The 72,089-nt window shown below is 33.8% G+C and overlaps 5 protein-coding genes across 7 annotated transcripts; 2 read left to right on the top strand and 3 right to left on the bottom strand.

Annotated features, from left to right (window-relative positions):
• Window positions 1-12,115: 12,115 nt before the first annotated feature.
• Window positions 12,116-14,813, bottom strand: LOC107922999 (uncharacterized). Its single transcript, XM_016853198.2, has 6 exons — window positions 14,490-14,813; window positions 13,410-14,397; window positions 13,210-13,308; window positions 13,058-13,123; window positions 12,867-12,932; window positions 12,116-12,776 (listed from the first exon to the last, which is right to left on the bottom strand). The coding sequence occupies exons 1-6, from the start codon at window positions 14,558-14,560 to the stop codon at window positions 12,372-12,374; spliced, it is 1,695 nt and encodes a 564-aa protein (XP_016708687.1). The 5' UTR covers window positions 14,561-14,813; the 3' UTR covers window positions 12,116-12,371.
• A 23,195-nt stretch (window positions 14,814-38,008) lies between these two features.
• On the bottom strand, window positions 38,009-45,006 carry LOC107922911 (meiosis-specific protein ASY3). 3 transcript variants are annotated; one of them, XM_016853119.2, is made up of 11 exons: window positions 44,805-45,003; window positions 44,130-44,371; window positions 41,923-43,611; window positions 41,675-41,834; window positions 40,874-41,008; window positions 40,712-40,784; window positions 40,463-40,612; window positions 40,331-40,389; window positions 39,603-39,737; window positions 38,795-38,886; window positions 38,009-38,443 (listed from the first exon to the last, which is right to left on the bottom strand). In XM_016853119.2, the coding sequence occupies exons 2-11, from the start codon at window positions 44,160-44,162 to the stop codon at window positions 38,378-38,380; spliced, it is 2,592 nt and encodes an 863-aa protein (XP_016708608.1). In that variant the 5' UTR covers window positions 44,163-44,371; window positions 44,805-45,003; the 3' UTR covers window positions 38,009-38,377. The 3 variants fall into 3 exon arrangements, 2 of the variants coding, with proteins under 2 accessions (XP_016708608.1, XP_040936979.1); XR_001691461.2 differs by lacking the exons at window positions 38,009-38,443; window positions 38,795-38,886 and adding an exon at window positions 40,062-40,195 and having other exon boundaries at window positions 39,637-39,737; window positions 44,805-45,006; XM_041081045.1 differs by lacking the exons at window positions 38,009-38,443; window positions 38,795-38,886; window positions 39,603-39,737 and adding an exon at window positions 39,744-40,195 and having other exon boundaries at window positions 44,805-45,006.
• A 17,722-nt stretch (window positions 45,007-62,728) lies between these two features.
• On the top strand, window positions 62,729-66,783 carry LOC107924477 (protoporphyrinogen oxidase 1, chloroplastic). Its single transcript, XM_016854939.2, has 9 exons — window positions 62,729-63,453; window positions 63,631-63,816; window positions 63,953-64,037; window positions 64,563-64,710; window positions 64,780-64,860; window positions 64,980-65,151; window positions 65,653-65,812; window positions 65,917-66,020; window positions 66,301-66,783. The coding sequence occupies exons 1-9, from the start codon at window positions 63,070-63,072 to the stop codon at window positions 66,598-66,600; spliced, it is 1,620 nt and encodes a 539-aa protein (XP_016710428.1). The 5' UTR covers window positions 62,729-63,069; the 3' UTR covers window positions 66,601-66,783.
• Window positions 66,784-69,155: 2,372 nt separating this feature from the next.
• LOC107923044 (auxin-responsive protein IAA30) lies at window positions 69,156-70,508 on the top strand. The gene is made up of 3 exons (XM_041081044.1): window positions 69,156-69,631; window positions 69,721-69,914; window positions 70,015-70,508. Exons 1-3 carry the CDS (start codon window positions 69,474-69,476, stop codon window positions 70,119-70,121), a joined length of 459 nt encoding a protein of 152 aa, XP_040936978.1. The 5' UTR covers window positions 69,156-69,473; the 3' UTR covers window positions 70,122-70,508.
• Window positions 70,509-70,876: 368 nt separating this feature from the next.
• On the bottom strand, window positions 70,877-71,957 carry LOC107923043 (chitinase 10). The gene is made up of 2 exons (XM_016853253.2): window positions 71,462-71,957; window positions 70,877-71,366 (listed from the first exon to the last, which is right to left on the bottom strand). The coding sequence occupies exons 1-2, from the start codon at window positions 71,920-71,922 to the stop codon at window positions 71,000-71,002; spliced, it is 828 nt and encodes a 275-aa protein (XP_016708742.1). The 5' UTR covers window positions 71,923-71,957; the 3' UTR covers window positions 70,877-70,999.
• Between the last annotated feature and the right edge of the window lie 132 nt (window positions 71,958-72,089).

Here is a 72,089-nt window from a genome sequence, read left to right as displayed (position 1 = left end):
GGAAACAATCTCTACTTTATCAAACCAAATAACTACTCGATGCTTCAAACTCAAATAGTGAATAAAAAACTTAAAACTTCTCACTCTAATAAGGGGTACATATGACACTTTAGACTTGATCATATTAACCAAGAAAGAACCACTAGACTCATGAAAAATGGTCCCTTAAGTATGTTTAAGGAAGTTAGTCTTCCACAGTATGAATTTTGCTTGGAAGGTAAAATAACTATGAGGTCTTTTAATGCGAAAGGTACAAGGGCCAACCTACCCTTAGAATTTTTGGACACTGATGTATGTGGTCTCATGAGCATCACTGCCCAAGGAAGTTACGATTATTACATGACATTCATTGACAACTATTCTCAATATAAATATGTGTATCTAATGCACCGCAAAAGTGAAATTTTTGATAAATTTCGAGAGTTTCGTGCGAAAGTTGAAAAGCTATTAGATTTATCTATAAAGAATCTTCGCTCTAACCAAGGTAGGGAATACTTGTCCAACGAGTTCTTAGGATACCTCATAGAGAATGAGACTTTATCCCAGTTGACTGCGTTAGACACTCCACAGCAGAATGGCGTAGTTGAGAGAAGGAATAGAACCTTGCTTGACATGGTTCGATAAGCTATTCACAACTCCCTATTTCCTTTTAGGGATATGCAATACAAATGAATTACTATATTCTAAATGATGTGTCAACCAAATCTGCTTGTAAGACACCTTATGAACCGTGACATGGAAAGAAACCCGGTTGAAATCACTTTAGAATATGGGTTTGTCTAGCACACATTCTGGATAAGGATGCAAAGAAGTTGGATGCACAAACATAATTGTGCATGCCTGTAGGATACACGAAAGAAACAAGGGTGGATTATTTTACAATCTTTAAAGTTTCTATTCATGCTACTTTCCTTAAGGAAAGTTACATGAATAACTTTAAGCCTCGAAGTAAAGTGGTACTCAAGGAACTTTTGGGAATTTTAGAACAATCACTAGTTCAATTCTCAAGAAAGTTGTGAAAAGACCTATAAACAATCAACAACATAGGGAAATTCCACGTAGTGCGAGAGTTTCTAAGAAATCGAACCTCTTCATCTATGATGGTAGTATTTATAATACAAAAGTTAATCATTAGGAATGATCCACTCACTTACAATTAGGCTATGCAGGAAGTTGATTCCAAACTTTAAAAACATGCCAAGGATATTGAGATGGATTCGATGGAATTTAAAAAAAAAATTTAAGTAATTACAGAAAAACTTAGAAATTTAAATTCCTTTTCAGAGCTTTAGAATTATATATTTTAGAATTTTATAAGAAAAAAACTTTTATTTTTTATAATTTTTTAATAATATTTTCAATTTCAACTAATTTCTTTTAATTGTCGTATTTTTTTTGTATTTTTATATTTTTAATAATTTATATATATTTTTTAGATTTTATATATTTATTCCTAAATTCTTTATATATTTATTTGTTTCTAATTTTATATATTTTTAATGTGTATATACATTTAATAAAAGAAACTATTTATTTTTTTACATAAAAATGTCAAATGGCCTTTTGCGATTGGTTATAAAAAATTTTTTTTAATGTTTATAAAAAAATAGACTAAAAAAATATAACAAAGGCATATTTTAAATATCAAATTTAGACAAAAAATTTCTAATACCAAAAAAAAAATATATAGTTTAAGATCTAAATAGTGAATTAAATCTTAAATTATTGATGGTAAAGGATATCAATGATTGAGGGATTTCGTACAAAGAATTAAAAGATGGACTAAGTTCAAGCAATAGAGACATGATAATGGTCTAGTCATAGTAAGAGTTTGTATCTTGATGGGGTCCTCTTTAGGATACGATTTGGATTAATTGTTGTCCCTCTTATACAATTTGTATTCATTATCATTATTGTTCTTATTATTTTTTTCTTGGTTTCACCACCTCTGTCACAATTATCACTCTATAACTCTCTACATATCTGGTTTCATGTGGAGGATGATGATGATAACCATCACATGGGGATGTATACATATCGAGACTAACGATTGAAATTTTTAAGTAGATGTTGATGAAGAGTTCTTCCGCAATGAATTGCTTCAACTATCATCCCACTAGGACAAAGAATGTTGATTGGTAAATTAAAAGAAAATAGTTTTTTTTTTTTAGTTTGACTTGTTATTGAAGAATTTATAAGTTTAAATACAATATAATTACATGCATATATTCGAGCAAATATAAAATAAGATCAAACTAATGCAATGAATAAATAAATGAAGATTTGAAATATAACTGAACAGGATCTATATAATTTGGCATAATGGGACTCAAACTTAAGTACTTAAAAACTCAACACCTTAACCTTTGCCAATAATATTAATATCTCGTTGTCTATGTGAGATGTTGTTTGATAATTTTAAAAAAATACGTAATTTGTTTATTAAAATTTCATCATATTATTTATCTTTTCTTGACTAATTAAGGTGTTTGTTTGATGAATTGAAAAATTAAATTATATAAGTACTGAATTTAGTATATTAGTAAAAATTAAGTACATTAACAACATAATAATAAACATTTTTTAAAATTATTTATTTCCTAGTTTTTCTTAAAGAAAGCAATATTATTAAAAAAGGGCAAATAATCAACAACGGTGTAATAAGCTAACGAGGGAAACTAAACCCATACTATCAAGCTTTCCCAATGCACCTGAATCTTACTCCCTCGAAGGCGATGTTGTCACATTGGAAATCATCCGATGACAAACAATTAAGCAAAAAAGGAGGCAGAGTGTTCCAAACCTCTCGGATTGCACACAATAAGGTAGCGTTAGTAAGACGATGGGCAACTTGATTTGCATCCCGACATATTCAACGAAAGGAACATTCTTGTAGAAGGACACCTACCTCATTCGAGAAGTAAGCACGAGAGCATAAAGCATCCACAACCACCTTACAATCTGATTCGATAATAACATCATCAAGAGATAAGCTTAAAATGAAAATTACGTGGCATAATTTTATAGTTTTCAAAGGTTTTTCATGGTTCTCTATCTCTCTCTTACTTTATGTGAAAATGTTTTGTTGTTTTGGGTATTTTAGTACTTACCATTTTCTTTCATTTTTTAAGGTTTTATTTAATTTAATTTTTTTAATTTTAAATTATGCGACATAGGATTTAATGTATCACTTAAGAGTGAAATTAACGGTTTTAGTAAAAAAAAAAAAGACTTAATTGACATAACTTTAAAAGTTTAAGATGTAAATATAATATTTTAAAGTTTAGAGAGTAATTTAGAATGAAAGTCATAATTTTAGAACCTATAATACAGTTCACTCATAATAATATGTAATTAAAAAATAAAGATATAATTACCTATTTATTTTACTCAACACATTTTTATTAAAATGCTAATTATAATTTTCAATACTCTGGTAATCATAGACAATGTTTTGATTAAGGTTGTTCGGAAATGGTGATGAATTAGATAAAGAATTATGTTGCATTTATATTTCTTGTTTTGGAAGGAAGAAGAAAGAAGAAATTGAAATGATTACTTTTGGCCCGTAATTAAAATGATTAATGTCCTCTCTCTCTCTTTTTTCTTTTATATATGTATGTATATACAGTGATACATTTCAGTCTTTTCCATTAAAGCGAAAGTACGTGGTATTATATATTAAGGTTCAAAAAGATTTTCGGTGCACCAAAATGTCAAGACAGCGTTGAATTATAAAATGATAATTGACCCTTTCCACAATACATTAATCAAATGAAATACTAGTAAAACCGACATCAGAAATTAATTAATTAAAAATGAAGCCAAATTAGCAAAATAAAGAGGATTTGGATGAACCATATTCACAAACGATTACGATGTTGAAGGTTCTAATCAACAACCTGCTTGAAATATCAAATTGGACATCATCTATATGTCTTTGAAATAAAAATAAAAAAAAATAAAAAAGAGGTCACATTATTTCATTATCTTTATTAACCCATCACTGTCGAATAGGGTGACAGCCCAGTTGACATGAAAGATCAACTATCACTTTGTGATAATGGGATTAGACATTAATGTGCTAAATCCTCATTAAAATCCCCTTAATAATTTCACACATCTGATCATATTATTGGCCGAAACCCTTCTTTTCTCTTGCCTTCCATCGCCCTTGAGGTCGCCAGGAATTTTGATGGGAACGGCCCAAGGGTTGCACACAATTTACACAATATATAATGTCCCACTTTTTTCTTTTTTAAATTTTGGAGCTGAAGGGAAGCAAGCCATTCACGTTGCTTCATATTAGTGCCTAGATAGAAAGGTCTTGGCCATAAGGTAGGGGTCTATTCAGGGATGACCCTTTAATGTATCCCACTAAACCAGGCCCCCTTTAGCATTAGAGGCGACATAAGCACATGCATTTGTCATATTTAACACTCATTAAAGATTGGTTTCAGCTTAACCTGTAGCGATTGACCTTATCTTTATCGTTTTTAAATCCAAATGATCATTTGCTTTAAGCTCTTAACCTTGCTGCTTTCTTTTTTTATTATGAAGATGTAATTGATTGAATGTAAAAAGAAAAAGAAAAATGGCTGACTTCATCAGCTTTGCTGTTTGGTAAAAGAAAATTGCAGGCTATCATCATAATTTGTGAAATAGTCATAACTGAAAACCGTATTTAACCCCAAAGATGAAATGTCAACAAAAAGTAGGGGGGAATTTGGTGAAAAAGGGTTTAAGCTATCATTTTATGCTTTTAACTGACATATTTAACCCTCAATCAATCATCAAAAAGCTTCGGCAAAGTTGATTAAATGCCTTTGTGTCCAGCTTTGTCAAAGCTAAATGCTTGTTGTCTTCCTTTCACTTTGAATAATTACATCTCACCCTTTTGTTTATAATGGAAAATGATAGTCAACTTTCATCACCCGTTGCATCATTCATTCCCCTCTATTCTTTTTCTTGTTATCCTTGTGAACCATAAATATAATATATCGTCTTTTAACAAACTCTTGTTGCCAGTGGGACGTTAGCTCAATGGCAAAGGCGAGGCTGAGTTTTGGAGTCTTTAATGTTCCTTTCTTCTTTGTTTTTTTTTTTAATTTAAAAATTTTAGTTTAATCATTAAAATAATAAATATTTTTCATCAAAATTAGTCAATTTAACATGTTGATTAGACAATTCTCATGTGATATGGCATAAAATTGATAAAAAAATAAATATATTAAGTTAGACAAATTTTAACGGAAACTACCACGGACACTAATGAATGGATTAAAATTTTTAAATTGACAAAATGAGATTATTGAATTTTTAATTTTAAAGTACATAACATAAATCTCAAATTTTATACAAGTGCAGGGACTAATAACGTATTTTAACCTTATTTTCATCAGGAAGCCCTGCGGTACATGGAACTACTTTCATCTGACAGAGAGTCCAAAATAATATTGTTGTGGCATTATTAGAAGACGTAAAAAAGAAAAGGGCGGATTTGAAGTTAAAACCAAAGTGGGAGTGTGTGACAAGGACAATGTTTGATGGATAATTTCTCCCTTTCCAGTTCAGAAAAAAATGCACCAAAGCCACAATCAGATCAGTGTCAATCATTCCAATAGGAGAACCATTCGATGGAGAGGGTTTTCAAAAGAACCATTCGCTCAACCATGGTGGCCACTGGTTAAAGGAAGGCATCAAATCATTTGAATTAGGTTTTCATTAGTATGGCAGGAATTGAATTTGCTGTGCTTTTTTTAATTAAAAAAAAAAGAAAAGAAAAAGAATTTTGATTTTTCTCATTCCATGTAGTCTATAAGAATAGCCTCATTTCATAATAGGAAGAGATACATAGCCCTGCGCAACAAAATTACTGGATTAATCTTTGTTATCTAATTGTAATCCATTAACATGTCACAACATTAACGGGAACTTGTCCTTGGATGTTGATAGCACCACTAGCCGCCTTAACACAATGTAGGCACTGGTCACCAGGGGCCTTGGGAAATGGCAACTTGGTGCTGAAAAAGACACGATAAAGGCAAAAAAAAAAAAAGTGAGAAACCGTATGTGAACCAAGTTATCCTGGGATTACATAAGAGTTTTGATATTAGATATTCCTTGTCTCAATGATTTGGTACGGTCTTTTAATCTAAATTAGGTGGCATCTACCTAGTATTGTATGGTGGTGATGAGGAGAATTAGCCAACTGCTATCATTTATCATATAGCAGTCTGACATGACAACAGTGTTACAACTCCTTCCACAACAGTGTTCTTGCAGGATCCGACAGATAAAAGAGGGTTGCTTTCCAACTAAAACATAAGGGTTCTTTCTTTGCCGATAGCACTACAAATGAAACAAATACAATGTTTCCTTTAAGTTCAACACATTTTCCAGGCAGTGAAGGGTTGGATTCTAATTATATTCTTTCATTTCCCTTTTAGTATACCAGAATTCACAGATATTTGGAGATGTGTGATCCAGTGGAAGGAATTACTGTAAAGATGATGAGGTGCAGTAGAATAGCGAATTATGCAGTAGACAAGAGTTACAGGCGTTAGTTTGTTGCCTGCCCTCAACATACAAGTAAGGAGTCTGTGTCAACAACTAGTTTCATAATAATATACTATATATCGCTAACCAAATGCCTACTGCTGGTTATTTTCGGATGCTATGATCTGTGCTTCAATCTCCATTGTGGGCAAAGTTTGAGTTTTGCATTGTAATAAAGTAAATGCACTGTAATAGAAGTTAACATTGGGAATTTTGCAACTTTATATTGAAGTTGGTAAATGGGATCAATGACTAATTGGCAAATGGACTGCAAACCCAATAAGTAACTATTGTTAATATGCCTGATGATAATATATGAACCCTCAGCCCATGGATTCAGGATGAAAAAAGTTGAGTGAAACCATTGATGATTGATGGACTCATCAGAATCTGTGAGAAAACAACTTGGACACACACAAACACGCAATTTGTCATCGCAACCAAATAAAACTTACCTCATGTCTTAAAGATGCTCTAAACTTAATCCACATGAGGTGCATTTTTGTCATCGCAAAATATGAGCACATTTTGAAACCACCCCCCCCACCCCAAAAAGAAACCTTGAAGACATAAACCACACTCTTAGTCGTCTGACTACAAATCCAAGTGAAGCGCCATCAATTTGCCATCAATTCTTCTTTCTTCATTTGGTCTGGAAAACGAAATGAGCAACAAATAGGGAAGTTTGAGTCCCATTGATAACATATGAAGATGGTGATGTACAATCATCACTCACCGATGATAATTTTGAAGCCCAATTGTAAGTTTGTTTAGTGGATGTAGGTTGATTGTTGGACCGTTCAGAACATTCGATGGATCTACAATACTTGTTGATTTTGTTGTTGTTGTTTTTTTTTTTTTGGGTGAATGCTTGGGATTTAGGGCACTAACGTGGCCACGTTAGAAATTGAAAAAGTTTTATTTTAAAATTGAATAAATTACATAATTAATTACATTTCAAAATTAACATATTATTTATTTAAAAATATACTCTATGAAATTTAAAAATTATTTTTTTATATAACCTAAGTAATAAACACATACTATGTATAAATTTAAAATTAAAAAAAGTTTTATATTAAAATAAAAAAATATATAGATAACCAATTTAATTTTATATTTTATATTTTAAATTTATATTTTTACTTATCTAAAAAATACACTGTCAAATTTAAAATTTTTAAAATTTATATTTTATATATCCTAAATAATGAAGGGATAATTCTATACTTTAATTAATTGATTTAACTAGGGATAATAATTTATTCAGTTCTTCAACTGATAAAAAATTTATTTTAGCCTTTCATTTAATTTTTTTATCCTTTTTAGCCCTTAAACTTACGTTGTTTATCAAATCACCCCAAAATAGATGAAAAAGTTTAGCTTTTTGATGTTGTATACACGTGGATTGCCATGTGAATATCACGTCAGCAATTAATAATTTTTTTAAAAATTTAAAAAGCTCAAAAAATTATTTTTTAAAAAAAATTAAAAAGTATTAAAAAATTATAAACATATAAAAATATTTTTAATATTTTTAAATTGTAAAAATTAATTAAATGCTAACATGGCATACTGCTGAAAATTCACGTGTATGCCACATTAACAAAATTAACGAATGTTAACTTTACATTCATTTCAGAGTTATTTGACAAAAAAATTGAAGTTAAAGACTTAAAAGAGACGAAATATTAAATAAAGGGTTAAAATAATTTTTTTTATAAAGTTGAAAAGCAAAAAAAAAAAACATTATGCGATTTAACTATTTATCTATTTTAATAGAAGAATTATTATATATTTTAAAATTAATATATATCTAATTTAAGAAATAAATTTATTTTTAAAATTTATTTATCATTAGATTAAAAACATATTTTTATAATTTCAAAAGCATAATGTCAAATTTAGCCGTCAATATTTACATTTTCTGTCAAGTTAGCCCTTATTCCTTTTTTGAGTTAAATTTGACACTTAATCTTCCCAAAAGGATTTAAATTATTTTTTAAATAGAAATGTTGACTAAAATATTAATTTTTTAACGATGTTGGTGTAGTTATATGCCACTACATGTTAATAAATATTTTTAGAAAAAACTGAAATTCAAAAAATTATAAAATGCTGATAAAAATTCAAAAAATTTAGCATGAAGTAAATGTGAATTGGCATAGGTATTATTGTCTATATAAGAGGATATAGGTTTAAGCGTGCTGAAATGTATGTATCCTCTCTTATCTAAGGATTGGGAAGGAGATATACCTAATTCTAGACATTTGCATTTAAAAAATCCATTCAAAATTAAAATAAAATATTTAAAAATTATATTATATAACTTTTAAATTAAATATTTAGCAATAATTTACAAATAAACTATATTTGGGCCACTGCTATGATCCTTTAATATATTTTAGCATTTTGGGCTTTCAATATTCATTTAAACTTATTTCTTTCGGTACCACATTTAAAGTTATTTTATATGGTACATTGAACCAATCAAAAGAAAATAAAGGTTTGATTAGTTAAACATTTGGTCATTGGAAAGAAAAGAAATAAAATGGATTTATTGTTCACATGCCCCTAAAATACTCGATTATAGTCAAAAAAGGATATATGTCTTCTTTTGATTGGCTCCTGTGCCACGTCACACACACACACAAAAAAAAACTAACGCGGTTAGGGTCAAGTACCTAATTGATTAATGGAATAAATTTTCTAAGTATCAAATTGAATATTTTAAAAGTAAAGGCATCACATTCGTGTCATTATCCCTGGTTATGTAATTCCATGAAAAAAAAACAGCAACCTGCTGCAAATTAACCACTACTGCAGTGCATTTTGCTTTCATTCATGCAACTATTATAGCTAATTAACTTTGAAGCATCATCCACCACAGCTTATTGATGTTGCTGAAAAAGGGGCCCTCCTACTTAAAGATACAGTGATTGGAGCATTGGATTAAGCCGATTCGAGATGCCCATATAATTGAAGCAAGCCCATGCAAGAAGAATCACTGGATTTTAAGTTGCACAAGCTCTTCTATCTCCTCCGCTTACCCATAATTTGATTTATTATACGTCAAATTTCATCATATCAGGAGTAATTTCGACTTAATCGAATTAGTGAATTTTATTTTATCATTTTAGTTTAATTTTAATTTTTTAAATAAATCCAGTGAAATTAAACTCATATCAAATATTTTTTAAATTAAAAATAATTAAATAGGTCAAATTAAAATTTTGTTGATAATATAATTAAATTTCAATAAAGCATATAAAATTGACATCATATATATTTGAAATTTCTCTCAAAGAAAAACAAGAAAAAAAATGAGATAGAATAGTATGGTAAATTTAATTTTGATAATGTATTTGTTTAAGGTCTCAAATTTATCATTTTTGATTTTTTTTTTAATTTAAAATTTTTAGGGAAATTTTTAGAATTTAATATTTTTTTATTTTTACAAATTTTGAAATATTTTTTAGAAATTTTAATATTTATTTTTTAAAATTATTTTGATTTTTTGTCATTCTTTATCAATAATGACTAATTTGTTTATTTTCAGAATTGACAGAAATATAAGGGGTGTATACATCAAATTTTTATTTACGTTATTCGAGTTGTAAAAATTCAACTCAACTCAAAGTCAAAAAACTGAATTGCTTGTTCAAGTTGATTTGAAAAATGAAAAACTCAATTCAAGTAACTTGAAATTAAAAGTTTTTTTAATTTCTTCAAGTGGAATCGAGCTTTATTCACACTATATTGAAATCGAAAAGGTCGTCTGCAAAAATAAATTTTGGCGCTACTTTCAGTAGGCAAGGGAATAAATCTTGTCCAGGTATCGTGATTAAAGAGTCAAATGGAATGGTGTTGTGTTCGAAAATACCCCTGCAAGACAATATACCTACTCCATTTGCAGTTAATCGATGGTGTGTCTGCAATCTGTCAAGATGGGGCTAGATTTAGAGATATTAGTGATGGAGATTGAAGGAGATGCTTTATCAGTGGTGAGGAAATTGCAAAACAACAAGATAGAGAGATCAGAGAGATAAAGGCTTATATTGCAGATATTAGATCTATGCTTTATTAGGTATGCATCGAGACAAGTAGCAGAAGTCGAGGGAAAATTTCCAAGGGGCGGGACGACCCGATAGTGAGATTAGTCTGGAAAAAGCTAAGGTGTCGAGAAAGTTCCAAGGTGAATCAAGTCAGTGCCATTTTGAAAGTGCAACGAGGGCGTTGCAAGAATGAGTGGGGGAGAATGTCACGGGTCGCAATTCAAAGCCCATGACCATCACACAAAATGTATCCCATGGAGGTCTATCGGTTAGATAGAGATCATTTGACTCACGAGAACTGGCCAGATTCAAAGAACTGATGGAGAAGCTTAGGTGGCCTAATGAAGCAGATATGGAAAATTAGGTTACCTTGATAAATAGGAAAACTAATCTGAGAAGATTTAAGGGAATAATATCTGATAAAATTATATTTGATTTGATTGTATAAATCTTATAAATACCATAATTGTAGGATACACTTCATTTCATTCGTCAATGTAAATTTAGCTAGACCGTTGGATTTAGGGGAGCTAAACTATAAATAGAGAGTCTCCTACTCAATTGTAAAGTATACATTGTATCTTAGAGTAATAGAATTCTTTGAGAGCATTTACTCAAACACCTCTCGTGCATTGTTTTTCTGTGGCTATTATGTTCTTTTGAATATTCTTTTAGCTTGTGTTGCTCCCACCATATAAATTGGTGCCTTTGAGGAATTATGCAAGAATCAGCACTTTGTGGGAATTAGGCTAACTTAGTCATATTTGAAACGAAAGAAACATCTAAGGTTGCACGAATTGCGAGACTAAAAGTCAAGCCCCGTGACACATACACTTACTTGGAGAAGAAATTGAGAGCTTTAGCTAATAAGGAAAGTGTATTATTGAATCAATTGGTGATTGAATAAAAGATTTGAACGAGGCTCCACAGACATAAGACCTTTATGTTTGAATTGTGTAAACAAATATTTGTTGTGTTGCTTCTTTTCTTTTCTTAATTTTCATTACACAACCTTTTTCGTTCTAAGTGTCATTATAACAAACTCTAAGCAAAATTAAATAATCATATCCTAGACTAATTAATTTTAAAAATTGAAGTTTCTTGATATATTATATTATTTATACATTCTTAAAAAAATGACGTGGCATGATATTATTGGGTTTCTTGAAAAGTGAAATTATAAGATGATTAGGTTTTTTTAGTTTGTTGAACTAAATTTCCTTTCATTAATTTTATTATTTACATTTTAAAATATAATTTTAATTAATTATTTTTTTTACGATTAAAGCTTACTCTTTTTAAGCTAATATTATAATTTAAGAGGGAAATTCAACCCTATATGAACAAAAAAGAATTAATCCTTGCTCTTTTAAATTGTGAAAATATCATGATAACTGTAATAAAAATATTTGATGAAAATTGAACCTTTTTTCTAAATGTGTTAAAACATATATTATATGATTGATTATAAATATAAACTTTAAAAATGTAAATAATCGATATTAATAAGGGAGATAAATTTAATTAGTTTTCCTCCCTACTTGTATGGATTGCTACCTTTCAATTAGACTTAAACCATAATATATCCACCCATAGGAATTATTATATGTTGTTCTATTCTTTCTAACTTTTATCCTTAGTTGAAATTTTACGTAAATCTACTTACAAATCAAGATAGGAAAATGAAATTATAAAAAATGGGCAGGTGGTCAGTCTGATGTGAGCGGGGAGACCTGAGGCTTTTTACAAATTGATTTGCTAACTCTTCATTAAGCATTTCTTTTTTTTTAGTTGAAGTGTTGGGTTTGAATCCTTTGATGTAGACAGAGGAACAGCGGCAAGAGCTTGAGAAACGGAAGAGGTTCGGACCGATTGTGGGGGAAATGTTGCAGCCAAGGATGCGAAAGGTGAAGGCGACATTAATAAAACTTGGCGAGGGAGGCCAAGCATGTTAAATCTAGCTTGCATGATCCCAGGCATTAGTGAAGTTATGGATGGAAATTGTGTTGCTGTTGTGCAGCCTAGACCCATTTGCATTCCCATTCCCATTCCCATGGCCATGGGAGAGTAACCACCCAATTGTCGTGCATTTATATGTTGCATTGACGAAGCTGGTAACATCATTGGAGGCATATAAACGCCAGCAGTTCCCATTGACATCATCTGTTCCAAATCCAAGATCCCATTGTTAAAGGTCTTATTTGACACCTAAAAGAAACCATGTTTTATACAGTAATCGAACAACTGATTTACCTGGACTTGGAGCTGAAGCGTTTTCAAGTAATCAATTGCTTCATCAAGCATTGAAGCTTTATCCACCTAAGAAAACCAGTCACAAAGAGCAATCAAGAGGAAGATCCAGGTAGATAATTGTCGAAACTTTGGAACACATTAAGCCTTCTTTATTAAGGAAATGACAGAGTGATGAAGGATAATTTGCTGACCTTATTACAATTGGGAATGAGCTCTTGCAATGCACGCATCTTTTCATTGATTTTATCCCTTCGCCTCTGTGACCCAAAAATAAGATTTTAGTTTGCTTTTTCAAAGTCCTAAATTACTTTTGTTTTTGTTTTTAATGGTTGGCTGTGCATACCCTTTCACATAGCTTGTGAAGTTCAGATTTTCTCTTTCTCTTAGAGCCTTTGCTTGGCGTTGCTTTTGTCGTCTCATGAGCTTCTTCCAATTCATCATTCTGCACCATATACCAGCACCCTTTAAGCTTGGAATCAGTTAAAAAGCGATCGATTTAATTAAAGCTAATTGAAAAATATCTGTGACAAAAGCTTTACATACATCACTGAGATCAGTATCTTCATATCTCCTTTCAAAAGTGTTAACTGGACAATTTGAAGCCCCACGCGAGCACACTGAAGACGATGCAACCTTTTGCTCGACAACTTTTCCTTTCATGATTGTATTTGGTGCCAAGCCTGAAGATGTACCACCAACCCTAGAAGACGGAAGCCTCATATTATCGTTAAAGCCAACGGCTTCGGACTGCTCATCAGGAACAACCCACTCCTTTTCAGGCTCATAATCTGGTAATATTAGCCTCATGGATTTTGCTTCTTTTGCGAAAGGAACAGATCTGGCGTTGGCTTCTAAATCATCATCTTCTTCAACAGCTAAACCTGGAGTGCTCCTTGGTATTGTTACACCACAGCATGGAATCTGGCTAGATTTAGGAAGAGCTGGAGAGTTTAAGAAGATGGAACAGTTCGCCCTCTCACTTTGCTCATCGATCCTTGAATATTTGTCCTTTGATCTCATAAATGGAATACAAGTTTCGGGTTGTGGCTGTGGTAGTTGGCTATCGTTATTCATAGTTTGTTGAGGAATCTCGTGTACGAGCTCGGGCACGTCCAGCACGTTGCTTTGTTTAAAATTCTTGTATTTGTTTGTAGGAACAATATTGGAATCTAGGAGTTGCTGATCGTAGCATTTTTGGTCTGCTTCCAAGGCAACATTGAAACCATCCTCGAATAGTAGTTCCCGGTACCCAGTTTGCAGAGAAGTTATGTAATTCTCATGATGATGATGATTAAGGCGATTCGTTTTAGCGATACTGGATAATGGATCGCCATACGTACTAGTGGAATCTGCAACCCAGTGCTTTGATGTATTCACCGTAGGGGTTTCTCCTTCATGTTGAATTCGAGCCTTAGAAGATTGAGAAAAATAGCCAGAGCCTGGGAAATTCTTTTTAGGCATCATCGACGACAAACCTCGAATCAGATTTTGATCATTTTCCCATGCGTGCTCCACGAAATTTGGATCACACCTGCATTAGAATTTAGGAACCTTCATTAATAACGTCAGAAGAAACACCTTGAAAATACATAGTTATAGCTTGAAATATATATATATACATACATGGATGATAAATTAGGGAAGGGGGCTGTGATCCTGCGAGGGATTGATTCAGGGGTCTGTTTTTCTGCCATTGGAGGATGATATCCAGAATGCGTTTCGAGTTACCGATAAAAAAAGAGAACCTGAGAAGTTCAAAGGTTAACCCGTCCTTAATTTACTCCTTTTGGTGTTGCAGTTGAATACGTAGCCTTACTAAGTTAAACCTAGACCAAGAACACTCGACACTGAGTTAAGAATTACATCAAATCAGATACTGCAAAATAGAATGAGTGGAATTCTTAAGAAAAATATTTATAAAACAGTAGTGATAAGACGATGAGGCATCCACAACATTGAAGTTTGTCTCTAATCTTTAAATATGTTCTTGGCCCACATTTTGTGCCCCACTACCTAAAAAGATAGGATTTTTGAACCATTATCATATACTGCCAAAAGAAAAAAACATTACAAAAACCTTTTTTCTTTTTTACGAAATAGTCCGTTTTTACTTATTAGAATATTCACCGTTCAATCCTTGACTATTTAATAAAAAGATGTCGAGGATGATACTTATTTTAAAGTATACTGTTATTTATCTTAAAAAATAAATTGTTGTCAATTAGTCTTAATTTAATCGGTATCGATATTGTTATCACTGTAGAAGGGCGTGAGTTCGAATGCTCTGAAATGTATTATCCAAGTTAGTGAAGGGCTAAATGCACTACAATAGTTTATCATGATGTTGTTGCAATTAATGAAAGTAATAGAATATGTATGATACAATTAAAATGTAAAATATTATATTAAAATAAAATTTTGAATATTTAATGGCAAAATAATGTGTTGTTGTTGTAAATAGCACATGTTCAAATCTAATCACATGTAAAATTTTTATTAGGTTTTTAAAAAATAAAAAGATTAAAATACACTCATATAATAAAACTTACTTTAATTATGAAAAGATATTTTTTAATTTTCCTAAGTTGGGGCAAGGTTAACTAGTGACACCAATTCAGTAAAGAGCTTAAATAATAAAGATTTATAATTGGTGAAGGTAATAAAATATGTATTATTATTAGATAAGTCTATTCCCTTCAACCCAGAGTCTCTGTCCTCGTTGGTCAATGCTGGGCACTCCATTCATTGGATAAGTCTGTTCCATCCTTTCTATCCCTTCGTTGTTAGCAAATGAGCCACTCTATTGGTTGATCTAGATGCATACATGAAAAATACAAGTATGAAATTCTTTACTTAAACTCTTTGCATCTTTATGTAGGCTGAGATTTCATATCTATCTTCTTCATCCATCTGAGCCTTCTTTACCACAGTCAGTAAATCCTCTTCGACCTCCATCACCGTTATACCTAGATCCAAATCCATCTGCATTGCTTGGATGCAAGCCAACGCTTTAGTCGCAAACACCAAAGGTATGTTTTCGTTAATCACTGTTTTTGAGTCTATCACATATCCTCTTGAATTCCTAATAACAATACCAGAACATAAGCTCTTTTCTTGATTTCTGTATGTAGCATCAAAATTTAACTTAACGCATGGGTTTTTCGGTATCTTCCATCACTCAGTCACCTCCTTCATCTCCAGTAACTTATTGCTTATATTATCCAACTCTTTAAGATAGTTCTTAATAAAGTTTTCAGTGACTAATCCATCTTTTTTCTCACTTTCGTGCACCCATTTTTTTATGTCTGTCCAAATTGCCTATAATGTAACAGCCTAGTTTTAGCTAAATCAGAACAGTGGTTTCAAAATCATAAATTCGAGGTCAAAAAATTATTTTAATATTATTTTTGGTGTTTATATCATGTGATTACGCATGTGTGAAAATTTTGTGAGCTAAGTTTAGCGTTTGAGAGCTTAATTTGGTAAAAAAACTAAATCGCGTAAAATGTAAAATTTGTATTCTAATTGATAAAGGTGTTTAATTGCTATGGTTGAATTAAATGCGAGGTCCTTATGATGTTATTAAGCCATCTGAATAATGGATGGACAATTATGCCTATAGTTAGTGGAATTTTAATGTTTAATCATTAAGGGTAATTATGTCATTTTGTAATTAAGTTATATTAATTAAAATAAAAACAATTTGATGTTTAATGGTCATCTTCCTCAATTGAAATAAGAAAGAAAATAAGGGTTTTGGAAGCTTTGAAGGTTTTTTGTTCTTGATTAAGCCATGTTTTGAGCTTGTTTTTTTTATGATTTCCATATTTTTGTGATCGTTACTTCGTGTTCTGGCTAGCCCGTGTCTTAATTTTTGAATTGGCTGATAATTTTGTGAAGTTCCATTATTGAATCTATGTGCTTTGTGATGGTTGATGATGAAAAATGGAAGATAAATGTTAGATTAATATGTTTTGTTAAGTGATTTTGGCTAAAAATGCATTTTAGGGATTTAATTGTGAAAAGTGAAAATTATGTAGTTGAAATGTGAAATATGGGCTGCTAGGAGCACTATGGTAATTCGGCCAAGCATGAGTTTTGTCAAGTTTGGTGTAATTTGTGTTTTTGTGAAATAAGAACTAAATTGAATAAATGTGAAACTTTAGGGGGTAAATTGAAAAAATTCCCAAATAGATATTTTTGGATTAAATTGAATGTGTGGCTGAATAAACAAGTTGAATTTGATATTATATAGATCAAGAAAAGAGGAACTCGAACTTAGATCGATGCAAGAACAAAGTACTCGATTAATCGGCTAGTTTCGTTGTTTCTACGACTGAGGTAAGTTCGTATATGATAATTTCATTATAAGTGTATGTTATATGCTTTGGTATTGCTTAAGACGTGATTGTGAGATTATGTATAATGTTTGAATTGTGAATACGACTATACGGATGTGTTCGACAATGAAATTGATAAGTGAAACTTCTCGGTTAAACCTTAGGAATAGTTAGGATGCTAATGACATGTCATTAGGCTATGGTTTTGGCTTCGGGCCATAATATCGGCACTTCGGGTGCGAGTGATGCCTTGATTTGGCTACGGGCCATGGTATAGGTATTTCAATGAGGAGTTACCTTGATTTGGCTACCATGGTATAGGTATTCCGGGATAAGTTACCTTGATTTGGCCACGAGCCATTGTATAGGTACTTATCGATTGAGATCTTGAGTATCTGATTTCTATTCCAAATGGTTCAACGGGTAAAAGAAATGACGTGGTTGAGAAAGAGGTTAGTATGAGGTGATACAGGTACGTACGAAACCTACTCGAGTATTAGATTGAGAAAGTTCAATAAGATGATATTTAATCATGTTTGAGACATGAGAAAGGTTTGTGGTTAATATGAATTTGATTTGGTAATGTGAAAATAGTTAAATTATATTTAATTGATAAATTGAGTTATTCACTTACGAAATTACTAAGCTATGAAGCTTACTGTGTGTTATTTGTCTATGTTTTATAGATAATTAAAGCTAGCTTAGATCTAAGAGTCGCCGGGAGCATCATCGTACTATCAAACACCTAAGTTGGTATTTTTGATATATGAATATTTGGTATATGGCATGTATAGGCTAGTTAAGGTACTTTGAGTTGTGATATTAGTCATTTGATTTGGCTTATAAATGTTGGTGTGTGTTTGGTCATATAAGTTGACTTGTGAATGTTGGTAATATTGAATGTCAATTTGGCTTATGATATGTGTTCATATATGTGTTTGTGGTATATATATATATTTGGCTATGTGATTGGCAAGTTTATTATGGAAATTGAGATGGTTTGATGATTATGAGATTGTTTTGGTAATGGATAGAAATGGTGAAATGATATGCTTGAAATATTGGATTTGTGTATTGATTGATGAGTTTTGGTTGCATAATTGTGACTTAAGTTGGTACCATATGAGCATATGAAGGTATATGTGAAAAGAGTGGCAAATTGGCTTTGCAAATAGACTATTTTTGTCCACACGGGCAGAGACACGGGCGTGTGTCTCAGTCGTGTGTGACACACGGTCATGCTACACGGTCGTGTGTCTCCTAGGGTACCTTTCGAATTTAAGTCAATATACCCTACAGGTTTGACACGACCTAGACACACGGACGTATCTATTGGCCGTGTGTGGCACACAAGCTGGCACATGGGCATATGACTGGCCGTATGACCCAAGTCAGTAACCCCTCTAGTTTTCCCACAGCCATGGCACACAGGCGTGTTATCGGCCGTGGGGTACAACTCAGCACGTATGCTCTGTTTTCACACGATCTGTTACACGAGCGTGTCTGGTGGCCGTGTGAGGCACACGACTTGTTCACACGGGCGTGTGACCTGTGAATGATTGAAAATTTTATAAGCTTCCAAAAGTTTGCAAATGTTATCGATTTAGTCCCGAACCACTTTTAAGCATGTTTTAAGGTCTCGTAGGACCTTATAATGGACAATGTGGATGAGTTGAATGGATATTGATTATGAATGCATAATTGTATATGAATGATGTGTATTATACGGTAATACCTCATAACCCTATTCCGGTGACAGATACGGGTTAGGGGTGTTACATATAGAGCACATGTAAATACTCTACACTGATTTTTCAAATTTGTTAAAAATGTAGGCAATTCATTCTCTATTTCCCGTGTCTGCAATAGTTTGAAGCACATTTCTGTTGTTTCTACCTCTTTTGTAACTCGACACTCATGCATTACATGTTCTGTTGTTTTTGTCTCTTCTTCGCATCTAGGACAAACTATCGTTTCAATCAGCCTTTTGTGACATAGATTATTAAATGCAGGAAAAAAATTACAGACTATTCTCCATGTTATAATTTTTATTTTTAGTGGTTGATTTAGTAGCCATATTTTCTTATAAAGATTCTCTTTCGTGTTCTAGTTGTAACTGGCATTAAGATTTGTGAGTCCTTGTACTAGAAGCTTATAACCACTACAAACAAAACTCACTTGATGCTTCACCTCTCCATACCTTATCCAATGGAATACGAAGAATTCTTTTTGCATCCCTTTAACTAAAGGTGTTGGTAATTAGATCAACTCTCTATCTTCTAGTAGTAAGCTCTATCATATTAACTACTAACCTAAAATCCTATCGACTAATCAAATCTTGTATTTTGTCGTCCACACTTCTTAGTACCCAAGCATCTTCCACTATCGAGATAGAAGTCCCTGTACTCACCTGCCAGCACAAGCACACCTATAAGAGACTCCTTGGCAGCCCATACACTTTGCCAGGTATAAGAAGGTAAATTACTTAAACCTGCATTAATAAAATCTGTCAACGGATAATATTTTGCCTTTAGGAAATGCGCAATGAAGAAATTAGGATAATAAATTAATCACCATCCTAGTTTTACTAATAGTGCTAAATTAAACTTGGTTAACCTCCTAAAGTCAAGAGCTCTACTTTCTTTTAATTCACACAATTATCTCTATTCACACCAGCGAATCCCACGTTTTCCATGACTTTTCTGCCACCAAAACTTTCCCACAAGAGTTTTCATTCCCACAAAAAGAGATTTTCAGAGAGGAAAACAAGATATAGAATATGTCGAAATTGCTTGCAATATGGATTTTATATAAACCTCTTTTTTTTCCCCTTTGATAAAAACTTGGTGCTCTAACTATCAATTTTACTTTAATTGCGGTCCTTTAAAGCTTGGAACACCCCATGTTTTGCTTGTCCCACCATGTTGGGAAGCCCCAAATATTTTTTTGAATTTTCAAAACTCCTAACCTCAAGAATATTTGCCACTAAATTTCTTTCTCGATCGTTAACATTTGAACTATAAAAATCTGTAGACTTCTCAAAATTGACATATTATCCAGTGCACCATTCATACTCCTTCAGAATGATTTTGAGAACATTGGCCCTATTCTCATTTGCCTCCCCAAATAAAATACAATCGTCTGCAAACTTAAAATTTATTATTTGCAGACCTCTACGTCAAACCTTAACCCCTTTTAATAAACCTTCCTCCTGGGCTAATCTCATTAAAGACGACATGTAACAGCCAGGTTTAGACCCTAGTCGAAACAGTGGTTTCGGGACCATGAATTCGAGTCAGAAAAATATTTTAATATTATATTCTATGCTTAAAGTATGTGAATTGATATGTGAAATTTTCGTATGAAAATTTTATCATTTGTGTACTCGATTTTATAAAAATGACTTAATCGCGTAAAATACAAAAATAACTTGCTATTTGTTAAATTACTATATTGCTATGTTCTTTTAAAGGTGGAGGCCTTAGAATGAAATTATGCCATTTAATTATAGCATGGACGATTGTGGACAACCATTATAAAGTTTTCATATTAATTTATAAAGGTTAAAAATGTAAATGATGTATTATTATGTATTAAATAAATAAAACATAAAATAGCCATGCATTTTCATTTTTTTTGTCGAAACTTGAAGAACAAAGAAGCCATTTTTGTTGTTTTAGGTTCGGTACTCTTGAAGCTTAATTCTGGTATGTGTTTTGCTTGGTTTTTGATAAGTTTTACGTTTTTGATATCGATGCTTCGAATAGTAGTAAACCCATGCCTTAATTTTCAAATTTAATGAAGAATTTGAGATTTTCCATTGTTGATAATGTGATGAATTTTTTGTTTGATGATGAAAAATAAATCTTTTTTGATAGATTATTATGTTTAATTAAGTGATTTTTGATAAAAATGTGTATTAAGGACTAAATTGAGAAATTTGTAAATTGAGGGGTCAAAATGTGAAATAAATGAAAGAAATGGGCTTCTAGGGACCTTAGTGAAATTTGGCCAAGCATGGGTGTCGTCAAATTTTGAATATTTTGTGTTTTGTGAAATAAGGACTAAATTGTAAAAATCGTGAAATGTTAGGGGTAAAAGTGTAATTAGTCCATTTATGTGTTTTTGGATAAATTTGATTGAATATATGATTAAATAAGTTGAATTTGTATTGAATTAGATCAAGAAATATGGAAATCAAATTTGGATTTGGGAAAGTCGAAAATTGTCGAATAGTCGTTCCGGTCCGTTCGTGTTAGAACAAGGTAAGTTCATAAGTAAATAAATGTCATTAAATTCAATTGTATATATATTAATAGTGCCGAATTGAATTATTAATTTTGTATATGTATATGCCAAATTGAATTAAGCATGGGAGCAATATTTACGAGCTTAAATCGATCGAGTTACGACGTCCGAAAGCCCCATAGGAACCTTAGGAATAGTTAGGATACATATGTCATTACATAGGATTCCGATATGTGTTGTCGTATAAGACCACATCTGGGACGTTGTTATCAATTTTTGATTTACGTGTAAGACCATGTTTGGGACATTGGCATCATATATGATTTCGTGTAGAACCCTATCTGGGACAGTGGCATCGATATTTGATTACATGTAAGACCACGTCTAGGACGTTGGCATTGTACGAGCTTATGAGTATTCCGAGTATCCTCATAGATTTCAGACAGTTCAACGGGCATTTCGAGAAATAAATGAGTATGTGAATGTGCATCCGAATCAGGTATGTTGTGATGTATATATAATTAAGCAATGAAAGTGAGTATGATTATGATCAGTTGATATATGATTTATGTGAAAATGAGATGTGGATATTAGCAAGTGAACTATGATCAAATGAATTATATGAGAAATGTGGAATTGTAATTGTGTTTTGCCATATATGATTTAGGTACATGTGATTTGTTTATGAAATTCTAATATGAAATGTGAGTATAATTCAAATGACAATATGTGAAATTTATGATAATAAACGATGTGTTATATATGCTTGTTATATGAAATTGTGGCCCTATGTTTCGGACATGAGATTTAAGAAACATAAAACATGGCTTTGATGTATGATTGCTTGGTTCGATAACTTGAACAGACAATGAAATTAAAATAAAGTTTATCTTGGTTAGCTAAATAATTTATGCATGCGAATTTGGTTTATTTGAATAAGGGAATTATGGATGTTCGATTTTGGAAGTGTTTATAAAGAAGTTGATATAACTTTGTATATCATTTGTAATAAATAACCATGGTTTGGTTGGTAATGTATTGAACATGTGCTAGCTTGATTTATATGATTGAGCTAACGATTGTTATTCGGATTTGAAAGCATGGTTATACGTTCATTGATAAATAAGATAAGTAAAGTCATTTAATATGTTTATATGAATTTATGGGTACAATGAATGTATATATGATTAAGATTTGTTAATTCGGTTTAGTGATATTGATTTATAAATATCATTGAAATGATTTATTTGCTTATGACTTACTAAGCTTTCAAAAGCTTATTCTGTGTATTTTTCCTATGTTTATAAAGTTTTGGAGTTTTGCTCGGGTTAGAAGTAGTTGGAGACGTCATCACACTATTTGGTTATCATTTTGGTAAATAAATGCTTTGAGATTTGGATATGTGGCATGTATAGGCTAGTTTTGATATGGTTGGTATTGAAGTTTGTATTTATAGCCATGCGAAAATGGCTTGACTTGATGTTAATAGTTGTGTGTACTCGGTCATGATTTAAGCTTATATTGGAAGTATATCTCAAGGTATATATGTTTGAGGTGTTGATTATATGTTTCGGCAATGAAAAAGGTTAAGTATGATTTTATAATTTGGCTTAGTAAAAGGTAAAATAATAAGTATGTATTGTATGTGAAATGGCTATATAGATTCGATTGTTAATTGACAATCAACAAATGTGTACAAGTTAATTTTTGCTAGCTGAATAGATAAAAGACGAATTGGTCTTGTATATGACATTTTAATATGATATATAACATGGGAAATTGGCATGTCTTGATTCAGCATTAATACTTATGAAATGACTATTATTAATCAAGTGAGAAGTGCTTAGGTTGGTTATTTTCTTTTATAAATGAGATTTGGTCAATTGGTAATTTATTAAGTCATATAGAAATGGTATGAATCATTTGTATGTTGTATTAATGACCGAATAGATGATGTTTGAATGGTTGTAATATGCGCATAAACTTGTGTAATGTGAAAAGTGGTATATTTGGTCATGTGATAATGCTAGCTATTTTCATTATTGTTAATGGATATTTAGTCGTGTAATATGGCCAAATTGTTTTAATATGCAACTGTGCAAAGGTTATAATTTGATATGTTAGTTTCAACATTTGTGCTTGGAAATGGTTATTGATACTAAGGTTTAGTGCACATGAAACTGTTTTGTAATAAGTTAGTTATAATTTGATTGGTGGAATGCCATAAATGAAATGCTCACATAATTCGAGCAGTGGAATATGATTTTGATGTATGTTAGTTAACTTAAATTATTTTTTATTTGATTGATATATGAAATAAAATATGCTTGATCTTTAATTAGGTATTCGAATACCATAGTTATTTGATGATCATATGGTTCGAATGTTGGTAACTATGGAGCATGTACAATTTGTTTTTTAGTATGCGCATGTGCAGAAGTTATGAAATGTTTTGATATTCATCTAATAAAATAGTTGCTTTGACATATGTTCGGTATATGATATGAATTGATATTTAGGACTTGAAATTTTAAATAGGATAAGAGTATTCATGTGGTTGAATCACGAAGCATGAATTGTAATAAATGCCTGTTTTGAACTGTGTTTTGATCGGTAATAGCTCGTAACCCTAATTCGGCAACGGATATAGGTTAGGAGTGTTACATGACAAGCCCTCACTGCATAACAGAAATTAATAAGGGCTCAACGGGTCTCTTTGATGTAACAACCCAATTTTCAGTGGTGTCGGAAACAGTAATTCGAGATCACTAAATCTGATGAGTGAGTTTGAAAATTTTATTATTTAATAATTATAAGTTAGATATGATTTTATAAATATTATTGAATTAGTGAAATTGTGATTTAAAAGAATTATTAGGTTAATTACTCTCAAAAACTAGGTATCGAGATTTCGATTTCATAAACCAAGCCGTAAATATTTTTATAAATATTTACGGAGTGTCAATAAGTTAGTATTAAAGTTTCGTTAGAAAAATTTAACGTTTTGTTAGTTAATTAACTAAAAAGGACTAAACTAAAAAAAGTGGAAAACTTGCTAAAATGATTAAATAGCTCAAGTGTTAAATGAGGGAGGATTAAAAGAGCAAATTAGCCCAAAGGGGTATGGCTGGGGCGGCATTAAAAAGAAAAAAACCTGAAATTAGGAGAAATAGGGGTAAAATTGGAAATTTTACAAAATTAAGTAAATAAAACAACAAATTAAAAGAAATCAAGACATTTCTTCACAATTCCTCAGCCAAAAATGCCATTAAAGAGTCCCTCTAAGCTTGTTTTTCATATATTTTCACCATGTGAGTTCAATTTTTGCTTTTTTCTTGTAATTTTTGTGTTTTTAAGACTTTTACAATTAGGTCCAATTATCTATTTCATTAGTTTTTTATTCTATGGGTAATTTTTAAAGTTACCATTGATGATTTCTGGATATTTATGATGAATTAACATGGATTTGAAGCTTCAATTTTGTTATATGATGATTTTATTAAGTAATTTTGATAGATATTGATTTTAGGACCAAATTGTGAAAAGGTTAAGAGTTAGGGTTTGGTGTTAAAATTTTGAATATAAAAGGCTGTATAATAGCCTAAAATAATTAGATAAAGTGTTAATTGAGAAAAATTAGCTCATGTGATGGGTTTATTAATGAGGGACTAAATTGTAAAAATTGTAAAAGTTGGGGTAATTTTGAAATTTTGAAAATTTAAGGGTATGAATTGTGAAGTGAATTAGAATTGAAATATGTGCTAATGAATAAATAATTTTACGTTTTAGATCAAGAGCCCGTTGACAAAAGGGAAAAAGAGAAAATAGCAGAATAGCCCCTCAAACTACTACTAATTTCACCATATAACCCAGGTATTTGTATGGTTAAATTTTTAATGTTATTTGTTAAATTTATGAATCGTAATACGTATTTATTCCTATTATTTGTTGAAAATAAAACCATTGTAAGAATTATGAAATTGGATCAAATATTCGTAGTGAACGGAACGCAGGATTAAATACAATCGTTCAGTGTAAAAGAGGAATTGACAGCAAAATTATCCAAGTAAACCAAGGTTCAGCATTTGTTGCAAACTCTGGTGTTTACTTTCCGTTTAGCTTTCATGAGCTTCAGTTAACTCATACAAGTTTTAGTTTAACCCTTCTGGGTTTTAGTTCAGCTGTTTTGAGCTTCAATTTAACCTTTATGAGTTTCCGTTCAGCTTCAATGAGTTTCCATTCAACCCTTATGGGTTTCCATTTAGCACTTATGTGCTTCTGTGCAGCCCTCGGGTTTCTATTTTTAATGTACTCAAATCCGTAAGACGTTCTCTGATTTGACAAGGATTGGTAAGTGCCATATAGAATTAATGTGGAAGAATTTTATTTATTATTAATGTTGAGCTCAAATAAGTGAATTCATGGAGTGAAGTTGTGATTGGCAGGAATAATATATTGAATGGTTTACTTAAATAAATTGTTATAGTATGTTTAGTGATATTTATATTTAAAGCCAACGAAATTACTAAGCTTCATTAAGCTTACTTATATTGTTCAATGTTCTTTGTAGATTTTCAAGAAGTTTGAAGGATCGGATCAACACATTGGCCCACACAATCTAGATTACTCCAGTAGATTTTGTTGTACATTTTATGGTTTATATGGCATGTATAGAGATAGATTGAAAAGGGGTAAACTTGAAGTATAATTATGAATGACAATTATATATATATATGTGTGTATGTGTGTGTGTGTGTGTGTGTGTTTGTAAGTATATAATTAGGAGTAGGTTTTGGTAAATCAATAAATGAAGTTAGTTTGGCAAACTTAGACAATTGATTTTTGTGTTAACATATTATGTTAAATACATGTTTTGGCTTGAATTGGTTGCTTGGTTGAGATTTATTAGTGTATTTCAATGTTATATGCAGGTGGATAATAAAAGGGTGAGAAAAGTAGCCTTAAATGGCCTATTTTCATCCACATGGGCAGAGACATGGTTGTGTGTCTTAGCCGTGTATGACACACGGCCTAACACATGGGCATGTAGTCTAGCCGTGTGTCCCCTGCACATTAAAATTTCAAAACAGAATGCCCAGGTTTTTACACACGGCTTAGCACACGGGCGTATGGCTTGGCCGTGTAATCCCTGCAGTTCGCACACGGCCTAGCACACGGCCGTATGGTTGGCCTTGTGACCCAAGTCAATAGCTACCCTAATCTGGACATGAACTGGGACACGGATGTGTGCCTCACATCAAATGTCCATACGGCCTAAGACACGGGCGTGTCTCTTGGCCGTGTAAGTCACATGGTCGGCCACACGTGCGTGTGTCCCCTATACCTAGGAAAAATTTTAAAGTTTTGTGAAAAATTCTCTGAGTGTCCGGTTTTGTCCTGATTCACTTCTAAGGTGTATTTTGGGCCTCGAGGACCCATCTAATAGACAGTATGAGTGTTATATGACTTATTTTTTATTTGTATAATGAAGGTAATGAAATATTCGTAATTAGTCCGTAAAGTCCGGTAATGCTCCATAACCTTATTTCAGCGACAGATAAGGGTTAGGGGTGTTACACTTGACGTAGCCTCTTCGTTAGACGAAACACCTCTCCCGCTTCCCTATTAGTAATTATTGTATAGGATATTGTGGAAATGCATTCCATAATGGAGTCTATTCACTTTTCATCAAAACCCAATTTTGACATGATCCTCTTATGAAAACTCTATTCAACTCAGTCATAGGCTTTACTTATATCCAACTTTAGAGCCAAAAAACCCATTCGACTCGTCCTTTTTTCTTAAAGTGTGTAAAATCTCATAGCCAAGCAACACATTATCAGTTATCAAACGCGTAGGAACAAACGCACTTTGCACTTCATCAATACAAAGTTCCAAAACTTTTTGAAGCCTATTAGCAACAGTCTTAGAGATCATTTTATAAATAATTGTACATAAACTTATAGAATGGAAGTTTGTTAAATTTTTCGGGTGGGAAATCTTCGGTATCAATACAATATTTGTAATATTAATAGGTTCCCATGACATACCTCGATTTAAGATTTCCAGATAGTAAGAGTTGACATCTCGTCCTAAAATATGCCAAAACTTTTGAAAAAATAGTATCGAGTATCCATCCGCTCTTAATGCCTTTGTTGGTCTCATTCCTTTCAACACCACATATAATTCCTCCCCCTTATATTTTGCAGTCATCATCCTATTCATGCTTTCAGTGATACACCTCTTTACTCCAGAAAGAATATGATCCGGGTTTTTAGTACCTTTTATGATAAAAAGTGCTTGAAAATAATTTCACGCAATCTCCCTCATCGCTCCACCCTTCAAAGTCGCCCTACCATTCTCATATTGCAGACTACGAATTTTATTCATTCATCGACGTTGAAAAGCAAAGTTATGAAAAAACATTGTATTTTTATCCCCTTTTGTAACCAATTTGCCCATGCCCCCTGTTTCTAATAAAACTTTTCTTTCTCAATTTTCGAATTAAGGTGTAACTTGACTTCCAATAATTCCGCAAGCTTTTCCTCATCCCTTTCTTAATTGTTTAAATAATCTAACTTCCTTGTGAGGTCTTGCATAAGCATGCCTCGTTTTGTTCAGACTTTCTTCTCTCAATATTTCAAACCCTATTGCAATATAGTCAGCTTTTCCATTGCATTACCTGAACTTCCCATAATCTTCCGGCTTCCCCTTTACATGTTTCCTCTAAAATCCATTAAGCCTCAATACAAAAAATTTTCTTTATTCGCCTTATATCATCCTAAATTGTTTGAATATATAAGAGGCAATGATTCGAGAAAGAGTGAGGTAAATGAGTAACCAAAAAATCAAGAAACAAAGCCATCCATTCAATGTTAGCAACACCTCCATTGAACCTTTCTCTAATGTTCGTATTCAAAAGTGTTAGAATTAAGTGACCCAAATTCTTATTTAAATAAAATACGATCAAAAATAAAATAAAAGTAAAATCCATATAGAACTAGACTTCTTTTATTTTATTTTAGAATAAGGTTTTTAAACCTTATTAAACTCCATCTATTTTATATTGATTAGGATAAGGTGTTTTAATCCTACTAGAATATGGTTTTGCAAGCCTATAAATAGACATAGTCTAGTCCTCTTGTATTTGAGTCAAAATTTTCGACATAGTGAATTTTCTTCTCCTCTGCCCGTGGTTTTTTCCCAAAAGGGTTTCCACGTAAAATTTGTGTGTTCTTTATTTTATTTATTTTATTTTTCACAAATTGGTATCAGAGCTTACTGGTTATTCATCTCGATCACGGTAATGGCGTCTTTGAAGTATGAAATTCCGCTGTTGGATCGCAACACCAGATTTGCGTTATGGCAAATTAAGATGCAAGCAGTTCTTGCACAGATGGATCTGGAGGATGCCCTGCTAGGGATAGATAAGATGCCTTCGACATTAACAGATGAAGAGAAGAAGCGTAAGGATCGAAAGGCATTAACACAATTACATCTGCATTTGTCCAACGAAATTTTACAGGATGTGATGAAAGAGAAAACTGTCGCTGCATTATGGAAGAGGCTAGAACAAATATGTATGTCGAAAACTCTAACAAGCAAGTTGCATATGAAGCAGCGTCTTTATGCTCATCGTTTGGAGAAAGGTGCGTCTGTGCACGAACACTTAACAGTGTTTAAAGAAATTCTCTCAAACTTGGAGGCCATGGAGGTTCAGTATGATAAGGAAGATATAGGGTTGGTTCTACTTTGTTCGTTGCCCCATCTTATTCAACCTTTAAAGACACGATTTTATATAGCCGCGAGTCTCTCACAGTTGATGAGGTTTATGATTCTTTAACCTCGTATGATAAGATGAAGCATCTTGTGGTTAAACCCGACTCTCAGGGAGAGGGTCTCATTGTTCGTGGTAGACAAGATTGGAATGCTGATGATGATCGTGGTAGGATACAGGAACGGAATCCTCGTGGTAAATCTAAGGTTAGATCGAAGTCTTCAAACAGAGGTAAAACTTGTAACTTCTGCAAAAAGAAAGGGCACATTAAATCTGAGTGCTATAAGCTACAAAATAAGATTAAAAGGGAGGCTGCGAATTAAAAGAGAAAACAACCAGAAAATTCCGGTGAAGCTGATGTTGTAGAAGACTACAGCGATGGTGAACTTCTAGTCGCTTCTGTCAATGATTCTAAAGTAAGCGATGAGTGGATACTTGATTCAGGCTGCACCTTCCACATGAGTCCCAATTGAGATTGGTTTACAACTTACGAAATAGTATCCGAAGGTGTTGTTTTGATGGGAAATAATACTTCGTGTAAAATCGCAGGTGTTAGAACAATTAAAGTTAAGATGTTTGATGGAGTTGTCAGAACACTTAGTGACGTGCGGCATGTTCCAAAATTGAAAAGAAATTTAATTTCGTTGAGTACTCATGATTCAAAAGGGTACAGATACACGGTTGAAAGTGGGGTTTTAAAGATTTCCAAAAGGTCCCTTGTTGTGATGAAACGGCAGAGAAAGATTTCCAAGTTATATGTTTTATAGGGTTCTACTGTTACTGGTGATGCAGCTGTCGCTTGCTCTTCCTTGTCAGATGATGATATTACTAAACTTTGGCATATGCGCCTAGGGCATATGAGTGAGAATGGCATGACAGAATTAAGCAAAAGAGGACTTCTTAATAGGCAAGGAATTTGCAAACTGAATTTCTGTGAGCACTGTGTTTTTGGGAAGCAAAAAAGAGTTCGATTCACTAGAGGAATCCATAACACTAAGGAAACGTTGGAGTATATTCATTCTGATCTGTGGGGGCCATCCAGAGTGCCTTCGAGAGGTGGAGCTAATTATATGCTAACATTTATTGATGATTTTTTCAAAAAAGTTTGGGCGTTTTTCCTGAAGCAGAAAAGCGATGTGTTTTCCGCATTTAAGTCTTGGAAAATTATGATTGAAAAACAGAAGGGAAAACAGATAAAATACCTCCGCACAGACAATGGCTTAGAGTTTTGTTCTGATGAGTTTAATAGATTGTGCAAGTCAGAAGGGATCATAAGACACTTGACAGTTCGTCATACTCCACAGCAAAACAGCGTTGCAGAACGAATGAACAGAACGATCATGGAGAAGGTTCAATGTATGTTGTCAAATGCCAACTTACCGAAGGCATTTTGGGCAGAAGCGGCCTCTACTGCATGTTTTTTGATCAACCGATCTCCATCCGTTGCCATTGAAAAAAAGACTCCACAAGAGGTATGGTCTGGTAATCCTGCTAATTATTCTGATTTAAAGATTTTTGGGTGTCCTGCGTATGCTCATGTTGATAATGGAAAATTGGAACCGAGATCTATTAAATGCATTTTTCTTGGTTATAAAGCTGGTGTAAAAGGATATAAGTTATGGTGTCCTGAAAATAGAAAAGTTGTGATTAGCAGAGATGTTGTTTTTGATAACTGCTATGCTACCTAACTTATCTCTTAAAGACTCTTCCAATAAAGAAAATCAAAAGTAGATGGAGCATCAGATTAATACAGAGTCAACTCCTGAAGCCAAAACAAAAATTGAGAATAGAGTTGCTTCTTCACCACAATACTCTATCGCCAAAAACAGAACTAGAATAGAAATTAAACCTCCAAAGAAGTATGCCGAGGTTGATCTAGTTGCTTATGCTTTAAATGTGGCTAAAGATATAGATGCGAATCAAGAGCCATCTAATTATTCTGAGGCGGTTAGCTGTGAAGACTCAGAAAAGTGGATGTTTGCTATGCAAGAAGAGATGGAATCACTCCACAAAAATAGAACATGGGACCTTGTGAAACTTCCTAAAGGTAAAAAGGTTGTTCGTTGTAAATGGGTGTTTAAAAAGAAAGAAGGGACTCTAGAAGTTGAAGAACCCAGATATAAAGCAAGGCTTGTTGCAAAGGGTTACAGTCAAACTCCAGAAGTGGATTTTACAGATGTGTTCTCTCCAGTTGTTAAGCATAGTTCGATTCGAGCTTTGCTTGGTATTGTGGCCATGCATGATTTGGAGCTTGAGCAGTTAGATGTAAAAATTGCATCTCTGCATGGAGAATTTGAGGAAAATATTTACATGCAACAACCAGAGGGTTTTATAGTCTCAGAAAAAGAGGACTATGTTTGCTTGCTGAGAAAGTCCCTTTACGGTTTGAAACAGTCACCAAGACAGTGGTACAAGAGGTTTGATTCATTTATGACTTCTCATGATTTCAAAAGAAGTAGTTTAGACAGTTGTGTTTACTTTAAGAAAAACAGTGATGGTTCTTTTGTGTATCTACTTCTTTATGTTGATGACATGTTGATAGCAGCAAAAGATAAATGAGAGATAAGAAAGGTTAAAGCCCAACTAAGTGAAGAATTTGAGATGAAAGATTTAGGACCAACAAAGAAGATACTTGGTATGGAGATTCTCAGAGATAGAAAAGCAAGTAAATTGTACCTAAGTCAGAAGGGGTATATTGAGAAAGTTCTTTGCAGGTTCAATATGCAGAGTGCTAAGCCTGTTAGTACTCCTTTAGCAGCCCATTTTAGACTTTCATCGGCCTTGTCTCCTCAATCAGATGATGAGATTGAGTACATGTCACATGTTCCATACTCTAGTGCAGTGGGATCTCTCATGTATGCTATGGTTTGTTCACGTCCAGATTTATCATATGCAGTCAGTGCAGTTAGCAGATATATGGCAAATCCCGGTAAAGAACATTGAAAAGCAGTTCAGTGGATTTTAAGATACTTACGAGGCACTACTGATGTTTGCTTACAGTTTGGAAGAACTAAAGATGGAGTTATAGGGTATGTTGATGCTGATTTTGCTGAAGACCTTGATAGAAGAAGATCTTTCACAGGTTACATCTTTACAATCGGAGGTTCTGCAATTAGTTGGAAAGTCACTTTGCAAACTACAGTCGCTTTGTCTACCACTGAAGCTGAGTACATGGCGATTACTGAGGCTTGTAAAGAAGCTATTTGGTTGAAGGGACTATTTAGTGAACTCAATGAAGACCTTCAAATCAGCACAGTATTTTGTAACAGTCAGAGTGTCATCTTTCTTACAAAAGATCAAATGTTTCATGAGAGAACAAAACACATTGATATTCGGTATCATTTTGTTCGTGATATTATTGCTCGTGGTGATATTGTTGTGAGCAAAATTAGTACTCATGAAAATCCTGCAGATATGATGACTAAGTCACTTCCTATAACTAAGTTTGAGCATTGCTTAGACTTGGTTGGTGTTCATTGTTGAAGTTAAACCCTTAAGGGGTTTTATGGAAGAGGTGGAGAACTTGTTTATTGAAAGTTCGCGATGAAGAACTTGTTCATTGAGAATTTGTGTCAAGGTGGAGATTGTTAGAATTAAGTGACCCAAATTCTTATTTAAATAAAATACGATGGAAAATAAAATAAAAGTAAAATCCATATAGAACTAGACTTCTTTTATTTTATTTTAGAATAAGGTTTTTAAACCTTATTAAACTCCATCTATTTTATATTGATTAGGATAAGGTGTTTCAATCCTACTAGACTATGGCTTTGCAAGCCAATAAATAGACATAGTCTATTCCTCTTGTATTTGAGTCAAATTTTTTGATATAGTGAATTTTCTTCTCCTCTGCCTGTGGTTTTTTCCCGAAAGGGTTTCCACGTAAAATTTGTGTGTTCTTTATTTTCTTTATTTTATTTTATTTTATTTTTCACAAAAAGGTTTCCCTTCTCCCACGTGAACCAAGACCCCAAATATCCAACATCCACTAAAAAACATTCTTCAAGCATAATGTGAAACTCATCCATTCGTCTCTCTTGTGAAATTCATCCATTCGTCTCTCTTCCCTTGGTACTCATTTTTTTATAAGCATATGATATTTCATTAAAATCCTCACAAACCATCTACTGAAAGTTTTAATCCCTTCCTAACTGCCTCAAGATATTCCATGTTTTCCTCTTTGTTACAAATATCGGTGCCCCATAAAACTTTATCATCCTCCATTCAAGACTCTCTCCCTTTTCTTTAATGATCACATCAATATAATTCTTCGAATAACTTCAAAGTTAAACATTGATACCTTATTTCCAAGCTAAACATAGACCCCATTGTGTTCCTTCAGCTAGAAACACAATACCATTTTAAAACCCACATCTTTTATGCAACATTTCCATCTGAGGGCTATTTAACTTTGTTTTCTTGAAGAAGACAATTTGGGAACAATATTTCTTTAACATATGTTGAAGCCTTCTAATAGTACACGAGTTTCCCAGTTCGCGGACATTCCAGGTTAAGAGTTTTATTACTCCTGGTCTGCTTGCCTATTGACAGGTACCAATCTTTGTTGTACTTGAGCAATAATCCACTCATTAGTGGACCTTAATGAATCTACAGAAACGAAAACGCTAAAAACTATATTTTCAAACCTTAGCCTTTTCTTTCCATCCCCATTTTCTATCAAGCTATCTTCCATGTCCTTCTCCATATCAACCCTATCCATCCCACTAGAGGGTCCCGCTTTAACTTTAACTGCTTGATTTCTGAATCCTTCTAAATTAAATCCCAATATGAAATTTATTGATTTCCCTTATTCTCTACTCATCGTATCCCTTGAATTCTACCCCATATCACACTTTCCCCAAATTGTATACTTTCTTACGAAACCAAACACTATTCACACTTGTAGCTTTTCTCGTTAATGCCCTCAAAGACAAGACCCAACCCATATTTATTTCCTTCATAACTTGATTAAGTTTGATTGGACAGATATTATCTCCATGACCTAAACATCTATACAGGAAAAAAAAGAGGGTTAATGTTTCATACCGAAATTGCATAAGTAAATTTCGATTGAGAGATCATAATTTTCTTTCTTCGCTTCAAAGGTCTTCAGACATCTATCTACACTCAGATTCGAAGAAAATTTTTCATCCCTAAATTTAATTGTTTCGTATTATATTCTATGAATTTTCCAATAAAATCATCAAATTGTTTCGCAATATTTTCTGAAAAGAAACCTGGAGGAGATCGTGAGCTTGAATCCAAAACAATGAGAAAATAAGAGGAACCTCTATCGATTCTTCATCTTCCTATAAGCGGTGAAAAAAAAATAATAAATGGTTATTAAAAGTCTACGGATCCCCATTAATCACTTGCTCAATATCCAACTCATGAAAAAAATTGAACAAATAGCGTTTTTGTCCCAAATCTAATATCTAAACTCATCTCAAAGGGTGCTAGAGGTTAGCCATCGTGTTTCTCATAATCGAGAAGTGCACCACACTCTCCATTTGAAAACATCCTACCAAACAAAGCTCGTGAACTGATTTCCGCAATTCAACATCAATTGGAAGAAACCATTCTTCTTCTTCTCCATCCTCTATGCTAAGACTCTCAATTTCCCTTTCCATGTAGAAAACAAAACTAGTAAAAAACACCGATGTAAACCATCAAAACTAGAAAATAATGAAATAAACATAAATCACAAAAACATGCTACAGATAGCAAACATATACATGCTACAGAGAGCAAACCACTTTTAAAATCACCCATTTTTAAATAGTCTAATTCGATCAGAAAATTTTGATTTTTTTAGATCCTGATTGAATTTAGTGTCTACATGCATAATAATAAAATGTATAAAATATAGTACCTTAAGGAGTTGTGAGGTAAAATTAAGTTTTTTTAATAAAAATGGCATGAGTTCAAATCCCATTCTAAGTAAATTTTTTATTTCCTTTTTTAAATAAAATACTAAAGTGTCATTGAACAATTTAACATATTTTAAAAACGAAATGACATTTTTAAAATTTTTCTTATTGAGTTAGTGCTTAATTGACTTATAACTCCAATTCAGTTAGAAATTTAAATAATAGTATAAATAAATAAAAAACTAAGTATTTCTCAAATGAATTAAACAAACAAAATACATTTAGAATAAATTAAAAGTTTCCTGAATTAAACGAATAAAATATATAAAACATCATTACAAATGTAAAAAAAGGCAAATCACCAAAAACGTCATGCCGAATGCATGCCACAAACCATAATGTGTTCATTATGAGTGGTGTATAATTTGGTGCTAGAGACGGTGATGGCAGATAATATGTTGTTGGGATTGATGATGTTAGGATTTAGTGTTCTAAGTGTAATTTATTCATCATTTGTACTTATAATTTTTTTAAATAGATTGATTTAATAAGATTCTATTATTCACATTAATATCATTTGTATTTGTTCTCAATGTTCTTTGCACTCAAAACAAAATGTAAGCAAATATCGACATATTGGTTACCTAACATTTAACTAATACTAAGTTGCATTAAAAATATTATATTATGCATCGTCATTGCCTCTAGAAAATGCACTGCAATTATTTATCATAGTGTTGATGTGATATTTTAAAATAAAAAAATTACTCACTTGACAACAATGTAATTAGAAAAAATAATATTATAATGAACATGAATTTAATAAAATAATTTTAACAATATTAATAATTAAATCTGAAATTTAAAAAATAAAAATATAGGAATTAGAATAGGTGAATATATGGCATATTTTAATCATTTTATGTTGTTTTTGGTAGAGAAAATTTTCCGTGGTCTTTCCAAATAATATATTTTAAAGCTTTCCAAATAAAATATTAGATGAGAATCTAAGTAGATACATATTTGCAAGTATCTAAGGGTATATTTTATTCTTTGACTTTTCCGTTCATATGTCACATATATACTTGTACCCGAAAACTTTAAAGTGTCCAAACAGATTTCTTTTTTCTTGAAAGATAAAATAAATTTACATGGGTTAATCCTTTTTTTAAGCCTCAACATAGTAATAGATTAAATTTACCCATTCAACTGATTTTAATGTTTTTTTTTTATATTTAAGATTGAATTTATTCAAATCTAAGTTAATTTTTACATTTAACGTTAATTTATTCAAGTTCTTTTTAAAGATATATAAAAGTTAATTCGGAAAAAAATGTTCAAGTCTCAATATTGATGTAATTTTTAAATTTAGAGACTAATTTTCAAGTTCAAAGAATAATTTTAAAATAAAATTAAACTCTAGTATAAAATTAACTACAAAATTCTAACCCCAATTAATACATCAATCCTAAAAATATCACCAAGAATGGAATGTCTAAAAAAAGAATGGAGTGCATGTTGCTGGGTCAAGAAGGGTTGGATGAAGCATTAATACAATAATTATTACTAAAACTTGAAGTAGGTGATTAATTGAAAGCCATACCAAAATGGTGATTGAGTTGGCAGTTAGTAGGTGATTAATTGAAAACCACACCAAAATGGTAATTGAGTTGACAATCAGCATGAATAAGCAGAATGCCAATGAACGAACAGTGGCGATCATTTTCATTATCTTCATTATCTTGAAATGGAAAACGAAGGTTCAAAACGTGACGAAGACATCGGCCAACATATTTGGGGGAGCCCCACCAAGGAATCTATGACACTCACTCACGTGGATGGGGGGTCAGGACCAGGAGTAGCCACAGTCCCAAGTGGAGCCACCGCCTTCCAATAACCCATTTCTATAGTTAGTCGCGTTCACTAGCATCGAATCAAATCCTCCCCTCGCATCTCATGGTATAACTGAACAAATATTGAAGAAAAAAGCGTGTACATCACGTGATCAACCCTATGGTTCACGTGCCCCTATGTTTTCTTGCCTTGTACTTTTTCTATTCCTTTTTCTTTAGATGGACATTTTCGTCTTTCAGGCAGAAATTAACAGGGTCGACGAAGCAAAACCATGACCAATCAATCCTCTAGGAGAAAACAGACAGATAGATAGAGAGCGACAGTGCTACGGAGGGTCTCAGGCCACCACAATCATGACTACGATGAAAGCCCCAAACTCAACCAACATTAAATGCATCTCAATTGGAGAACCTAATCCCATATTCAATACGCCCGATTTTCGAAGTCTTTCGTTTTCAAGACTGGCGTGTCTGCCTGAGAAACCCCAGAAATTTCCTCACCTGGTCTCTTGCAACAGTGTTCCGCCAAATAAAGACCATATTGTCTTCTATTTTTATTTTATTTTATTTGGGTTTGCTTTTTTCTTTGGTCCCATCACCCATGCTGATGAAAAAGACCACAATGGCAAATTAGTTTCGTTATATCACACCGAACAGCGGATGGTGGGGCATAGAAAAAGGAGTGGTGGAATAGGGGAAAAAGAAAAAGAAAATTGAAGACATCTCTTGCTGTGATTTTGGGGAATAGAGACTTGCGTGAAATATGAAGAAACTAACTCCATAACCGGCCCCTGGACACAAACATACTTTTTAAGTTAAATAATTCAATACAAGTATAATGCCAAGGATAAGATCACCGGGATTATCGCTCCCGCTAATGTCTGCAAATATGCAGCGGCAAACAACATTACAACAAAGAAAATTGTACCATCGTTTTCCTTCATTATGATGAACTTGGAAAGATAACCGACCAAAATACCAGTGGCTCCATCTCAGTTCGCAGATGACAGCCAACAAAAGAGTTACTACAGATATAATGTACTTATAATCAATATTGGAATCTCCAAAATGCTTTCTGCATTCAAAATCCTCTAAAAATGCTTGGGAGGAAAAGTCTCATCTTTGCGGGCCATAAATCTAATTATCCGTAGTCACAGAGATTCTTTACATTTTTTATCTAAAATAATAAAAATCTATCACTACTCCAGCACCATAGGCATCAAGAACGGAAGTACAGTCCACGCAAACAAAAAGTGATTGTCCACTATTACAGATAAGGTTCTAATTCTATTGGGTAAACTAAAGTGAATAATCAAGGAGCTAAAGTAGAATAAGGTATTAGGAAAATATATGGACATGCAAAATTTTCCAAGTCAAACTTCATATGTCATAGGATGTCAAGTCAATCTTCAGGCCTCTCAGTTTAGCATATACCGTTCAAGCACTCAGCTATTACATGTTTCACCTGGAGCATCTTTTCCCTCGCCGACTGCATTAAATCAGGATGATAAACATGTATGTTATTCAGGGTATAAAACATTCAGTTATAAAACACAAATGAAGAATTTGAGTGCTAAAAATGAATGGTCTATGAAGAATATCCCAAGTATGAGGACTCAGCAGAAAGTGGGTACCAACTGATAGATGTTGAAAAGTCAAATTAAAAGGGGTGTTGAAAAGTAAAAAAATAGGTTTTCCAGAACCAAGGTTTGGTAACCGTATCACCATATTTCCAGAACCAAGCATTTGGGCAGTGGGTGCCCAACGTAATATGTGGATTACACATGTGCCTGAATTGTGGAAACGCTAGCACTAATATAAACAGAAACGAAAAACTTGCCTCACGGACAGCTTTGATTCTTTTTTCAGCATTATTGAGTTGGATTTTAGCTGTTTCTTCCGCATGCATGAGAAGCTTCTGGTGTGACACTTCTGTAATATGACTATACATCAGGCATTCAAAATGCACAATATTGTTTGATCATAATACTATCTATATACATGCACTAAGACTGTCAAACTCAAACATAATTCTATGACTATACATCGAATTCTAATTTCAAATGAACTGTTAGCTGCTTCTAAATCTAAGTAAGCGGTTTAATGTTGCAGTGTAGCCAGTTTTTAAAATGTTACAGCCTGCAATAAATAATTCTAAAATATGAGAATATGGCGGTGAAAGTCATAAATACTATATTCCTGAATGCAACCACTAATGCTGAGTTTTCAAAACGTAAGTATTAATGGGACCTAGAACACCATGGAATTTATTAATCCTTTAGACCAATGTTCATAATTGGGATGCATCGCAATACCCTAGATGAGGTCATATCCAAGAAACACTGAAATAAAAGTAATTTATGTAAAACGAAATAGCCATGCATTCAGAATCAATCAATATCCCAATGAATCGCAGATATTGTCCCAAGAAATATCCCACATAAAATTACTCCATAACCACCAACGAAAAGTTCAATGGAAATAGCTTCACCACCAGGTGTCAGTAACAAGGAAAGCATGCTGTCTCGTAATGGGGCAAATGGAATCACATTTTTGCTTAAGCAAAAAAGGAAACATATACAAAAACAATATGCAATAACGCAGTCATGGTTAAGGAATTTCTTCAAAATAATTAAAAGTTGCCATACTTTGTTTCTTCATGGTTCCCTTTAGTTCATTTTGGTGAGCTTCCATCCCTTCAAGGATACTACTGCAATCCAACAGATGACGATGAATGTCCTCCTTGAACTTTTCAAGTATCAGCTTCAATAGTTCTTGTTGCTCTGTGAGAAAATAAAGAAAATCAAAAAGAAAATCATCAATGCCTCCTTGACAGTTAAATTTACTAAGATAAATATAAAATAAGAGAATCCATAAGACCGATAGCACTCCTGTCTCAAGGTTATTATAATACAAGTGCAAATGAAAAGAAAAGAAAGGTCAAACTGTGTTAGCACGGATACACTAGCATCACTTGCTTTCCACCATATACCAGCAATCAAGTTTCTCACAGAAAGTAGGATCCCCATACATGCCTTTTGGTAAAAGCATGTGCGTTCTCAATAAAAACATGACTGCATGTTCATAGCATGCCTCTGATACAAAACCTTGTATGTCATGCTTAATCCATTGGCACATATGTGTGCGACCAAAGTAGACATTCAAACACCAAGGCTAAATGTAGCTCATTGTGCCAGACCAGTGAACTACAAGTGGAAAGGCACATATTTGGGGCTCTTATCTGTAACATCGAGATTGGTAAAATAAACAAATAGTTTAGTTCATGATACATATAAGAACTTTTTCAATACAAATAGGAGCCAATGGAATCTTATTAAGGTCAATCAAGCTAATTAGTTAATAAAAAAAATGTCACCTTGCAATCTTGTTTCCAGGCGTTTCCTTTTTGTTTTACTGAGACTAGTCAATTTCCCTCTGAAAGATTATGAAAAACAAAGCTTAAGTATCAAAATGTGGGTAAGCAAAGCTTTCAGCTTTAAATACATACACATCAGATTCAATCTGAGCCTCAGCATTCAGCAACATTGACTTCATCTCCTCAGAAATGGACATCAAAATCTCGGTGGACTTCTTTGTAGTAGATGAGTCTATTTTGCGTTTAAATGTTTCTAAAGCCAAAGCTAACAATGTAATAGCCCTGAAACATTACCAAGCAAAAGTCAACTCAATCAAGAAGATGGTCCACATATACTAATAGCAGGTATTTCTTAATCTTTGTTTAGATATAAATGAGGACCTTGTCAATTCATCTTCTTGGTCTTGTTCCAAGTGTTCCTGGAACCAATAGCTTTCTCCAATTCCTGCCCCTTCTGAAGAAAAATAGAGAAGAACTACTTTAGAAAGAAAGCTATGGGTAGGTAGGAAGAGCGGTAGATGTTCAAATGTTAAGAAGTTGTGCCTTTTGGGGAGGATGAGGTGGGACTCAATTGACTAAGTTTGACATCTTCATTTCGAAGCCGCTTGATTGGGCAATACACAAAATTTGGTTTCTCAGAAATAACAGTCTCCGGTGAGGTCAGATTTTCTCTGTGACCTTGACAACATCATCAGATAAACAATCGAAGGAGTACCCATTAAGAAGGAGAATTTCGAAATCAGAAAAGAAGAAGAAATAAGAAGAATCTATGCTGATGCATAACACTATACACAATGAACAGTGGGTTGAGCATGTGAAGTTAATTAAGCATGCATATTGGGAAACACAGCCAAATAGCCTAAGAAAACTTGGAGCAATTATGGGACGGGTTACCAACAATTCTTCTCCAAAGGATAAGTTACCACGAATTTAATAGTTTAATCGTTCATGGCACGATATTAAAAATAGCTAACAGCAATCCCAAGGGTGAAGTAGTTTTATGATATGATTTTTGCTCTAAACAGTTTCCCTAGAGAGAATACAAACGTTCAATTATAAAGACATGCGGAGGGTGTGATATCAAGAATGAGGCCAAAATTAAACTGCAACTTTCCAATCTTTCTACTTATGGAAAATAAACAACTGATAATGAATCAGTCAGCAGTAATAAATCAGGTAGAATGTCTAGCATGTGAGCCAGAAGGGCACATATGAATTCTTCTCATCCAATTAATTTATTATTGAGAAGTAATTACTGGTAAGTCATATCCCAAATGGAGTTCCCTAATAAATGTTAGGAGAAATGCATATATTGTGTTTCAGAGGAGCATTTTATATACTTACAATCATAGTTTTTAATAATGGGTGATCCTTCTTCAAAGTTTCCTGACCACTGCTGTTCTGATGCCGATGATGATTCAAAATGCTCATTTACTGCATCAATTGTTTCCTTACCAGGCATTGGCTCCCCGAGGGAAGAATTAGTATGCTTCCCTGTATCTTCCTGGATCTCAATAAGGAAGCACAAACTCAAGTTTAGATATATAAATTCAACTCCCATATCAGAATCCTGAAAGATTAGTAAAGGATACAGGTGACTGAGATTCTGCATTGGATGTACTAAAAGGTCCAGAAGTTTGGAAAGTCCTGAAGCTCCCAAAATTTCCAATGGTAAGTCCTCTCTCAAAGGGTACAGGACTGCAAGTACCTTGCTCTATCTCAACAATTTTTGGTGTTGGGCTCGCAGAAGTATTTAGAATGGGTGTTTTGAATCCAAAAGTTGGACTTCGGATATCATCTTGTGTTTGTACAAAATTCGTCAAGGATGTATTTCCCTCATCTTCTTGTTTATCCCCTTTTTCTGGTGATGGTGGATTGTCAAAATTACTCTGCTGATTTCTCTCATTGGTCAATGGAGGATGGAAAGTGTCCTTTTCTTGAACCTTCTCAAAGTTTTCACTCCCCTTCTCACTAAAGGAATCAAGAAGGCTTTCGATCTTATTACCAAGTATAGAAGTCTTCTCTGAAGGAAGTGGAGTTTCACTCCTATATGTTGTTTGCTTAATCTCATCTGCATTGTTTTCTTCAGGAAAACAGAACTGATGTGGATCAATTTTAGAACTTTTCTTCTCAGTTCCCTTTTTCTGGGGCAACAACGAACCACCATTGACAGTACCAGCTAGCTTTGCAGGCGGTGGAGTTTCAGTCCTATATGTCGTTTGCTTAATCTCATCTGCAGTGTTTTCTTCAGGAAAACAGACCTGATGTGGATCAATTTTAGAACTTTTCTTCGCAGTTTTCCTTTTCCGGGGCAACAATGAACCACCATTGAGAGTACCATCTAGCTTTGCAGATCTTCCTTCACCAAAAGAGAAGATGCTATCTCCATGTTTCTGCTTGGAGGATAAACCAATTTTAGTGTTGGCAAGCTGCACTTTTGCGGGAGATCGCTTTTGGATCAAGGGACAGGTTACTGGCGTCTTAACAGTCTTATTAGGATTGTCTGAAACAATTTCTAAAGTAACTGAATTTTGTCTCGGCTTTACAGCTGTGTCCACCACATGATCAGCACTTCTCTCTTGTTTTGAATTATTGGCGGTGACCTTATGAGACTGTAAACTAGATTGCAGACTTTTTGGTGAAGAAACAGTGCCAAACAGCTCCTGCAGCTTCTGTTTCAAAGTTTCAGTTTGTATGTTTTGAGTTTTACCTGCCTTGTGCTTTAACTCCACTTTATCTTTTGATGCATTTGCAAAATTTAACTCCTCCACCCTCTGTGAGTTGCCATCCTTCCTGCCTTTCCTTTGGTTGGCAAAGCCATTAATGAGGCCATCAAATTTATTCTGCTTGCTACCAATATTATGTGCATTAAAGTTTTGGTTTGGAGAACAAGGAAATGAATATGTTTCTGGCACATCCTCCGCTGTATTAAGTTTCTTCTGTCTAGGGTTGGAAGTTTCTTCCCGTAAGGAGGCAGTCTCTGGAGCAAGAGCCTTTCTATGCAAGGATCTGGGAGTAATCCATGGAGATTTCACCTTCCCAGCATCTTCAGTTTGCTTCCCCTCAGAAGTTGTGACAGCGTCCCCTTTGTTTTTTCCCTCTAAGGAAATTCCAATGCTAGGTTTGATTCTTTCTGCATTTGCCCGTTTATCCTGATCTTCCTTGGTGCGTCCAGGTTTTCTCTTAGCTAAATAATCTACCATAACTCCTATCGAAATCTTTCTAGATTGGCTGGATGGATGAAAATTGCTGCCAAAACTTCGACAGTCACTCATCTGATCCTGAAAGGGAAAAAAATTTCTAGGCATCAGAATTCAGACACAAAGTTTCTTGCAGCAGTTATTGGAGTTGCCGTAATTTACTGGAATCTTAATGCAGTAACAAGAATACCAGTTCACTGTTATTAATTTTGCTCTATAAACTATAAATTAGACCAATTAAAATTAAAATAGTATTCAAAAGTGTCAAAATGAAGTAACTTAGACATTCCAGGAAAACGAGACCTACAAACTGCAATAACTGGAAAATAATCTACTCATGAAAGACAATGCACGTAATTGAATAGAACAGCAGAACTAATTAAGTACTATTAAGTACCATCATATTCTATTTAAATAAAATAATAGATATTCTAAAACTAACATGCTAATCCAGTCACACTTATGATAAGCAGGCCCTCTAGCAACAAAAACTGCAGATCTGTAAGTTATTGAGTACAAACCATTGGAGCAAGAAAGAGGCGACATGGTTCAATAAAAGGAAAATGAAGCTTAATAAACTGACACTTTTTCCTACTTACTTCTCGTAAGCTTTGCCTCACGTCTACTTCCATTCTCACAATTTTCTCTTGATATGCACAATTCAGACACTGCTACTAGAAGCAACCTGTGGAGTGAGCAATTGAGAAAATGCAAATTTCAAGTTCATGGTTCAACTCCGTTCGAGATATAATCTTAGGAGATCTCTCTATTTTCTCGTGAGATGTCAAGCTTTTAGCTGTTTTTTCTCTGACTTTGTTGTCTCCCTCCAACCAAACAAACCCTAGAGCAAAGGAAGAAGCACCAAATCGTCAGGTCTCAAAGGAAATCATTAAAAAAAAAGTAGATATTTAACTCAAAATCGATCATCCCATACTACAAGAAAACCAGAAAAAATATACAACGCGAATGATTCAACTCTAATTGTACACAATCACAATAAAAGATCATGAACAGTAAATTCAAAAGAAAAGAAAAATCAACAGCATAAATTTGAATCCAAACAGTATAAGAAAGATAAAAAAAAAAGGTATGAAGTAAAATCAAGGAAAAAGGTGAAAGTCATAAACAGAAAAAAGAAAAACATGAGAGATCACCGCCATAGATTCACAACATAATTAAATTTACATCTAAAAGAAAACGTGAAATAACATTTAGAAGGGTATCCGATCCGAGAATAATTGAAATTGAGAGAGATGTAATTTCTAACGGCTCACTTTTCAGCGGATAATTACAGTGCACTGGATTTTCGATTTTGCTCGGCGACTTTGAACGACAGTTGAAAGAAGCGAAGAGAAAAGTGGACTGGCAGAGTAATACTCGTAGGGTGAGAGGGGGAAAAATGGTCAGTTTTCGAGTAAATTTCTGCAAATGTGGAAAAGAAGCGGGAAAAGGGAAATCTATGTCTTGTTGTGGGCTTCTTGGAACTGGAAACGCCAAAATTGCAACGTATTAGAAAGTATTATCGTATGCATGGTGCGTAATGCGCTTGTTTCTGAGGCAAGTCAATTGTCTAGACTGTCCCTGTAATCCTTTTCTTATTACAACCGAGGTTTAGATGCCCAACGGATGATGGGGCGGCCCACCTAACAGATTTCATCCCCTCCGTGGAAATCTGTTATATTATCATAACAAAATTCCAATTTATCATCGTATTCTTTTATTTCCTTCAAATTTTGCATTGTATTCTAATTTATCTCCGCAAATGGGAGTACTGAATATCGACATAAAATATCAAGATTCAGAATTAAAATTTAAGTTGATTTTCTTTTGCCAGAAAGAATCAGAATTCATTGATCATCAAAACAGTAAAGAATCAGAATTCATTGATCATCAAACATCGATGGTACACAGTATTGAAAAATTACCAAGAGAAAATAACGCTCCACAGAGTAACAGACTAAACTCTCACCACAACCAAGTACACTAGAGAAAGACAACAAGCTTCTCCTATACCAAAGAATCAAACATTCTCAGGAGGCGCCGGTAAACCATCCTTATCAAGAATGAAGACCAAATTCCCACTATTATCAATACACATATCCTTTTTATACCTGGATGCAATCCAGTCTGCAGCCTGGTTAGTACTCCTGCGTACAAAACTCAATTTACAATACTGAAAACTTGTCTTTAACCGATCAATCTTATATACAATTGGTGCAAGCCTCCATTTCTTCCTAACTTTTCAACTACTCATTTCTCCACACGTTGATGTTTTATTTAATCGAGTTTATATTAAAGAAGCCAATTTTACATTGATAATCTATATGGGTTTCTAAATTTTGTTTCTTTAAAAAGCATCGTAATAATTAGATTTGAGTAGTGTTGAGAAAATCACTTAATAATTTGATTTAAGTATAATTGAACAGCTAATTACATCTATATCTGATTTTAAAAAATTATTTTATGCAAATTATAAAAATTATATTATAAGTATAAACACATATAAGTATTTAGAAGGGTTATAGCAAAAAAAAATTATATTATAAATTTAAAAATAATTATATTATAAAAATAATGTGTGTATTTATAAAGTTATAACAAAAATATATATTATTTAAATCCTAAAATAAATTCTAAAGTTATGGTCAAAATTTTTATTTTTTAATTGTTATAAAAATGTTATAATATATTTATTTATAAAAGTTATTATCAAGGACATAATTTATTTATGTATCCTTGTTATATATTATAAATATATATATATACTTATTATAACACCCCTTACTCGTATTCCGGCTCGGAACAGAGTATGAGGTATTACTAAGTTTTTTAAAAAAAATTTCGACAGCATTTCTGCTTAATTTTGCTTAAACCTCCTGCAAATTTAAATCACAATCCAATATATATATATCAACCAAACTCATTTATAATAATACTCACAATTTAACTATTAATGAACACCACATTTTAAATCAAACCATAACATATATTTACATGATGATTCCATATTTCATAGGTCGTCTATACATGCCATAATTTTCCGGAACGATAGTAGCAAAATACCCCAAGTGTGAAGGATAGTGTGGATGATTGTCTGACTTCGTTCCAAATTTCCGAGTTGTCGGAAGTCACTATAATCAAGGGAAAAATAAAATCGAGTAAGCATATAGCTTAGTAAGTAAACACATGATAAATAAGTAATTACTCACATAACTACACCAAAATATAAACTTATTCATGAATAACTTCATTGTTTAGGCAATTTCCAGCAAACTGTTTTTCTGCGTCATAGTCGCTAATTTATTTTTATCCGGAGCTACAGGGCTCCAAATTGAGTTTCGTAAATTTTCCCTGAAACTAGACTCATATACCATTTCACCATAAAAATTTCAGAATTTTTTTACCCAGCCAATTAGTACAGTTTATTCATTAAAACTTCCCCTGTTTCACTGCCCAACGGTTCTGACCCTTCCTCAAAAAAATTCACTTAACTCTCTGTACAAAATTTTAAAAATGGTTTCGCTTGTTTCTATTAAAAATAGAGTCAATAAGGAATCCAGGAATATAAATTTCACACCATAATTATTTTTGTACAATTTTTGGTGATTTTCCAAAGTTAGAACAGGGGATCCCGAAATCAATCCAGCCCTGTTTCAGTAAAATTCAGATATCTCCAAAAATACAACTCTTTTGCTTATTCTATTTATTTCATATGAAAATAGACACATTCAGCTTCAATTTCATATATTATTCAGCTTCCCATTCATTTTCCACAATTTATGGTGATTTTTCAAAGTTACCCATCTGCTGTTGTTCAACACAGTTTATAACTAAATCGTTCCTTTTTTCGTTTTTGATATTTTCTCCCATCTCATACATGGATCGATTTAGTATCCAACTCAATATTTGCCCCATAAAAATTTCCACCATATGGAAATATTCACCTTCCACACTTTTTCGTTGAGCACTCGGAATGTTAACCGTTATTGGTGGATCTCGCACTTAGCACCACCACTTAATCGGGGAATCAGCACTTAGCAACCCCTTGGGGGAATCAGCACATAGCAACCCCCTTTTTATTTCAGAGATACGGTGGATATCGCACTTAGCACCACCAATGAACTGGGGAATCAGCACTTAGCAACCCCTCGGGGGAATCAGCACATAGCAACCCCCTTTCACATTTCAAAGATACGGTGGATATCGCACATAGCACCACCAATGAATCGGGGAATCAGCACACAGCAACCCCTTTATGTACAACATACTTCGGCTTATTCCGAATGTTCAACCCATAAATCATATATTGCAACCCTTTACCACATTTCCCGATTTAACAACATTTTTAGGATATGGCCAAACATTTATTTTAATTTCAAATAAATCTCAACATATATCAATTAATGTCAAAATAATACATCAAGTCACGTGTTTACTTACCTCGGTGCAAAATATCGTAATTTTGCACTTCACTCCACTATCTTTTCTTTTCCTCGTTTGAGATAATCTTCACGTCTTTCTTGATTATGAGCTTGAGAAAGCAAAGAAACCTTAGCTATGGCTTCCTTCAAATTTCGGCAGCAACTAATGAGGAAGATGATGATTTTTGTCATCTTTTTCCCATTTTATTTTTATTTATTACCAAATGACTAATATGCCCCCACTTAAAAAAAATCTATTTCTCTCATTTCTTATGTCTATTTTTGTCCATCAACTAACTAATGGTCTAATTACCACATAAAGACCTCCAATTTAAAATTTCATATCAATTAGATACTTCTACATATAGAACTCAACTTTTGCACTATTTACAATTTAGTCCTTTTGACTAAATTGAGTGCCCAAACGTCGAAATTTTCGAACGAAATTTTTACGAAAATTTTCCGTGAAATTGTAGACCATAAAAACATAATAATAACCATATTTTCCCTCGTCGGATTTGTGGTCCCGAAACCACTATTCCGACTAGGCCCAAAATCGGGCTGTTACAACTCTCCCCCCTTAAGGATTTTCGTCCCCGAAAATCTTACCGGAAAAGAGATTTGGGTACTGTTTCCTCATAATTTCCTCCGGTTCCCACGTAGCTTCCTCCATCCCATGTTTTTGCCACAGTACTTTTACTAAGGATACACTTTTATTCCTTAACTGCTTGACTTCCCGAGCCAAAATCTTTATTGGTTCTTCCTCATAAGTCATATCTGGTCTGACCTCAATCTCTGTAGGGGAAACTATATGTGAAGGATCCGAACGGTAACGTCGCAACATCGACACATGAAACACATTATGTATCTTTTCCAACTCCGGTGGTAAAGCTAACCGATATGCTACAGGGCCAACTCTCTCGGTAACTTCATATGGTCCAATAAATCGTGGACTTAGTTTGCCTTTACGACCAAATCTCAGAATCTTCTTCCATGAAGACACCTTCAAGAACACCTTATCACCTACTTGAAACTCAATTTCTTTTCTCTTTAAATCCGCATACGACTTTTGCCGATCTGAGGCAGCCTTTAAACAGTCACGAATTATTTTCACCTTTTCTTCAGTTTCTTTCACCAAGTCGACTCCATGAATCCGGTTCTCACCGAGCTCAGTCCAATATAAATGAGTTCTACACTTACGCCCATATAATGCTTCATACGGTGCCATTCGTATACTTGACTGATAGCTATTGTTATAAGCAAATTCAACCAATGGTAGATATTTCTCCCAACTGCCTTTCAATTCTAAAATACAACACCGAAGCATATCTTCAAGAATTTGAATCACTCTTTCCGATTGCCCGTCAGTTTGCGGATGAAACGCAGTACTGAAATTCAATTTTGTACCCAAGGCTTCCTGCAACTTTATCCAAAACTTCGAAGTAAATCTCAGATCTCTATCCGATATAATAGATTTAGGCACCCCATGTAATCTCACTATTTCAGCAACATATAATTCTGCCAACCTGTCAAGTGAGTAATCAATGCGTATCGGAATAAAATGAGCCGACTTTGTCAATCTATCAACAATTACCCAAATAGCATCTTTCTTCTTTGGAGTTAAAGGCAATCCTGTCACAAAATCCATCGTAATACTATCCCACTTCCACTCTGGAATCGTTATCGGTTGAAGTAAACCCGATGGTACTTGATGCTCAGCCTTCACTTGTTGACAGATTAAACACTTTGATACAAATTCCGAGATATCCTTTTTCATGCCTGGCCACCAATACAACTTCTTCAAATCATTATACATTTTCACACTACCCGGATGAACTGATAAGTCACCACTATGTGCCTCACATAAAATGGTCTGAATTAACTCATCATTTCTTGGTACACATACTCTATCCCGGAACATCAAGCAATCATCTGAACCAATTTGAAAATCTGAGTCAACACCTGCTTCACACTGAGCTCTCTTGGCTTGCAATTTACTGTCATTCTTTTGAGATTCCCGAATTTGCTGAAGAAATAATGGTCTAGCTCTCAATTCAACCAACATTGAGCCATCATCAGATAAAGTTAACATCGTACCCATAGCTCTCAAAGCAAATAAAGATTTTCTGCTCAAGGCATCAGCAACCACATTAGCTTTCCCGGGGTGATAATCAATCACTAGCTCATAGTCTTTGATTAGCTCGAGCCATCTTCGTTGTCGCAAATTCAAATCTTTTTGGCTCATCAAATACTTCAAACTCTTATGATCAGTGAAGATTCGGCACTTTTCACCATACAAATAATGACGCCAAATTTTTAAAGCAAAAACAATGGCAGCCAATTCTAAATCATGCGTCGGATAATTCTTCTCATGCGGTTTCAATTGTCTCGAAGCATAAGCTATTACTTTGCCCTCTTGCATTAACACACACCCAAGACCATTCAACGATGCATCACTGTAAATTACAAACTCCTTCCCGGACTCAGGTTGCACCAACACTGGCGCCTCAGTCAATAATGCCTTCAACTTTTCAAAACTCTGTTGACATTTATTGGTCCATTCAAACTTGACATTCTTCTGCAGTAACTTAGTCATAGGAGAAGCAATCATCGAAAATCCCTTGACAAAGCGTCTGTAATACCCAGCTAAGCCCAGAAAGCTTCTAACTTCTGTCACATTCTTTGGTGGCTCCCAATCAACAATTGCTGAAATTTTGCTTGGATCAACCCGAATACCTTCACTTGAAACTATATGTCCCAAGAATCCAACCTCACGAAGCCAAAACTCACTTTTGCTGAATTTAGCATACAATTTCTTTTCTCTCAGAATCTGCAACACAGTTCTTAAATGTTCTGCATGCTCAGATTCATCCCGAGAATAGATTAAAATATCATCTATGAACACCACCACGAACTTATCCAAGTACGGCCGAAAAATTCGGTTCATCAAGTCCATAAAAATAGCTGGAGCATTTGTTAACCCAAAAGGCATTACCAGAAATTCATAGTGTCCATACCTTGTTCTAAAGGCGGTTTTCGGCACATCAGACTCTTTAACTCTTAACTGATAGTAACCAGACCTCAAATCAATCTTAGAAAACATTGTTGCCCCTTTTAATTGATCAAATAAATCATCAATTCTCGGCAAAGGATACTTGTTCTTTATAGTCACCTTGTTGAGCTGACGATAGTCAATACAAAGTCTCATAGAGCCGTCCTTTTTTTTCACAAATAACACAGGAGCACCCCAAGGAGAAAAACTCGGTCTCACAAATCCTTTATCTGCCAACTCTTGTAACTGAGCTTTTAATTCCTTCAACTCAGTCGGAGCCATTCGATACGGTGCAATAGAAATCGGTGCAGTACCAGGTAACAGATCAATAGAAAACTCAACTTCTCTAATCGGAGGTAACCCAGGCAATTCCTCTGGAAATACATCTGGAAATTCACAAACTACCGGCACTGATTCAAGCTTTGACCCAGTAATATCCGTGTTCATCACATAAGCAAGATAAACTTCACATCCCTTTCTCAAGTATTTCTGAGCAGACATGTGCGAAATCACCATAGGCAACTTATTCGGCTCCTTTGTTTCAACCCGGAGAATTTCACCGTTTTCACAATTTAATTCAAGAATTTTCTGTCTACAATTTACCTTGGCATCATGCAATATCAACCAATCCATCCCTAAAATAACATCAAACTCATCAAATGGTAACAACATCAAATTAGCCGGGAAACAGTGACCTTGAATCATCAGGGGACAATTCTTGCAAACCTTATCGACTAAGACATATTTGCCTAAAGGATTTGATACTTTAACTACAAATTCAGTGTTTTCAACAGGCAATTTCTTACTAGACACCAAATTCATGCATATATATGAATGAGTAGAGCCGGGATCAATCAAAGCAATAACATCAATATCATGAAGAGAAAATGTACCAGTAATCACATCGGGAGATGAGGCATCCTCTCGAGCGCGTATAGCATAAGTCCTGGCAGGCGCTCTAGTTTCTGATCCTCCAGCTGCATCTTTTATCACACTCTTACCACTGGCTTTGCTTCCCACATTTCTCGGTGGTCTGCCTCTACTGACAACATCACCCGATCCAGCTCTTTGTAATCTTTCTTCTTCTATTCTCTCAGGGCAGTCTTTTACATAATGCTCTTGGGAACCACATCTTTAACAAGCTCGTTTAAATCCCCAACACTCACCAGTATGTCGCCTGCCACACTGTTGACATTCAGGTCTGGTGTTTCCTACATTACCCACACTTGCCACTGAGGTAGCTCGAGTTGTAGTTCCAGAATATGACCTCCCTCGGTCTCTGCGTGAATACCCAACTGAACCGGTTGGTCGTGGATCCATCCCTTTAAACTTCTTCGGGTGAGATTGAAATATTCTGCCCATTGACCTCTTCCTTACATCTCGAGCTTCCATCTCTGCCATTCTCTTTTCTCTACTCAGCTCTTCAGCTTTGCAAGCACGATCAACTAATACCACAAATTCTTTTAACTCTAAAATTCCAACATGTAATCTGATGTCTTCATTTAGCCCCTCTTCAAATCTTTTACACATAATAGCCTCCGTAGGCACACATTCCTGGGCATATTTACTAAGCCGGACAAACTCCCGTTCATATTCTGCTACTGACATTCGGCCCTGTTTCAATCCGAGAAACTCTTTGCGCTTCTGATCAATAAACCGTTGGCTTACATATTTCTTTCTGAATTCTTCCTGAAAGAAGTCCCAAGTAACTCTTTCTTTTGGAACCACCGTTATTAATGTTTTCCACCAACGGTATGCCGAATCCTTCAATAAAGACACAGCACATTTCAAACATTCCTCAGGAGTACAAGATAATTCATCAAATACATGGATAGTATTTTCAAGCCAAAACTCGGCTTTTTCCGGATCATCATCAACATTGGCCCTGAAATCTTCAGCCCCATGCTTTCGAATTCTATCAACGAGTGGTTTGATCTCACCAATTCAGCACTTCGTGGAGCTATGGGGACCGGCGGAGGAATAGGAGGGGGTGGAGGAGGTGGAACATTCGGATTTACACGGACATATTCTGTATACCAATCACTCATCATTCGGAGGAAGGCTTCTCGAGCCTCATCCTGTCCATGTGTCTCATGTCTACTCTCTTCATGCGCGGTCCCTTGTGCGGGAACCGGCGTGTTACTTTCAACATCATCTGCCATACTTCGATTAGGATCCATTTACTATATAAAACAAAATTTTAAATTGTCAGAAATCATCACACTATCACAATATATTGATGGCATGTATAGACTGACTTTCACACATATTTTATTGGTCCGAGAACCGACTAAACCGTAGCTCTGATACCACTAAAATGTAACACCCCTTACTCGTATTCCGGCTCGGAACAGAGTATGAGGTATTACTAAGTTTTTTAAAAAAAATTTCGACAGCATTTCTGCTTAATTTTGCTTAAACCTCCTGCAAATTTAAATCACAATCCAATATATATATATCAACCAAACTCATTTATAATAATACTCACAATTTAACTATTAATGAACACCACATTTTAAATCAAACCATAACATATATTTACATGATGATTCCATATTTCATAGGTCGTCTATACATGCCATAATTTTCCGGAACGATAGTAGCAAAATACCCCAAGTGTGAAGGATAGTGTGGATGATTGTCTGACTTCGTTCCAAATTTCCGAGTTGTCGGAAGTCACTATAATCAAGGGAAAAATAAAATCGAGTAAGCATATAGCTTAGTAAGTAAACACATGATAAATAAGTAATTACTCACATAACTACACCAAAATATAAACTTATTCATGAATAACTTCATTGTTTAGGCAATTTCCAGCAAACTGTTTTTCTGCGTCATAGTCGCTAATTTATTTTTATCCGGAGCTACAGGGCTCCAAATTGAGTTTCGTAAATTTTCCCTGAAACTAGACTCATATACCATTTCACCATAAAAATTTCAGAATTTTTTTACCCAGCCAATTAGTACAGTTTATTCATTAAAACTTCCCCTGTTTCACTGCCCAACGGTTCTGACCCTTCCTCAAAAAAATTCACTTAACTCTCTGTACAAAATTTTAAAAATGGTTTCGCTTGTTTCTATTAAAAATAGAGTCAATAAGGAATCCAGGAATATAAATTTCACACCATAATTATTTTTGTACAATTTTTGGTGATTTTCCAAAGTTAGAACAGGGGATCCCGAAATCAATCCAGCCCTGTTTCAGTAAAATTCAGATATCTCCAAAAATACAACTCTTTTGCTTATTCTATTTATTTCATATGAAAATAGACACATTCAGCTTCAATTTCATATATTATTCAGCTTCCCATTCATTTTCCACCATTTATGGTGATTTTTCAAAGTTACCCATCTGCTGTTGTTCAACACAGTTTATAACTAAATCGTTCCTTTTTTCGTTTTTGATATTTTCTCCCATCTCATACATGGATCGATTTAGTATCCAACTCAATATTTGCCCCATAAAAATTTCCACCATATGGAAATATTCACCTTCCACACTTTTTCGTTGAGCACTCGGAATGTTAACCGTTATTGGTGGATCTCGCACTTAGCACCACCACTTAATCGAGGAATCAGCACTTAGCAACCCCTTGGGGGAATCAGCACATAGCAACCCCCTTTTTATTTCAGAGATACGGTGGATATCGCACTTAGCACCACCAATGAACTGGGGAATCAGCACTTAGCAACCCCTCGGGGGAATCAGCACATAGCAACCCCCTTTCACATTTCAAAGATACGGTGGATATCGCACATAGCACCACCAATGAATCGGGGAATCAGCACACAGCAACCCCTTTATGTACAACATACTTCGGCTTATTCAGAGTGTTCAACCCATAAATCATATATTGCAACCCTTTACCACCTTTCCCGATTTAACAACATTTTTAGGATATGGCCAAACATTTATTTTAATTCCAAATAAATCTCAACATATATCAATTAATGTCAAAATAATACATCAAGTCACATGTTTACTTACCTCGGTGCAAAATATCGTAATTTTGCACTTCACTCCACTATCTTTTCTTTTCCTCGTTTGAGATAATCTTCACGTCTTTCTTGATTATGAGCTTGAGAAAGCAAAGAAACCTTAGCTATGGCTTCCTTCAAATTTCGGCAGCAACTAATGAGGAAGATGATGATTTTTGTCATCTTTTTCCCATTTTATTTTTTTTATTACCAAATGACTAATATGCCCCCACTTAAAAAAAATCTATTTCTCTCATTTCTTATGTCTATTTTTGTCCATCAACTAACTAATGGTCTAATTACCACATAAAGACCTCCAATTTAAAATTTCATATCAATTAGATACTTCTACATATAGAACTCAACTTTTGCACTATTTACAATTTAGTCCTTTTGACTAAATTGAGTGCCCAAACGTCGAAATTTTCGAACGAAATTTTTACGAAAATTTTCCGTGAAATTGTAGACCATAAAAATATAATAATAACCATATTTTCCCTCGTCGGATTTGTGGTCCCGAAACCACTATTCCGACTAGGCCCAAAATCGGGCTGTTACACTTATTCATAAAAGATATTATATCATAATTTATTTATAAAAAAAATAATTTTTTAAATTTATGACAAAAAATTATATTATTTATAATAAGTGTTATGAAAGTTTATAAAGGTTATATATATTATAAATTTTATATTTTTAATTTAATTTAGGTATTATAAAAAGGCATATAACTATAAGTGTTTTTCTAAATTAAATTTATATAAGTTTTTATAATTAAAGCTACAAACTATTTGAACTATATTATAAGGTCGATATTGATTGTGCAAATAGAAAATGTTTTCTTGTACCGTATTATGGAGTATGATACTATTTGAGATAATAGTGCCAAGTAGGAACACCATAAACAACTCATAAATTCTTTAATTTAAGACATTCAAGACTTTGAAATGTGGTTGAAAATATATTTTTTGTTCTAGGAAAATATTTCTCATATTAACAACTTTACCTTAGTATAGCATGAAAAAATGTTGAATCATACTAGCATGTTGCATATTTCATAATTTTGGTAAATAGGGATATCGTAAAAACTTCTTTCGAGCAATAGGTTAGACCAAGCCACTTCTCAAGAACAATAGCTAAGGGACCTGCTACTACCACTTGGATCTGGAACCTACATGTTGATGCTCACGATTTCGATAGCCATACCAGTGATTTGGAAAAGATCTCTCGCAAAATATTGAGTGCCCATTTTGGTTAACTCTCCATCATCTTTCTTTGCCTGAGCAACATGTATTTCCACGATGATTATATTTCCAGTTATGAAGCGTGGCTTAGTGATCCTACTCACATTGGACCTAGAGCTTAGGTGGTTTGGCCAACTTCAAGTATAAGTGAAATTGAGATGATCTATACTTTGTAGAGCACATGGAAGAAGGAAATCTTGATGATATTAATGATGCAGATTCAAATTTAGATAATAATAAACTCAACCAATGATCAATAGATGATAATATTGAGCATATGTTAAATACAAAAGGAAACAATCATACAAAAATGCACCAAAACAATTAGATAAAATTGCATCTAATGTGTATTTTTCTTGTTATTTTTATAGTATCATATTATCAACTACTGTTTTAGGCTAAAATAATGCCCATGAGTATTTTATTTTAATTTTTGTTACTTGCTTATAAATTATTTTTATCATGCTAATAATTTTTTATAATAATTAATATTTTTAAATAATATAAATTATGTAACTATGTAATTACAATTTGTACTACCAAACATGACACAGAGAATTACAATGTAATTACACTCTATTAGATAAACATGTCTAGAGAATTACAATTTTTTTGTAATTACTACTCTAGTAATTATCATTCAATTACTCTGTGTTGTCCAAACAATTCTTAACTTTACTTTTCGTTTTAGTGTAACTTTTGGTTTGTACTGACTTATATCATTCGAGATATGATATACATGTTGACAAAAAATAAATTTAAAAAAATATTTGATTTGTTTTATCTATAATGGTCATATTAGACTAAAAAAAAGGTAAACTACCAAACTAGTCACTTTTGTTTGCCTCAGATTACATATTAGTAACTTATGTTTGAAATGTTACGCTTTAGTCACTTACATCATCGAGTTGTAACGTTTTAGTCACTAAGCCATTAATTACCGTTAACGGTGTAACAATAAGTTGATGTGGCATATTAAATCATTATTTCAAATGAAAATTTTAGGTTAAATTATACAATTGGTCCCTATATTTTTCCGTTTTGAACAATTTATTTTTTTTCTTTTATGTTCTTTTAACTTTCTTTTTTTTCTTCATTTTCTATTCTCTTCTATTTCTCATTTTGCTTTCCTCCCTTCTCATTTCTCTTTGTGTAGTTTTTCTATGTTTTTCATTTGTTAAAACTAACCCCTATACTTTTATTTTTTGAACAATTTATTTTTTTTTTCTTTTTTATATGATATCTATATAAACACTTGATGACAGTGAGTTTTAACATCATTTTATTCTTTATCGTTGTTTCCATCGATACTAATGTCCACCCTCACTGTAAGACCACTACGAAAGCACCCATTACAACTATTGCCAACTTCAAAATAAAAACAAATTGACTAAGAGAAATCGTTTTGCATAAATTGGAAAAAAAACATAAAAAGCAAACTATACGACAATAACGAAACCGACAGAAACAGTAGTAGAAAAGGAAAAAGGGATGGACCGGAGAAATGTGAATGACACATTTAAACCCCTAATTAAAATTAGTAGCTACTACTGGGACACATTTAAGCATTGCCGCCGCCGTCATATCTGCCTCCACCACCATCGCCACCCTACCTACATTCCCATGCTAAATGGTTTATCTCACCACACTTATAACACCCGCCACCACATCCACCGTAACCGCCTTTCCTTTCCCCTCCATCGATCCACCACTGCCGCCGCTTTGTCCGAATTTGAAGGAGCAACGAATAGGGTTGCCATCGGGGCTAGTAACCTCAATAGCCTTGGGGCGACCTTCAAAAGACTTGACAACGTACTCGACCTCTTCACCATCAGCAAGACTATGGTAACCCTCGGAACGGATGTTTTAACAAATAGTAAACATAAAAAAATCACGTTAAAAGAGATAGAGAATGAAGGAAAACAAATGGAAAAGTAAAAGAGAATGGGAAAAAAAAAGGAAACTCAAAAGAACATAAAAGAAAAAAATGCTTAAAATAAAAAAAATAGGGATTAATTGTATAATTTGTAACACCCCTACCCGTATTCATTGCCGGAATAGGGTACGAGGCATTACAGGAGTTTACTGAACATTTTCAGATAATTTTGAGTCATTTATTATTCATATTTTGAAATAATCATAACGTCTCTCTATTGGGCCCTCGAAGCCCAAAACATACATTAGAAACCAACTGAAATAAAATCGAGATCATAAAAAAAAATTTGCAAAATCTTAAATTATATTTTCATCTAAGTACTTACCATTTCAATGCTCCTTATAATTAAACATGTTACCATTCAGTCAATAGCTTGGCACTTGTCTAAGCGTCAAACAACAACATTGTTAGTATACTTGCACATATTTCATATAAATTCAACATTGATATACCTATTTTCTCAACATATCACACTTGAGTTTAATAATAGTCTCAACTTACATAATTTTCTTGTATCAACATATCAAAGATAATTATATATGTACATGTCACAAAATATATTATTCTCTTACTATTTCTTCATAAGCATATATCATTCATTTCGTTATATCAATATTTCATGCACCATCATTTCCTTATATCTTGTATATATTTATTTCGGTAATAGTTCGTATTAAACTTAACATAAATTAAATTCCATGTACCTATACTTATTTTATTTATCTATCTTCTTAATTATTTCATACAACTATTTTGTACATATATTTCCATATGACCAATTCCTGTAAACATTTCACACAACCATTTCATATAACCATTCCATCTCATACATATTACCTGAATATCGATTGTTCAATAGATATCTTGGCGTTTCTCTTCCTCAATCTTATTTATCTTCGACATGATGTCATAGTATCTTTCAACTATGGTTTTACTCGTTTTCTGTCATGTTGCCATGGTATCTTTCAACCATGGTCTTATTCATTTTCCCGTCATGTTGCCATGGTATCTTTCAACCATGGTCTTACTCATTTCATGTCAGGTTGCCATGGTATCTTTCAACCATGGTCTTATTCATTTCATATCAAGTTGCCATGGTATCTTTCAACCATGGTCTTACACATTTCATATCACGTTGCCATGGTATCTTTCAACCATGGTCTTATTCATTTTCCCGTCATGTTGCCATGGTATCTTTCAACCATGGTCTTACTCATTTCATATCAGGTTGCCATGGTATCTTTCAACCATGGTCTTATTCATTTCATATCACGTTGTCATGGTATCTTTCAACCATGGTCTTACACATTTCATATCACGTTGTCGTGGTATCTTTCAACCATGTCTTACACATTTAATATCAGGTTGCCATGGTATCTTTCAACCATGGTCTTACACATTTCATATCAGGTTGTCATGGTATCTTTCAACCATGGTCTTACACATTCCATATCAGAGAGCACACTCCCGCAAACCTCATCCTTATGCTGGGATTACCAGTCCAGGCTAAATCCCCTGTAATATAAACTCATAGAGTATTGTCGGGATTACCAGTCCAGGCTAAATCCCCTGCAACGACAATTACTCTAATGAGCTTGGATCTGAATTACCAGTCCAGGCTAAATTCAGACTCTAATTCGGATTACCCATCTGGGCTAAATCTATTTTACACATATTCTTCGGAAGGGCTATATCAAGATAGGATCACCCGTCCGAGCTAGATCCTTTTTACCGTCAATTCCTTTTCAGAGATCCATCGAATTTTTCTTCCGTTCAACCGGGATTTTTTTCCCCCTTTTTTTTTCAAATATATCAATGTTTCATAAATTTTCATATAATGAACATTCAAATCATATTCATATAAAAAAACATGCATTTCAAGCATTTAAGAATATAATTCAAGTTACACGAACTTACTTGGCGAAATTGCAAAAATATCAAGATTAAGGGGCATTTTGGCAATTTACCATTTTCCCAATTTTCACCCCATATTAAATTGAAAATTTCATTCAATTTATTAATTTAGATAATAAAAAATTTTCATTCCCTTCAATTTGGTCATTTTTGACATTTTTACAAAATTACCCTTGAAGTTTTACTTTTATTCAATTCAGTCCTTAAGCCTAAAACATGCAAATTAGCCATGCTAGCTGGATATTCATATATATTTTCCTCCTCCTCCTCTCCATTCCACACCCTTAATGTATATAACACACTTGTAAGTAACATTATTTATAATCTTTATTATTTACTTTTATAAATATTCAATCTGTCCATCTGTGTCATAGTCACTAAATTATTTATATCTGGAGCTATATAACTCCAAATTAAGATCCGATAATTTTTCCTGAAACTAGACTCATATATCTTCTTACCATAAAATTTTCAGAATTTTTGGTTTAGCCAATAAGTACAGTTTATTCTTTAAAGTTACCCATGTTATGCTGTCTAATAGTTCTGACTCTTCTTCACTAAAAATTAATTATATCCTCGTACAAGATTCAAATGATGTTGTCGTTTGTTTCTATGGAAAATAGGATAATTAAGGATTCTAAACATATAAATTTAAGCCACTAATTATTTTTCTCCAATTTTTTATGATTTTCCAAAGTCAAAATAGGGGAACCCGAAATCATTCTGACTTTGTCTCATAAAATTTATTATATCTCATGATTCACAATTCCATTGCTTACATCTTTTCTTTTATAAGAAACTACACTCAATAAACTTTAATTTCATATTTTATTCATCCTCTAATTCGATTTATAAAATTTTTGGTGATTTTCCAAAGTTACACTACTGCTGCTGTCCAAAACAGTTTTAGTGAAAAATGTTGATTTCCATTTTGCCCCAAATTTCATAGTTTATACAATTCAGTCCTTGCTCAATTAACCCCTCAATTGAGATAATTTTTCTCAATTAATACTTTAGTCTATCATTTTAAAATTCTTCATAACCCCTAAAAATCAGAACTTTAGCATTAGACATTAATTCCAAACTCTTTCTTAATTAGGTCCTAAAATGAATTTCCATCAATTTTACTTGATAAAATCATCATATACCAAAAGTAAAGCTTCAATTATATGATTATTCATCATATTATTTCAGCACTCATCCATAAAAACTTTAAAAATTAGCCATGGAATCAAAAACTAATGAAATAGTAAGTTGGACCCAATTGTAAAATTCCAAAAACATAGAAATTTCAAGGAGAAAGCAAGAATTAAACTTACATGAAGCTAGAGCATGAAAACCAGCTTGAACCCCCTTCCATGGCTGTTTTTCAGCTGATGAATATGAAGAGAAATGACGAGAATTCTAGATATTCCAATTTAGTCCTATTTTTATTTAGCTAATTTTGGCAATTTTCTAATTTTGCCCTTATTTCACCCATTTCCTGATTTTTCTCAGCTATTGCCGCCCAAAATATCTCCTTTGGGCTTATTTTCACATTATGTCCTTCCTCATTTGACAATTGGGCTATTTAATCCTTTTAGCAACTTTTACACATTTTCTAATTTAATCATTTTTATTTAATTGACCACCCAAACGTCAAAATTTTCTAACGAAATTTTAATACTACCTTATTGACATTCCGTAAATATTTATAAAAATATTTATGGCTCGGTTTATAACATCGAGATCTCGATACCTCTTTTTATCAATTTCTTGACCAAATAAATCTTTATAAAACACAATTTACTATTCCAAAAATCTTTTAAAAACTACATTTGACTCGTAAATATTAAATAATATAATCTACGAGTTCATTTGTCAGATTTGATGGTCTCGAACCACTATTTTCGACATCGTTGAAATTCAAGCTATTACATAATTTAACCTAAAAAATTCATTTGAAATTATAATTTGACGTGTCAGATTAATTTACTGTTACACCATTAACGATAATTAACGGTTCAGTAATTAAAATGTTATAACACGACAACATAAGTGACAAAAACGTAACATTTTAAATATAAGTGACTATAATGTAACTTAAGTCAAATGAAAGTAAATATTTTAATAGTTTACCAAACAAAAAATGAGTTAATCAACATCGAGAGACATTAAGTTCTTGAACATTTAAAGTATACGGAATGAATTTAAAACAATAAGAAAAAAATGAAATTTATTGTACTGGATTCGTTTGTGTTTCAATTTTTGGTATATTTTTTATCAAATTCAGTTGATAAATTTATATTTTTTAGCTTTTTAGATGGAAGAATTACAGAGAAAGGAAAATTATAAAAAGGATTAAATTACACTGTATGTAAATGTTTAGAGTTAACTTTTTTTAGAATTAAGACTAAATTTACATAATGCATAAATATTTAAAATTAAAATTATTATAATACCAATTTTAAAAAACTGACGCATCGTCTTTGTAAGAAAAGATAAAATTAAATAATTAAATTATATTTTATAAATTTTTATAAAAATGAAATTTAGCAGAGTAAATAATATAGTTTACCCTTGTATCAATTCATTTTCATAATAAACTAGAAATCGTTTCATCACGACAAAGTTTCGTTTTTATCATTTTTAACGAGGCAGGGGAGAGTAAAACATTTTGAAGTGCTTGACTCAAATTATGAAAGCTGGTCAGATCTGATTAACAAGGAAAATTGAGAGTTATGATCGATCTTATCGTCGACTCGAGCACCACCAAATTCAACTTCTGAAAAAATCATTAACAACCACAAGACAAATTCCATAATACGTACGCCGTTACTCACAGAATTTGACTGATTACCAGCTCAGAGGTGCGAGTAATCACACTCGATATTTCCTCTTGAAGATAACACAATCTCGCCAACCTCCCTACTTTCAACTTTCAATCGCTAGTTATTTTAATTCCAGCGCCTTTTTCTTCCCATCCCTCTCGCTCGCCTGGCCCCACCACCAATCATGACGGCTCTAATCGACCTTTCTCTTCTCCGCTCCTCGCCCTCCGTTTCCCCTTTCTCCATACCCCACCACCAGCTTCCGCCCCGCTCTCGTAAACCTTTCAGGCTCCGATGCTCCGTCGCCGAGGGTCCCACGATTTCCTCATCTAAAATCGACGGGGGAGAATCATCCATCGCGGATTGCGTCGTCGTTGGAGGTGGTATCAGTGGACTTTGCATTGCTCAAGCTCTCGCCACCAAGCACCGTGACGTCGCTTCCAATGTGATTGTGACGGAAGCCAGAGACCGTGTTGGTGGCAACATCACTACCGTTGAGAGAGATGGATATCTGTGGGAAGAAGGACCCAACAGTTTTCAGCCCTCCGATCCTATTCTAACCATGGCCGTAGGTTTCTCTTAACCCACATTTTCCCGAATTGCATTTTCGTAATTCTTTTCGTATTACTGTAATTACTTATGCGTTTTGTTTTATATTTTGCTGCTCAATCGCACTTCATTAAACCGTGAATTTCAGGTCACTAATTATGTTAGTGTCCATATGAATGTGTGTTTATTGTTGTAGGTGGATAGTGGATTGAAGGACGATTTAGTTTTAGGTGACCCTAATGCACCGCGATTTGTACTGTGGGAGGGAAAACTAAGGCTTGTGCCCTCCAAGCCAACCGACTTGCCGTTTTTTGACTTGATGAGCATTGCTGGAAAACTTAGGGCTGGGTTCGGGGCTATTGGCATTCGGCCTCCTCCTCCGGTTTGTCCACTTTACTTTTCTTATAAGCTTTTTTCTTTTATTTGGTTATGCATCAAAAGTATAACGTTCTTGTATATGCATAATGTTTGTATATATTGAAGGTTCTAATATAGCAGAATTTTGACAAGGGTGACAGGGTTATGAAGAATCGGTGGAGGAGTTTGTGCGCCGTAATCTTGGTGCTGAGGTTTTTGAACGCTTTATTGAACCATTTTGTTCAGGTGATGATTGATATCTTTATTCTCTATTATTTATTTATTTTTTTCAAGTTTTTTCTTGTAGGAAACATTTGTTATTTAATCACTTCTGCGCCGAGCGCCAATTATTATATTCTTTTCAGTCTAAATTACCTTGTCATCATGGCTTGTTAATTGTCCTTAATATCTACGGGCTCTACTGGTCCTTTCATATAAAATATTTGGGACATTTCTCTGTTTTATTTGCATTGTTATCAGTTATCATATATATATTTGGGTTAGTTCCATGGGATCTTGTTCAGATGCATGTTGATTCCATTCTTTTTATGTGTTCCCTTATCTGTAATGATGTACTTAATATTTTGTTTTTCTTAAGACATTTTCAATCAATAAGTTATACCCTCAGTTTACTACTGGTACAATAGTGAACCACCTTCAATTTAGCATTTTCTGATCAAGAATTTCTTGAACCTAGGAACTGATATTTAAGGTCTTGTTTTCTTTAACCACTTCTCAATTGTTATACTTGAAAAGTTGTTATTGCTGCAGGTGTTTATGCAGGGGATCCTTCAAAATTAAGCATGAAAGCAGCATTTGGAAGAGTATGGAAGCTAGAAGAGATTGGTGGTAGCATCATTGGTGGCACTTTCAAGACAATCCAGGAGAGAAATAAGACACCTAAGCCACCCAGAGACCCGTAATTTTGAATATACCGATGCTTCTTTTGTGATATTTATTTCCATCACCCTGAATGGTTATCTTGCAGGCGTCTGCCAAAACCGAAGGGCCAAACAGTTGGATCTTTTAGGAAGGGACTTACCATGCTGCCTGAGGCAATTGCTAACAGGTGGCCTTGTCTCTATAATAGCTTTAGCCTCTGTAGTGGTTCTAAATTGTCAATATGCTTTTATGCCCATCTTTACATTTCAGGAATGAGGGTCCTAATTAGTTGTCTTGAGTTGGCAGTTTGGGTAGCAATGTAAAATTATCTTGGAAGCTCTCCAGTATTACCAAATTGGGTAATGGAGGGTATAACTTGACATTTGAAACACCTGAAGGAATGGTATCTCTTCAGAGTAGAAGTGTTGTCATGACCATTCCATCCCATGTTGCCAGTAACTTGTTGCATCCTCTCTCGGTATGTTTCATATCTTCCTACTCCTTGCTAGACAACTTTTTATAGGTGTTGTTAGCATCTAGCATAGAGGATTCACTCATTTATGTTGCAATGTCTAGGATGCTAAATTATTAAAAAGCAAGTTCGTCTGCCTCTATCTATATAGTTCTTCTCCTAAATTTGATAGAGCACACTCTTGGCCAGGCTTGGACTACTGAATTGGGCGTCTTTTATGTGGTGTGTCAGTATGCTGAATGATTGAAGATATTCTACTTTGTGCAAGTCCACTTTCTTGAAAAATGTTCCATGTACTCTATGTTGTTTATGGATCTGCTATACTTTCTTGGTATACTAGTAATGTGTATTCATACCTAAAAGTAACTTTTCCCAACAAGGGAAAATGCCTGAAGGAAATTGTTCTCTAAAAGAGTTATTGAGGCCTTGTTCTCGTTCTTAACTAGTTTAGTTGACTTCAGAGTTTTACTATTATTTCTTTGATCCATTTTTGTGTCCTCTTTGCAGGCTGCTGCTGCAGATGCATTATCCCAATTTTATTATCCTCCAGTTGCATCAGTCACAGTCTCCTATCCAAAAGAAGCCATTCGAAAAGAATGTTTGATTGATGGTGAACTTAAGGGGTTTGGCCAGTTGCACCCACGCAGCCAAGGAATCGAAACTTTAGGTAACTCCATTCTTCCTAAAGTAACATATCTAGTATCATACTGAACTTGTTTGCGGTAAAAGTTCGCTTTGAGAAATTTGATTAATTAACAAAACAACTTGCAGGGACGATATACAGTTCATCACTTTTCCCGAATCGAGCTCCATCTGGCAGGGTGTTGCTCTTGAACTACATAGGAGGAGCTACCAACACTGGAATTTTGTCCAAGGTAGACATCTTTTAAGATCTATAATTTGAGTTTTTGTTGAGGACAACACAATTTTGGATGAGGACGGAGATTGTGGTAGATGTAATCCCTTTAGAGGGTATTAAAGACCTGTATGATCATGGAATAATTACCCGGTCTGCCAGCAATCTTTAAATATAGGATGGTCAAGATTATTGAAGGTCCAAATTTTTTTCACCAACTATAATTTGTCACATGAACCTACAAATAATGTTTTCCATGATTTTGCATGATACTTGCTGATGCTGTATTTTTCCTGCAGACTGAAGGGGAACTTGTAGAAGCAGTTGATCGTGATTTGAGAAAAATGCTTATAAATCCTAATGCAAAGGATCCTCTTGTTTTGGGTGTAAGAGTATGGCCAAAAGCCATTCCACAGTTCTTGGTTGGTCATCTGGATCTCCTTGATACTGCAAAAATGGCTCTCAGGGATTCTGGGTTTCATGGACTGTTTCTTGGGGGCAACTATGTATCTGGTGTGGCATTAGGACGGTGTGTGGAAGGTGCTTACGAGGTTGCAGCTGAAGTGAAGGAATTCCTGTCACAATATGCATACAAATAATATTGAAATGCTTGTCAGGCTGCAAATGTAGAAGTCAGTTATTGGATAGTATCTCTTTAGCTAAAAAATTGGGTAGGGTTTTTTTTTGTTAGTTCCTTGACCACTTTTTGGGGTTTTCATTAGAACTTCATATTTGTATATCATGTTGCAATATCATACTTGATAGCAGTGTTAATTATCTCATCCCATGATCAGTACCGATACTAGGCATTTGAGGCATCACGTATCAAAACATTTCATCTTCCTAACATGCTCTTTTACCGTTGAGCATACATGCTGTTTATCAAGGTTGCTCCTGTTCCTCTTGAAAGGGCTTGCGTTAGGGCTAAAATAAGTCAGGCTGACAGGTTCAATAGGTCATAATTGGTTCTTGAATAGCGAATTCTTGCTGCTGGTCTCTTCCGTTTCATGCAATCCTAACACCCAAGTCCCTTAATTGGGTTTAAACAACAAAATGATACCTAAATTATAGTAGTTTTTCCAAATTGAAACCTAAATTTTTTTTGGTCAAAATTGGTACCAAAATTACTCAGCTGTTATCCATTTTACCCCAATTGTTAATCCAATTAAAAAAAATTTTTCTGACAATTATAACTCGTCACGTAAACTTCTATTCAATTTACCCCATTTGTCATAGTGTTGATTTTATCATATTTTCTTATATTTTTTTTCTCACATATTCTTTCCTTATACAATGAAGTACAAAACCCAAAAAGATCTTTAATAAAAGAGAATGTATAAAAAATAGTCAAATCTTCACTTTCATACAATGACTTCCTAAGTAAAAAAAAAAACAAAAAAAAAACAAAGCAGTTTTTGAAGAATAAAAAAGTAAATGAGATTAATTTGCAGATTTGTTCAACTAAAATTTTTGGCTCATCTTCTTCTTCTCTCTCTTTTCTTTGCTTGAGCACCAAAAGCATTGCTATTTCATTTGAATAGATTCTTTGCTTACTTGAATTGATTGTTTTGTTGATTGACTCAAATTTTTTTTCTTTTTTTTTTTATGTTTGAATCGATTCATTATTGCTATTTAACTTGATTCTTTTGAATAGATTCAAATGTCAACGCCATTTTAGCATCTGACCCTTTAATTCCATTAATGTTTTAGTAAAAAAAAACTTAAAAAATAAGAACACCCCAAAACGAAAGGTGAAGAAAGAAAAAGACTGAAAGCTTGAAAATGGTAGAAGTAGTTGAAACTTGAAGATAATAAATGGTGGAAGCTTTGTACAAGAAGCAATAAATTTTTTGTTGGGTGTTTGGTTGATGAGAAAATAAAAATTGTTTGACGGGAATAACATCTAAGAAAATCTGGAAATACATGGGCAGTAATTGTGATTGGCTGAATTTTTATATTCTAATGGGCTAATAGTTGGGGTAAAATAGGTAAAGATTTAATAATTTAGGTATTAATTTAAGAAAATTAATATAATTTAAGTATCATTTTATTGTTTAATATTTGTTATTTTAGGAGTCGGAGTTATTCTAAAATTAGTGCCAAGAAGAACATGCCTTATGTTTTATTTCTCACCTAAACTTCCCTTCTGCATGGAAATTACCTAAATTTCCAGTTAGGTTTTTAAGGAAAGCTTCATGTTTAGCCTGAGACTGGGCGGCAGATTTCTTCTTTTTTTTTGGGGGGGGGGGTTATCGCTAGCAAAGGCCCCTAAACTTATCGACGCTTTAAAAACGGAGTAATAATTTCAAAATATAAGTCATTGAAAAAAATTATAGGGAAAAAACCAGGGAAGAAAAAGTTTTAGCGCAACCCCTAAAATGGGAAAATGCCCTCACCCGGGCCTATCCTTGACAATTTTGGTATTCTGAAATATAAAGCAATAGCAAGTTTGACCCATAATAATAATTAGAAAAAATTACTGTAAATGAGGAAAAATGTTTTTTTAAATAATAATTAGAAATTTTAAAATTCGAATTTAGATGTCACTATTTCGTTGGCATGTTAAAAAAACTTTATGTTCAAACAGTATTGTGTTTAAAGGGACAAAAAAAAAGTGTTGGGAACAGTAAAACAATAGGTTTCCCATCCCATGGCCCTTCGAAGCTAACATAGATTTGGGCAAGAAATGGTGGGGGACATCAGCTTTTGCTTTTTCTCATCTTAGATCTTCCTTCCTGTAGTTTCTTTCTCGCAAAATTGGCGTTTCTTTTGGTGCAAGCCAATCTTTCTTGTTCCCCTTTTTCTTAGAGTTAATTATTAAGGTGATAGATACACAACGATGATAACCAAGCCTTTTATTTTTAAGGTAAAACAAGAGTTTCCTTTCCACGTGAGGAAAAAGGATTTTGTTTTAAAAAGAACAACAATTTGAGTTTTAATGCATAACTTCATCATGATATCTTTTAAATTCTGTTTTATGGAAAATATAAATAATAATTATCTTTTATTAAAATAAATTATATAATAAATACTATTTTACCATATAAAATTACTAATATTTCAATTCAGATATGGTTTACCAAAAGACAAGTCAAACATTTATGCCATGAGGTGGTGACTAAATATAAATGCGGAAGGCTATAAAATTACCCGTGTGTTGTGCATGAATCCTTGAACTTGCACACAAGAGAAGCAAACGCAAAACAGAACCCGCACATGGAGCCTCCTTGAATTTAACTCCCAAGAAACAAAAAGTTAAAATCATGAGATAAGACGTATACATGTCGGCTGCTCTGACGACATATCATCCCAACCATGGCCAGGAATATGAAAGAACTGCCTCTCTTGATTCTCTACCAATACTTACTACCACTGTTTTCCATTATATATACAGTATTTCCTTCTCTTTCTGGTTATTTAAACCAAAGGTGGCGGCTTTTGTTCTTCAGTCTTAGTTCCCACATCTCAGAAAATGAGAAGGGCAATTAGTTATTGTTCATCTTCTATAGGGAGCAGCAACCACTTTGATTCCTCAAGCACTGCTACTGCTGCTTCTTCCTCTTCGCAGAGGGACCATAACACCGATCTTAGCCTTGGTCTTAGCATTTCAACCTCTCCTCTTTATGCAAGGTGCGTGTTTAGTTATTTACTCACCATCATCTTCAAAAGAAACACTACCATTTGTTTTGGGTAAATTGGTACGTATACATGTATATCAGGAAGCAAAGATCGCCAATAAAGCCGCTGCTAAGGCTGGAGCTTGCCGAACAAGATGAGTGCAACAGTGCTACTTTTTATGTCAAAGTTTACATGGAAGGAATTCCTATTGGTAGAAAAGTAGACCTGTTGGCTCGCCGGAGTTACTGTGACCTGATAAAAACTCTTGAACATATGTTTAATACAAACCTCATCTGTTAAGTTTCATCTTTCTACTTCTTTTGTTTCCTTCGTTAAAAATGCAACAGCTGTTTTTTCTTTTCTCCCTGAACAGAAGTTTTGACGAATCCATGCAGGGGCTGAGGCTGAGGTGAATGGAGATTATTTCGAGGAATATCATGTACTAACATATGAAGACAAGGAACGGGATTGGATGATGGTTGGTGATGTTCCTTGGCAGTAAGTAAACAACATTTCCATATGTCTTATATATGGTGATGATGGTCATTCCTTATAGTACACCACAGCTGAAGCTGTTCTATATATGCATGTACTGTAGGATGTTCTTGTCAGTTGTGAGGAGATTGAAGATAAGTAGATCAAGTGCTGAACTTTGATAAAAAATTGTTTTTCTTTTCTTTTCTTTTTGGTGGAGTGAAAATCAATAGGAGATGCGTATGCATAAAATATATGGTGGGATATGTTTAGGGTTTAGAAAAAAAAAGTATCATGGACATACTAGAATGATTGAGTAACAAGCATCAGTCTTGTCTTTTGGTTGTAAATCTTTCATTGGTGATGGATTGTTATGTTTTACTTAAGGAAAGCCTTTTAATATTCTTACCTATAAGTCTCTTGTGTACAATCTCTTTAATAGTATTTGGTATTTACAATAAAGTCTTCACTAGCTGCTTGTCCTCTGAATTGTCTTCTATTCCTCTCTCTTCAGCCCAATAGTCCACTTAGAAGGAATAGGAGAGTGAAGGCCTGGAAACTTTTAGTTCTTGGGCTGTGGTTGCACCAAATAAATTGGCTGATTTGAACGTCATTGTCAGTTTATGCTTTGACGTTTTCTTCTTATAGCCATGTTATTTTCCTGCATGTTTCAGCCTTGATCATTAACGTCAGATTTTAGAATAATCTATTCATAAAATCTCACAGAGAATCAACCCTAAAACAAAACAAAAAGAAAATTCCATTGAGAAAAACCCTTTGCTCTTCCGTCAGAATAAACATTTACTATTATTATAGAAATTACAATTGTATCACAAGGTCACAACAAACAAGCACGCCCTGTTTTATTATACAAGAAGAAAACAAAGGTAGGGAACCCCATTTTTGTTAAAACGGCTTTTGATTCGCACAGTCTAGGTTAGGCCCTGTATCAACTTTAAACAACTGAGCATATCTCTGAAAGAATCCAATTCTGTCATTTACACGTGCATCGTTGGGTATTCCACACTCCAACCCACCGTTGATTATGTTGGTTACCAAACCATATCCCGCCGTCCGATTAGCTGCCAAGTCGGCTTCCGTCGGGACATATTTACCAACCATGACATCGTGGCAAGACGGCTTTGGGCTCTGCTCCGTCATCCAGAACCAAAGCCCGGTTTTGAATGCGATCAAGGAGTGGTTGGCTACTATTTCTGGGTTCCTTAGCCCGTCAAAACCCACTGCCTTCCCGGCTGGTCCATAATTGTAATTCCTGTTATCAATAACACCAATCTATTCGGTTAAACCTTGCCTTAGCTTAATAGCTTCCAATAAAACACACGCGCACGCAAAATGCAATATCATTACCAGGATAGTTGAATGGGGCCTCTTCCATGGTATGATTTGCCAGGGTAGCAAGGCCATTGTGTGTTGGTAGAGTCACAGTAGTTGCTTTGAGGGTTGATTTCCTCTTTGAAGCACAAGCCCCAAGCGTATGGTCCGTCGGGTGCGGTGGCCCATCCGCCGGTGGTCTCGTGGGATATTTGAGCAAGAAAAGCTGCAATCTCACGCTTTCGGGTAGCTATATCCCCTGTGTTGCCAAAGCTTGGAAAGCATTTCGCGGCTTGAATAAAGGAGGTGTAATTGTAAAAGTTTCTTGCAGGGCATGCATTATCATCCTTGTGTAGAAATATGGAATTAAACAGATTTTCACTAATCAAATAAGAGATGGACGGAGGGGCTCTTCGAGCTTCGACTCCATTTGAACCAAAGAATAGTATACTAAAGCAAAAAAGCAATGAGAAGGAAATAAGAGAAGAGGATTCCATAATCGTTTTTGTTGTATGAAGATGATGAAGGCAGCTCCTATTATTTATACACACTATACGTCCCATGTGAACATGCGGACAAGATGGAGGGGGTTATTAAACCCCATAAACAAGCCAGCCAGCCATGTCGAGCTTTTGACTTTGTTTTAAACTTAAAAGAAATAATC

Source organism: Gossypium hirsutum, chromosome A11, assembly GCF_007990345.1.
Source record: "Gossypium hirsutum isolate 1008001.06 chromosome A11, Gossypium_hirsutum_v2.1, whole genome shotgun sequence".
Lineage (NCBI taxonomy): Eukaryota > Viridiplantae > Streptophyta > Magnoliopsida > Malvales > Malvaceae > Gossypium > Gossypium hirsutum.
The sequence above is the reverse complement of the archived record's forward strand: the minus strand, read 5'-3'. Positions and strand labels throughout refer to the sequence as shown.

Bases quoted from the DNA above. Each gene is read 5' to 3' on its own strand.
- LOC107922999 (XM_016853198.2), bottom strand. From the start codon at position 14,560: ATGGCAGAAAAACAGACCCCTGAATCAATCCCTCGCAGGATCACAGCC. The intron at 14,398-14,489 runs GTATGTATATAT...ATTCTAATGCAG, and splicing joins TTCCCTAATTTATCATCCAT to GTGTGATCCAAATTTCGTGG. The intron at 12,777-12,866 runs GTAAATCAGTTG...GATTTGGAACAG, and splicing joins CGCTTCAGCTCCAAGTCCAG to ATGATGTCAATGGGAACTGC.
- LOC107922911 (XM_016853119.2), bottom strand. From the start codon at position 44,162: ATGGAAGTAGACGTGAGGCAAAGCTTACGAGAA. The intron at 41,835-41,922 runs GTATCCTTTACT...ATTGAGATCCAG, and splicing joins ATGCAGAATCTCAGTCACCT to GAAGATACAGGGAAGCATAC. The intron at 39,738-40,330 runs GTGACATTTTTT...ATTTTCTCACAG, and splicing joins CCTGGAAACAAGATTGCAAG to AGCAACAAGAACTATTGAAG.
- LOC107924477 (XM_016854939.2), top strand. From the start codon at position 63,070: ATGACGGCTCTAATCGACCTTTCTCTTCTCCGCTCCTCGCCCTCCGTT. The intron at 64,861-64,979 runs GTGGCCTTGTCT...TTGAGTTGGCAG, and splicing joins CCTGAGGCAATTGCTAACAG to TTTGGGTAGCAATGTAAAAT. The intron at 66,021-66,300 runs GTAGACATCTTT...TTTTTCCTGCAG, and splicing joins ACACTGGAATTTTGTCCAAG to ACTGAAGGGGAACTTGTAGA.
- LOC107923044 (XM_041081044.1), top strand. From the start codon at position 69,474: ATGAGAAGGGCAATTAGTTATTGTTCATCTTCTATAGGGAGCAGCAAC. The intron at 69,632-69,720 runs GTGCGTGTTTAG...CATGTATATCAG, and splicing joins ACCTCTCCTCTTTATGCAAG to GAAGCAAAGATCGCCAATAA. The intron at 69,915-70,014 runs GTTAAGTTTCAT...GAATCCATGCAG, and splicing joins GTTTAATACAAACCTCATCT to GGGCTGAGGCTGAGGTGAAT.
- LOC107923043 (XM_016853253.2), bottom strand. From the start codon at position 71,922: ATGGAATCCTCTTCTCTTATTTCCTTCTCATTGCTTTTTTGCTTTAGT. The intron at 71,367-71,461 runs GTAATGATATTG...TATTGATAACAG, and splicing joins GGCCCCATTCAACTATCCTG to GAATTACAATTATGGACCAG.